Source organism: Artibeus jamaicensis, unplaced genomic scaffold, assembly GCF_021234435.1.
Source record: "Artibeus jamaicensis isolate MK-2021 breed Jamaican fruit bat unplaced genomic scaffold, CSHL_Jam_final contig_700, whole genome shotgun sequence".
NCBI lineage: Eukaryota > Metazoa > Chordata > Mammalia > Chiroptera > Phyllostomidae > Artibeus > Artibeus jamaicensis.
In genome coordinates this window covers 9,804,749-9,876,837 of record NW_026521930.1, presented here as the reverse complement: position 1 = coordinate 9,876,837, position 72,089 = coordinate 9,804,749, and the positions used below count along the sequence as shown (strand labels likewise).

Sequence of the window (72,089 nt, the reverse complement as noted above, 5' to 3'; positions counted from 1 at the left end):
TGACCTTGGGCAGCAGTTCTGACAGGATCTTGGAAATACAGATGCTCTTTGACTTACAATGGAGTTATGTCCCCGTAAAATATAGTAAGTTGAAAATTCATTTAATACACCTATCCTCCCAAACACCACAATTTAGCTGAGCTTACCTTAAACATGCGCAGAACACTTACATTAGCATTTAGTTGGGCAAAATCATCTAACACAAAGCCTATTTTATAATAGAGTATTGAATAGCTCATGTAATTTATTGAATACTGTACTGAAAGTGAAAAGCAATTCCCATAGGGGTACTCACCAGTAATATGCATGACTGAAAGCACCCTGGGCCTGAAGAATAATAAAATTATTCATTAACAACTAATGAGAACTGACTACTGTGTTGGATACTGGGCAACATGCTTTCAGGAATAAACTCATTTACTCTTCATAAGAGCTCCACGAAATAGGCTCTACTTTTCTCTGTTTTTTATAGCTGTGTGAACCAAGGCACAGAAAGGTTAAGCAACTTGCCCAAGGGACCCAGCAGTCCTATCCTCCAGCTCTGCCAGAACCACCAGACCACACGCCAACCTGACCCATACAGGCCAGACTTCCATTGTCTGCCCTGCCCCCTGTGTGAATAAAATCATGGCCAAATTCTTAAAATAAAAATCACTTTGGTTTGAGAGGTTATTGGGGTTCAAGTGGAGGAAAGTGACCTTCCATTGTCAAAGTCCTAGGTTAGTAAATTATTAGTAATTTTCTTTATTAAATCGGCACTGGATTCTTTAAAAATGTTTTCAAACACCTCAATCCTACACTAGAAAGTGGATGAAGTTAACAATAATGTAATAAAGTGTCAAAGTGAAAATTTAGATTAAGTATTGCTGAGTATATCTAACATCTGTTTCTTTGCATAATAGATTTTTTAAAGAGGCAAGATAAATAAGTGAATAAAATTCTTGCTGATCATGCATCCAGTGTGGATGAAAGCCATGTGAGTTCTCATAGGAACACGGTGTTAATCTTGAACAAATTACTTTGTGAACTATTAGATTCTGCTGGGACTCTCCCTGCCCCATTTATGTTGTCAGTAAGTTCTGAATTGATTGTCTTGGAGAACATTAACCACGGTAAAATGTTCCGGACAGGGGTATTAGTAAAATCTCTTTATTAATTAAAAAATAAAAAAAGTAATTATATTGTCTGCCAGGTCCCTTAAATCATTTTCTATTTGCAAAGTCTTGTACCTGCTTGAGATTTGTTCACATCCTTACATAAAGCGGTTGTAGAGAAACAAGTGCGAGCTTGTGGTAAACATTTAAGAGTGTGGTTGCTGAAGGGATTGGGCCAAGCTGGCCTCGAAGACCTAAACTACTTTGTGGAGAGATTCTGCTGACATCCCCCACCTTCCCTCCCACCTTGTAATTGTTTTCAGGACTTTTTTTAGCATCCTCCCTCTCCTCACTGAGGCTGGCAGCCAGTTGGAACAGTAAGTAATCTGTGGGTGGGGTCACGGGTATCCTGTGTAAAACACTATTGACATGAGGTCAAATGCTTTATTCTGGGGCCATCCTGCACTGTGGGATGTTCAGAAACATCCCTGTCCTCTCCCAATAGGTGCCAGTAGCACCCATGACTCCAGACATGACTGACAATCACCTATCCCCAGACATCGCAAATGCCCCTCCACTCCATTCGCTGTGCTAACTTAGTTGGCTGGGAGGGTGTGCAGGTCACATTTGGGGGTCAGTGTCAGATTTAGCAAAGTAAAACTCTATTTTAGTATAAATACAGTATGTCCCAAACATTACATGAGACCGATATAATAAATATATCTTCTTTGAGAGACTTACAAAATATAAATGAAAAGATAGGACACGGAAAGTCTTTTTTCTAGTACTCCATGGCTTAAACCGTTTAAAACAACTGATCAGTGGCTGGTATTGTGTTACATGATGACCACAAAGCAGTCTGCTTGCTGGCATGCCATTTTTCAGCAGTGTGCTGTAATTATAATGGACTTTATTGACATAATAAATACGAGAGCACAGGTGGTATCCATTTCAAGATGCTTAATTGAAGAAATAAAAGCTCTTGTAGGAGGGAGTTGACATGGAGAATTTGTCAAGCCACAATAACATTTTGCAATAGCTGTGACCCTGGGGTCAGAAAGTGACTAATCAAGAGGAGAAAATTTTTATAATATAGGAATGACTATATTGACTTATTTTATTCTTAGTTGTAATGCCAAAGGTGAATGGGCAAAGGAGGGCGAAGGGCAGAAAATTGGGACAACTGTAACAGAATAACAATAAAAAATAATTTTAAAAAATGCCAAAGGTGAGAGTGAACAGCTTTCCTGCCATGTAGCCTAAAGCTGAGTGGGAAAATCTATACAAATACTGTCTGAAATCATAAGCTCTTATTAAATAATAAAATATGGCCATTGTTTAATTTTTAAGAATACTGAAAAAAAAAAGTGCAGGCTCCTGGCATTTTACTATGCAGCCTTTTGAAGCTCATGTCAATGGGTGTAAAGACGAACATGTGAAGAAAAACTATCCGTGATTTTTTTTCAAAGCAGTAATTGAGGCCATGTTAGAGACAGTATTTTTTTCATACCAATCAAGATGTAAATATCAAAATAATATTTAATTTAGGGCAAAACATAAAAATTTGTGCAAATTCCAAGGATCTTTTGAAAAATAAGCTAAGCTTTAACTCAACCAGTGGAACAGAACTTGGTGCTTTAGGTGCGGCCATACTCACTGCCTCCCCATTACAGCTGTGGTAAAGAAGCCTTTGGTTGCAGCGTGCTGTCAAGGTGAATTAATGCTGGGAAAACTTGAACTTAAACACATCACAAATCTGTTAGGAGTGGGCACCTTTTTTCACAACCACCTCTATAAACCAGAACTTTAATGATGGTTTAGAAATTTCTAGAAGTTCTGCAGACTTGAAGTGTTGGGTTTTCCAGTGTCAAGAATTTCACAGTTGTGCAGCTCATAGTTTTGACAGGAACAATGAAAGAAGTTGAGGCTCATTAAAAAATATATAACAGCTTTATGAGCTATGATTCACCCTCTTAAAGTGTATAACAGGCCCTGGGCAGGTTGCTCAGTTGGTTGGAGTGTCCTCCTGCACCTCAGAAAGGGTTGCAGTTTTGGTTCCTGGTGAGGGCACATACCTAGGTTGTGGGTTCCATCTCTGGTTGGAGCTCGTGTGGGAAGCAACTAATCAATGTTTCTCTCTCGCAGTGATGATTCTCTCTCTCTCAAATCAATAAACATCCTCAGGTGAGCATTTTTTTTAAAGTATATATTTGAATGGTTTTTAGTATATTCACAGAGTTGTGCAACCACTATCACTATCTAGTTGCAGAACATTTTCACCACTCTGAAGAGAAACCTTACACCCACCAGGCAGACACTCCCCAGCACCCCCTCCCCACAAACTTAGGCAACCACCAACTTACTTTCTGTCTTTGTGGGTTTGTCTGCTCTGGTCTGTTCATATAAATGCAATCGTATAATAGGTGTCTTTTTGTGACCAGCCTCTTTCACTTAGCATAATGGTCTCGAGGCTTCTCCATGCTATAACATGTGCCAGTAGTTCATTCCTTTTTTTAAAATAAAGATTTTACTTATGTATGTTTAGAGAGAGGGGAAGGGAGGGAGAAAGAAAGAGAGAGGAACATCGATCGGTTGCCTCTTGCACACAACCTGACTGGGGACTGAACCCACCTCCAAGGCTTGTGTTCTGACCAGGAATCGAACCAGTGACCCTTTGCTCTGTGGGACGATGCCCAAGCAACTGGGCCACACTGGTGAGGGCAATACTTCATTCCATCTCATGGCCAAATAACGTTCCATTGTATGGATGGTCTACACCATTTCTAAGTGTAGCCATCTATCAGTTTAGGGACATTTGGGTTGTTTCCACTTTTTGTTATTATGAATTATGAACATTCACATACAACATTTTGTGTGGACTTAAATGCTTTCTTTTTTTCTTTTTAAAAAATTATTTATTTTTTCCATTACAGTTTAAATTCAATGTTATTTTGTATCAATTTGAGGTGCACAGCATAGTGGTTAGGCAATCATGTACCTTACAAAGTGTTCCCCCTGATATTTCCATTGCCCACCTGGCACCATTCATAGTTGTTGCACTATCATTGACTATATTCCCTGTGCTGTACTTTATATCTCCATGACTATTTTGTAATTACCAAAATTTATACTTCTAGTTTTTTACAGTGCACTTTTTAAAATTATATTTTATTGATTCTGCTATTACAGTTGTCCTGATTTCCACCCCTTTGTCCCCCTCCACCCAGCACCCCCCACTCCCTAAAGCCATCCTCACACATTGTTCATGCCCATGGGTCGTGGGTGTAAGTCCTTCGGCTACTCCATTTCCTATACTGGACTGTACACCCCCGTGGCTATTCTGTAACTGTTTGTACTTCTTAATCCCCTCACCTTGTCACCCATTCCCCCACACCCCTCTTCCACCTTTCAACCATCAAAACGCGCTCTGTATCCATGATTCTGTTCTTGTTTGCTTAGATTGTTTTTAAGATTCAATTATTGATAGATATGTATTTATTCCCATTTTATTGTTCATAGCTTTGATCTTCTTTTTCTTAAATAAGTGCCTTTAATATTTCATAAAATAATGGTTTGGTGATGATGAACTCCTTTAGTTTCTTGTCTTGGAGGCTCTTTATTTGCCCTTCCATTCTAAATGATAGCATTGCTGGGTAGAGTAATATGGGCTGTAGGTCCCTCCTTTTCATGACTTTGACTTTTTCTTGACAATCCCTTGTAGCCTGCAATGTTTCTTTTGAGACATCAGCTGACAGTCTTGTGGGAACTTCCCTGTAGCTAACTAACTTCTTTACTCTCGCTGCTTTTAAAATTCTCTCTTTATGTTTAAACTTTGGCATTTTAATTATGATGTGTCAAGCCAGGTACTCCAGGTACGCCCTTTGTGTGAGCTGAGTATATCTTCCTCTTGTAGCTGAGCCTTGATTGCTGTTGGCAGGTCAATGGGAGGGATTTACCCAGGCCAGTCAGCTACAAGGACTGGCTGTGACCAATGACCACCAACCTCCACCATCCGTGGAGGGTCAGCTGTGCAGGGGCAGGGTGGTGGTTCTCTGATGTGATCTGTAGTTGTCCACAATGTACGCTGGCCCTGGGGTTTCCTGGGTGGTACAGGCCAAGGTCGGCCCCCACCTGTGCTTTGCCCAGGGACCCTACCTGAGCCATAAAGCAACCTGAAATGGCTGCTGCTTATGCTGGGCTTGGAGATTCCCAGGTAAAGCCAAGCTGTGAGTTTAAGCTGGCTGTCACTAGGGCTCACCGAAGCCAACTGTTGCTTGTTTGACAGGATTTGGGAGCCAGACCAGCCATTCTTATGGAAATGCAGCTTGGGTGGGCCTGTAAGTTGGGTGGGGCAGGGCCTCTGGGGCTCTCCAAGCTGGGGCACACAGTGTTAGTGGTGTTGTTAGAGTCTCAGACGTGGCACAAGCTTACCACTCTGTGGGGGGAGGCTTTAGCAAAGGGACAACGGCCTCTGCTTGCCTGTATATGCCAGATGCTTCCGTTTCTCCCTGTATATTACTTGTGCCTTTCAAGGTGCTACCCTGGTGCTGAAGCTCAGGGTGAATGAGTCTGAATAGGTGAGTCCCTATGTCAGTTCCTTAAGAGGAACTGCTTGGGAACAAGGTTTCCAGAGGTTTCTACCCCTGATTCAATCCCCACTGGTTTTTACAGCCAGAAGTTGTAGGGACTTATCTCCCTGGCACTGGGATCCTGGGCTGGGGGGCCTGGTGTGAGTCTGGGACTCCTCTCTCCCAAGATATACCTCATGAATTTATATCCATGTAGGTATGGGACCAACCTATTCTGGGTCTGTGCCCCTCCCACCAGTCTGGATGCATGTGGTTTCTTTATTCTGTAGTTGTCATACTTCCATTCAGCTCAGTTTCTGATGTTCTGAGTGATGGTGGTTCTATATTTTAGTTGTGATTTTGATATGGTTGTGTGAAGAGGTGAGCCATGTCTGTCTACGCCACCATCTTTACTGGGAGCCCCGACATATTTTTCAGTTCTCTTGGAGAGATACCTAGGAGTGGAATTGCTGGGTGTAGGGTAATCGAAATCAGTCAGGCTCCCTCACCCAGATATCTGGGCGACTACGCCGATAAGCAGATTCCCCTAGCCTTGAGATTGGGCCGCATGCACAGAATCACACTTTGTTATATAATATCTTGGCACCCTGCCGGCTTTGTGTGCATTTAGTAGGTAAGGGAGTTGGGACTTCCCGTGGTGTGACATGGCTTGTGGCATGTGTGGATAGCCCCACCCTTGAATAAAGGCATGTTGGGTATTTCCATGGCTCCACAAATTTTCTTCTGCCTGCCTGAATCTTGAGTGAACCTGCCTGGCCTTGAAAGGCTGCAAGACACTGGGGGGTACAGTAACTCTATATTTAACTGTTTGAGGAACTGCCAGACTCTTATTTATAGTGGCTGCACCGTTTTACATACCTACCAGCAGTGTATGAGGGTTTGGATTTCCTAAATTCCCATCAACACTTGTTATTGTCTTTTTAAAATGATTTATTTATTTATTTATGTTTAGAGAGAGGGAAGGGAGGGAGAAAGAAAGGGAGAGAAACATTAACGTGTGAGAGAAACATCGACTGGTTGCCTCTTGCATGCCCCCCAACTGGGAGCCTGCAACCCAGGCATGTGCCCTGAGCAGAAATGAACCAGCAACCTTTCTTTTGTCAGGCCGATGCTCAATCCACAGAGCCACGGCAGCCAGGGCTGTCTGTCTCTTTAATTATAGGTGTGAAGTAGAATCTTATTGTTGAAGTTCACTTAAAAAATAGATTTTATTTACTTATTTTTAGCAAGAGGGGAAGGGAGGGAGGAAGAGAGGGAGAGAAATATTAATGTGTGAGAGATACATCAGTCAGTTGCCTCTCACACACCCCCAACTGCTGGGGACCTGGACTGCAACCCAGGCATGTGCCCTGACTGAGAATCCAACCAGCGATATTTTGGTTGGCAGGCTGGCATTCAGTCCACTAAGCCACACCAGCCAAGGTGAAGCTCACTTTTCAATATGAATTATTCCATTGTTGAAAAGGTGAAGCCAGAGCCATTTGCTACCCTGGCACCACTTGCTGAGCAGGTCTGTAACCTTTTCCCATAAACCTGATCCCATTTCACTCTTCTGAGCTTGTCCCCAAGACTGGACATTACTGGGAAGCAAGAATAGAACGTGACTAACTGCTCCCTACAGCTGCAGGCAGAAGATAACATTGGAATAAACTGCAGCCTCCTGTTACAACACCCTAACAGCCCAGGGGCCTCACAACAGCACCCCCCTTTTTTGTATACTATTATAATCCAGTAAAAGCTCAAAGCCCCCTCCCTCAGTGATGGTGTGTGTCTCCACACTGTGCCTCTCTCCTCTCTTGGAGAGTGAATAAACATTTTCTCTACACTTTCTTCTCTTTGTGAATTCTTTCACAGCCTGAGCCGCCGGCCACCCTAACAACTGTCTTTGGACTAAACATTTTTTCTCCATTCCCATGCTGCTCCTCAACCCTTCCCACAACTCCCATTGTTAGTTTTAGGGTTATGCCTATTTTAATGCCTTATAGAGTCTCATTTCCCCCATTAAGCACGGTATCCTAAACCATGTCGAAGGTAGTCACAATTCCTTCAGGACTTTCACTCTGACTGTGACACCAAGTTGAAACATTCATGACTTATGATTGCATTTTCATACCTCCAAACTCATTTGAGCACTTTGATCTTGAATTTTAAGCCTTCTCAAAGGAGCATATTTCTGTAAAGAATTTATGACACTAAGCATATTGATGAGATTTTATTCATAGTAAAATTTTTAAAAGATTTTATTTATCTTTAGAGGGGAAGGGAAGGAGAGAGGGAGAGAATATCAGTGTATGGTTGCCTCTCGTGTGTCCCCTGCTGGGAACGGGCCTGCAACCCAGGCATGTGCCCTGACTGGGAATTGAACTACGATCCTTTGGTTTGCAAGCTTGCGCTCAATCCACTGAGCTACACCAGCCAGGGCTCATAGTGATTTTTTTAATAATAAAAATGAGTACTTTCTACACCCTCGTATTCCAATAGCCTACTCACAATGACTAAGAATAATTATTCTCAAGTACAAGGTGATATTTGTAATTGGTCTTTCACCTTCTTCAAGTGACTAGTTAGTTCTCCTGAGGGAAGAGACTGGCACGGCCAGTCCTGATGGAGGTCGGCTTGGTTACAATGCACTGCAGACAGTTCACAACTTTAATGGATTTGGAAACTTTACTTAGAATGTCTGACATGGTGGAGTGTAAAAACATGTTTGGTTTTTTTTTTACAATTTATAAGATTTGAGAAATGCTAAAAAGCCCTAGAGGTTAGAATAGTGTTGTCTACTAAAAAACGGTGTGAGGTAGTTCATGATTTATTTATATGAAGTTCAAAACTTAGCACAACTAATTCATGGCTTTAGAAGTCCGGATGGCGGCTGCTGGTGGGGAGCGGGGAGGGAGAGGGAGGGGTGCGGGGGGCGCTCGGGGTTCCTGCTCACCTTCCGTTTCTTGCTGTGGGTGGCGAGTGTTCCCCTTTATAGAAAATCTACTGAGTTGTACACTTAAAATCTGTGCGCTTCCCTTTATGTTACGTTCAATAGATTTTTAGATGTAAACTAAAAAGTTTAGATGTAAACTTAGGGTATGTTACCTGGCAGGGGAGATACCGTGATCAAGAAGGCGGTTTTCCCAAGGCGAGGCTCACCCGCTGCGCTCTGGACGTGCCTGACCCCTGTGATTTCCCACGTGTGGGAAGCTCGACCGCATGACTGTGTAGTGGGGGCCGGCGTTCACGCTCTCCCGTAAAGAAACATAGGGTATAGAAGTCTTTGCCAGTCTTTTACAGAAAGTTGACGCGAGAATTGTCCATCTAACAGAATTTTAAAAAATAGATTTTATTTCATAAAACGGTTGCAAGTTTAAGGAAAAACTGAGCATCTCATTCAGAGTTCCTTACACTCTATGCCCAGTTTCCTCATTATTAACAGCTTACATTAGATGGTATATTTGTTACCATTAATAAACCTGTATTGATACATTATAATCAACCGAAGTCCATAGTTTATTCCAATTCCCTTGCTTTTTCCCTTATGTCCTTTTTCTGTCCCAGGATCCACCATGACATTTAGTTGTCTCATCTCTCAAGCTCAGCTTGGCTGTACCTATCTTTCAGACTGCTTTTTTAAAATAAAAAAGATTTTATTTATTTATTTTTAGAGAGAGGGGAGGGGAGGAAGAGAGAGGAGAGAAACATGGATGTGAGAAACCTTGATCAGCTGTCTTTTGCACGCCCCCTACTGGGAACCTGGCCTGAAGCTCATGCACGTGCCCTGATAGGGAGGAACGGGCGACCTTTCGGTTTGCAGGTGGACGCTCAATCCACTGAGCCACCCCAGCCAGGGCCCCTTTGAGGCTGTTTTTGATGTTTTAACAGTTTTGAGGGGGACCAGTCAGGCGTTTTGTAGAATTCTCCTCCGCTGGGATTTGTCTCAAGGTTTTCTCATGACTAGATAGATGGGTTATAGGTTTCGGGGAGGTCTAACAGTACTTGGTGAAACTTTTTAAAAATTGTTGTTTATCATGTTCCTTAATGTCCCTGTACAAGGAGCTTTGTAGTAAATTCCTTTTTTATCCCACAGGAGAATAAATAGGGCTGTCTTCATAGATTAATTTGTGTGTTCTTTTTGTTGGGGAATCAAAACTATATAATCCAATGCGTTTTCTTTTGTGATTCTGCAGACACAGAAAACAACCTAAATCTGCTCATCTGGGGTGCCTGGGCACATTTATTCCCTCTGCTATTTGTGAGAAACATTGATCAGTGGTCTACCATACAATTTGGTATTTTGTGGCTCTTTCTTGCTTTCTTTATTTTTTATTGTTGATTATAGATTCTTTTGTTGCTTTTTTAGTCATTCTATTGTGTACTATGATTAATTTGTGAACCATCTGTATCAGTTTCCTAGGACGGTTGTAACAAATTACCACAGACTGGGTGGTTTAAAACAACAGAATTTTATTCTCCCTCGCCCTGACCAGCGTGGCTCAGTTGGTTGGAGTGTCATCCCATATCCTGGAAGGTTGTGGGTTCGAGTTCAGATCTGGGCACATAGCTGAATTTCAGGATCATCCCTGGTCAGGGCGTGTACAGGAAGGTAACAAATTGATGTTTTTTTTCTCACATCTTCGTCTCTCTCTACCTCTCTACCCCTTCCCCTCTCTCTAAAAGCAATGAAAAATTGTCCTTGGGTGAGGATTTAAAAAAAAAAAAGAAAAGAAATTTACTCTCTCACGGTTTTGGAGACTAGAAGTCTGAAAGCAAAGTGCTGGCAGGGTTGGTTTGCTCCAGAAGCCCCGAGGGACAGTGTTTCCATGCCTCTCTGCCAGCAGTTCTCAGCACTCTGTGGCCTGCAGACCCATCATCACTGGCATCTCTGCTCCACGTTCACATGGCCGTCTCCACGCACGTCTCTGTGCATCCTCTCCAATTCTTATAAAAGTACCAGCCATTCGATTTAGGGCCCACCCTCATCCAGTGTGACCTCCTCTTAACTAATTACATTGGCAAAGGCCCTATTTGCAAAAAAAGATTACCTCTGAAGTTCTGGTGGACATGAATTTGAGGGAGACACTGTTCAACCCAGTGCAGTACTGTATACTGTTTTGGAGGTAGATGAGTATAAATGTTAAATAAATGAAAAGAATAATTGTCACCTTTTACTAATCTACTGACTCATCAGAGTCATCAGGGATTTCGTAAATGTGTCAATGGTCTTAAAAGAAAAAAAATTGCCCAGTCTTGGCTATGGCTCAGTGGATTGAGTGCTGGCCTGAGAACCAAAGGGTCGCCAGTTCAATTCCCAGTTGGGGCACATGCCTGGGTTGCGGGCCAGGTCCCCAATGGGGGGCATGTAAGAGGCAACCACACATTGATGTTTATCTCTCTCTTTGTCCTTCCCTTCCCCTCTCTAAAAATAAGTAAATAAAATTTTTTTTGTTAAAAAATATTAAAAATATTGTCTAATAAAACTTTGTAGTTGACTCTCTTGTTTTTAACAATCAAGCCCTCCTCCCCCCAAAAAGTGATATGAAAAGTGCAGGAGAACCAACACCAACACAAGGGAAAGTTTTCCTGCTTGATGACCTGTGGGCGTCTCCTGCAGGGAACTCGGTGACACCCATGGAGCAGTCCGAAGGCCGCAGGGCCCTCTGTGGCTATTGCCATCTGAGCTCTGAGCAGGAAAGCGGAAGGATAAATCAACACTCCCGGAAACTTGTGGCAGTTGTCTGTTTCTTTTGTGTAATCAAATCTATGGTCAATTTCATGGCCTGCCTGGGCAAAGATACTATGAAGCAGAGCTACCAGTTACAGTTATTATGCCACCTATTTGGTAATGGTTACCAGTGGAATGTGGCCTTCTGTATTTTCCCAACCATCATTTCATAGGGACAGCTGTACTATGAACCTTATGAGTTTAAAAATGGGGGCAGTAATGTTTATTTATATTTTACATGTTATTTTAAGGTCTAGAAAAGTTGAGTAACTCTTCTGAGGTTATACAGCAAATTAAGGTCTAGAACTAGAACTAAGCCCCACAATACAAGTCTGATCTCCACATCATGGCGCAGAGCAACCTCTGTGCTGCCTGAATGAATGCAATGCCCTCTCCCCTGTTTTTGCAGCTTTGCCGCATATTAGAGGCTGATGTTGCTCATGATCATTAAATAATTCACTCAGCAAACACCAGGCACCACATTAGCAGTGGGAGGATTCTGAGGAGAACACCTTTTCAAAGAGTTTCAGTCTAGAAGAGACTGACATATATACAAGTAAATCTACCGCATTTTCCCACAGGGTTTGTACTTCTATATTTATCTTTGTCCCACTAGAGCTGCTCAAACCTTTTATTTGACAGATAGGGAAACTGAAGCTCAGAGAGCTTTGTTTGACCAACATAACTAATGGGTGGCAAAGCTGAGACACTGAGCAGAGAGCCTGATCTTTAGTTTCTACAATTCATGCCAGCTCCTTCTAAACCCCATTTATTTTCTTATTTTAGACAACCGTGTGGTAAAGCTTTTCAGATTAGAGAACTCTTGACTGTACTGAAACTAAGCATGTTGAGAAATACTAATTGTCCATTTCTGAGAGTGTGGTTGTCTCCTGCTTCCTTTGGCATACACATGCCAAATATGTGAACAGTATAGATAGGCTATCATTCTCTGAGCAAATTCCTAAATGTGTGAATAAACTTAACAAAGAACAGAGCCTGGGATTTGAACCCAAGGGGAGGAAAGCACAGGGCTGCAGGAGGAAATCTCTGCTTTTCTTCAGCATTCATATTTTTACTGTGCAGTTAATATTGAATGGTAAGATCACTAATCAATATAAGTAATAGTTGTTCAAAATGGTGTAGTGGCCTCGGGTGTCAAGGTACCTCTTAAAAATATTTCCTGCCTTTTGACCCAGCAATTCCACTGTGAGGATTATATGCTAAGAATCCTAAAATACCAATCCCAAAGAACCTATGCACCCCAATGTTCATAGCAGCACAATTTACAATAGCCAAGAGTTGGAAGCAACCTAGGTGCCCATCAGTAAATGAATGGATCAAAAAATTATGGTACATATACACAATGGAATTCTATGCAGCAGAAAGAAAGAAGGAGCTCCTACCCTTTGCAACAGCATGGATGGAACTGGAAAGCATTATGCTGAGTGAAATAAGCCAGGTGTTGAAAGACAAATACCATATGATCTCACCTTAAACAGGAAGCTAAACAACAAAACAAACAAGCAAGCAAAATAAAAACAAAGACACTGAAATAGAGAACAGGGGGACAGCGACCAGAGGGGAGAGGGGAGGGAATTTTGGGGGAAATAGGGGAGGGATTTAGAAGAACAAGTATAAAGGACACATGGACAACAACTAAGGGGGGTGGAAAGGGGAGAATGGTGGGGAGCACTGGGTGTGGGCTGGGATGGGAGTAATAGACAGAAAACTGTACTTGAAAAATTAAAATAAAACTTACAGTTTTCCAAGTCTAGTTTTCAAAGTCCATATCCACCAAAAAAAAAACCCCCAAAAAACAAAAAAAAATTCTAATCCATGGCTGGTATACCTCAGCAGATTGAGCATGGGCCTGTGAACCAAAGGGTTGCTGGTTTGATTCCCTGTCAGGGCAAATGCCTGGATTGTGGGCCAGGTCCCCAGTAAGGGGGCACGAGAGGCAACCACACATTGATTTTTCTCCCTCTTTCTTTCTCCTTCCCTTCCCTTCTCTCTAAAAATAAATAAATAAAATCTTAAAACATGCTTTCTAGAAGTAATAATGAAGTGATGAGCATCATCTTCACAGACAAGGAAGTGGAGAACATAGAAAAAAAGACATTTTGGTCACAGTACCAGTCATGGTTACATATCTTTAAAAATATGTGTATATTTGCAGTGTGGAAAATTCATTCCTAAACATAAATTTGTTCTGGATGTAAAAGTCTTGAGGTGCCCTGGCCAGGTAGCTCAGTTGGTTAGAACATTGTTCTGACACACCAAGGTATCGGATCAATTGTGGGATCAATCCCTGGTCAGTACACATACAAGAATCAACCAATGAATGTATAAATAAGTGGAACAACAAATTAATGTTTCTCTTTCTCCCTCCTTTCCTCTCTATAAATCAATAAACGTTTTTTAAAAGTACAAAAATCTTGAGGAAATGGGCATCTTTTTATTAAATATATTTTATTGATTATGCAATTACAGTTGTCCCATTCCCCCCCCCCCCCCCCTTATTCCCCTCCACCCTGCACACCCCCTCCCACCCATATTCCCCCCTTTAGGTCATGTTCATGAGTCATACATATAAGTTCTTTGGCTTCTACATTTCCCATACTATTCTTGCCCTCCCCCCCGTTTATTTTCTACCTACCATCTATGCTACTTATTCTCTGTACCTTTTCCTCCTCTCTCCCTCTTCCACTCCCCTGCTGGTAACCCTCCATGTGATCTCCATTTCTGTGGTTCTGTTCCTGTTCTAGTTGTTTGCTTCGTTTTTATTTTTGTTTTTTTTAGGTTCAGTTATTAATTAATAGTTGTGAGCTTGTTGTCATTTTACTGTTCATATTTTTTATCTTCTTTAAATAAGTCCCTTTAACATTTCATATAATAAGGGCTTGGTGATGATGAACTCCTTTCACTTGACCTTGTCTGGGAAGCACTTTATCTGCCCTTCCATTCTAACTGATAGCTTTGCTGGATAGAGCAATCTTGGATGTAGGTTCTTGCATTTCATGACTTGGAGTACTTTCCAGCCCCTCCTTGTATGCAAGACTTCTTTTGAGAAATCAGCTGACAGTCTGATGGGAACTCCTTTGTAGGTGACTGTCTCCTTTTCTCTTGCTGCTTCTAAGATTCTCTCCTTATTTTTAATCTTGGCTATTGTAATGATGATGTGCCTTGGCATGTTCTTCCTTGGATCCAACTTCTTTGGGACTCTCTGAGCTTCCTGGACTTCCTGGAAGTCTATTTCCTTTGCCAGATTGGGGAAGTTTTCCTTCATTATTTGTTCAAATAAGTTTTCAATTAGTTGCTCTTCCTCTTCTTCTTCTGGCAGCCCTGTGATTCGGGTGTTGGAACGTTTAAGGATGTCCTGGAGGTTCCTAAACCTCTCCTCACTTTTTTTAAAATTCTTGTTTCTTCATTCTTTTCTGGTTGGATGTTTCTTTCTTCCTTCTGGTCCACACTGTTGATTTAAGTCCTGGTTTCCTTCCCATCACTATTGTTTCCCTGTGCATTTTCCTTCATTTCACTTAGCATAGCCTTCATTTTTTTCTCTACTTTGTGACCATACTCAACTAATTCTGTGAGCATCTTGATTACCAGTGTTTTGAACTATGCATCTGATAGGTTGGCTATTTGTTTGTCACTTAGTTGTATTTTTTCTGGAGCTTTGATCTGTTCTTTCATTTGGGCCTTTTTTGTGTGTGTGTGATCTCAGTGTGCCTGTTACATAGTAAGGGGTGGAGCCTTAGGTGTTAGCTGGGTGGGACAACTGACGTTGCTGCCTTGTGACAGGAGGAGGGGTCCGAGGGGGAACAATGCCACTTGCTCCACTCTTTGCCAGTTTTCAGTCACTCCCCCCTCTACCCACAATCAAATTGGGCCCTTCTGGTGCTGATTCCTGTTTGCATGGGCTTCTGTATGCTCTAGATCCTGTGGGTCTTTCCAATGAACTCTCCTGTGAGGCTGGGAGTTTCTCTCACTGCCACCACAACCACCACAGGTGTTTTCAATCAGAGGCTTTGCAAATGGGCATATTCTAGAGAAATGATGGGAAAGAAGGCTAGAGTTTAAAATTGAGTACAAATTCTAGAAAGTGATGAATGCCAAACTAAAAAAAAATGTTAATTTCATCCAGGGGGTTATAAACTATGGCTCACAGGCCAAATCTGGCCCACTGACTGTTTTATAAAGTTTTTTTGTGGTTTGTTTTACCTACTCGATAGGTACAGATATCTATTGTCTATGGGTACTTTCTACACTATAAGGTAGTTTTGAGTAATTTCAACAGACCATATGTCCACAAAGCCCTTTATATGTGACCTCTTACAGAAAAAAAAAATTGGCTCCTATGACAGATAGTGTTGAAGGTTCCAGACAAGGGGAATGCTGTGGTGGAAGCTATGAGAAGCCTAATCTAGCAGGAGGGTGTAAGATGGGCTGGAGCAGGGAAGGGTAAGAGCCCACAGCATGCCCCTGCAGTTTTCCAGTATAATGCCACCAGGGCATAAATGAAGTTGGTAGCAATGGGGGGATAAGGGCAGGAGCAGGAAATATTCCAGAGAAAAATAGAACCTGACCCCTGTTAGATAAAGTAGAGCAGAAGAGGATTCAAGGCTACCTTCTAGGCTCCGAGCTTGGGTTACCAGATGTATGTTTATGTTGGAACTAGAGGAAGAGGAGCTGGCTTGTGGTGGGGTTTTGAGTTTAGTTTTAGATATACTGAGCTTTAGTATACCTGGTCTCTCAAGTGGGTAGAAATGCCCACAGATGATTGGCATGTGGAGCTGAGACTTGAGAGGTCAGTGATATGGTTAATTGCAATGTAGGTGGTAAAGATATGTTGCAATAAAATTTACAAAAGTTTTAAAAAAATTATATAGGTCTAATATAAACTGTGATGAAACACGGCCCATGACAGGCCTGCAAAAAAATGGGCTCTTCCTATTGTTGCATGAGTAACTCTCCAGTGGACCCAGCTGGGGGGCAGCCAGATTCTCCTCCAAAGACCAAACCCTATGCTTTGTGTGCTCATGACCTTCCCCTCCTGCCCTCTCCTTCGGCACATTGGCTTTGGTAGAGTGCATGCCAGGCATGTAGAGCATAAAAAGAACACACTGCTATACATAGCTGTCCCTGTGCACAAACAACAGGTACTAAACAATTCCAATCCCTGCTCATTACTCATTTTACCATATATCAACTTGTACATTAGGCTCTTAATAGGTTTTCCAGTTTCACTGTGTAGTTAGACCTCAATTCTTGCTACTTTCAATCAAATGGCAATGTTTTCGTTTCTTCTCTTAGCTGCTTTGCTTGTGGAACAAATCAAGTTCTTTTTTTGCTTAAGCCATTCATAGTTGAGAAAGAATCTGTTCATCCTACAGCTCCCCAAATCCTGACTTAGCAGTTTGCATGGATTCTCCTCCAGGATTTTCCAGAACATTCCTGGACACTCTATCCTTAGGCTGCTCCAGAGTTCCCACTGTTTTGTTTTTCATGAACTCTCTCTTTTCCAGTGCTTCAGGAACTTTCCTGAATCCAACTCCCGCAACTGTCCTTTTGCTCTGTCTGTTTCCTCTCCAATAACTCTTAAATGGCATTGGCTCAAATAGCTTTTAGATGGCTTTGATTAGCACATAAACCCAATCTCCACATCTAGTTCTTTCAACCCCACTTACAGGTTACCTCACTCCTTTTCTCCAGACATAATTTTGCAAACTTTCACATAGGCATCTGTAAAAGTTAGCATGCCTACATTTTATTTACTTATTTAATTTTTTTTTAACTTTTTTATTTTAGAGAGAGAAGAAAAGGCAGGGGGAGAGAGTGAGAAACATTGATTTGTTTTTTCACTTATTCGTGTATTCATTGGTTGCTTCTTGTATGTGCCCTGACCAGAGATCGAACCCACAACCTTGACGTGTTAGAACAATGCTCCAACCAAATGAGCTACCTGGCCAGTGCCTACGGTATATTTAAATGTGGGCTGGTTCCTCAATAATGAAGGAATGGGAAGGTATTTCAGCTCCTGGTAGGAATATTGTAATAACAGGAGCAACTTTAGAAAAGTTATTTTATTCTTAAATAAAAAGTGGTCTTATAATTCATTAATAGAATTGTTAATTTTTTCTACTGATTAGTATGTGTGAAGTTGCTTACTATATATTTTCCCTGTCATCCCTTTGTGACATACTTCCCAGATGGTTTGACAGCTGGCATGCTCCAGGGAGGTGACAGGTATAGCCTCATAGTATTTCTTTAGCCAGACACACAAGCTATTTCAGCTCTGACCTTTGTTTATTCACCCTTGACTTCTACATCAAGTGTCAAGGCTGGGCATTCCTTGTCCTTGCTTCTGTTCACATTCATCCAACATGTATTGACAAGTCAATTCTACTGGTAAGGACAAAACAAGTTCACAGAATTATTATAATAATGAAACAAAAGAACCCTTTACACAGTAAGGGGGTCCCAATCTCAATGCTCATATCAACAATTCCACTCTTTTAGGGTAGTGTTTCAAAGCAACATGTCTTTTGAAAAACCTGTTATGTCCTGGCAAGGCTGACTGTGCTTGTTCAATCTTAAGACAGCTTTCAGCAAAAATTACTAAAATATAAAAAAACACAAACAAAATTTAAGATTATATCCCCCCACTGAAGCTCAATGAAAAATGCATGTGGACTATTTTTATACCTTCTTTTTTTCTTTAAAGATTGATTTAAACTGCTGGTTGTTTTTAAACAGAAGGACTTGAAAGGAATATGGAAATAATTTTAAAGCTTTCCCTATTAAATTTGAAATGGTAGAAATGCAGATACATTATTTTGCTTTCCATTATTATTTGGGAAATGAAAAAAAATAACAAATGAGAAAAAATAAAAACCATGTTTTGATAATAACATAAAACTTGCCTCTGATGTATTTTTCTTCTGTAATATAGGGCTGTAAAATAAGTACCAATGTTGTCTTTTATTTTTAAGGGAAAAGCTCAATAATTATTTTTACTTATTTAAAACATTTAAGTATAGTTGGTATACAGTATTACATTAATTCTAGGAGTACAATATAGTTATTCATCATTTATATACTCTCTAATGTGATTAACACAATAAATCTGGTACTCATCTGTCACCATGCAAACTTGTCACAATATTATTGACTATATTCCTTCCCCCATTTCCCCCATCCCCTCCACCCCCTCCCATCTGGAAACCACCAGTTTGATGTCTATTTCTATGACATCAAAAGTCTGCTTTTGTTTTGTTTTGTTTGTTCACTTGCTGTTTTGTTTTTTTTTTTTAGATTTCACATGGAAATTAAATCATAGGGTATTTACCTTTCTTTGTCTGATTTATTTCACTTAGCGTAATACGCCCTAGGTCCATCCATGTTTTCACAAATGGCAAAATTTCACTCTTTTTTATTGCTGAATAATATTCTATTGTATATATACCACATCTTCTTTATCCATTTAGATTAGCGTCTTTGTCTTCTTCAGAGAAATATCCAGAAGTGGTGGGTCATTTGGCAGCTCTATTGTTAGTTTCTTGAGGAATCCCCGCACTGTTTTCCATAGTGGCTGTGCTGATTTGCAGTCCCGCCAACAGTGCACAAGAGTTTTTTTTCCCTCTACATCCTTGCCAACACTCTATTTGTTGACTTTTTCATAATAGCTATTTTGACAGGAATGAGGTGGTATCTCATTGTGGTTTTGATTTGCATTTCCCTGATGAATAGTGATGTTGAGCATTTTTTCATGTCTGTTGGCCACCGTATGTCTTCTTTGAAGAAATGTCTTTTCATAGCCCCAGATCCATTTCTATTTGATTGGATTGTTTGGGGTTTTGTTATTGAGTTGTATGAGAAGCTCAATAATTTAAATAATCTACAGATGGAGAGCTGGCAACAAATTTAATTCATTTTGTTATTGGATCTTATTTGCCCCTGAGTAATACTCTATTAACAGGAATTAATTTATAAGTTATTAGATTAAAAAGGTGTCCAAATTGTAATGATTAAAAACAGGAAGAGCTACCCTGGCCAGGTGGCTCAGTCGATTGGAGCTTCAACCCATACACCAAAAGGTTGGGAGTTTGATTTCGGGTCAGGGCACATATCTCTGTGGAAGGTTCAATCCCAGGTTGGGGCATGTGTAGGAGGCAACCAGTTGATGTTTCTCTCTCTCCCTTCTGCTCTCTCTAAAGTCAATAAAATATCCTCAACTAGGGTATTTCATCCTCAACAAGGTGAGGATTTTTTAAAAAATGAAGAGCTCTTGATAATTGTGACAACATAGGTGGACCTAGAGGGCATTATGCTAAAATAAGTCATACAGAGAAAGACAAATACCATATGATTTCACTTATATGTGAAATCTAAAAACAAAATAAAGAAAACAAACAAATTCAGATATAGAGAATATGTTGATGGTTGCCAGGTGGGAGGGGGGGTTGAGAGGATGAGTTACAAATGGGGAGGTATTAAGATGTACAAATTGCCAGTTATAAAAACAGTCACAGGAGTGTAAAGTATAGCATGGGGAATATAGGCAAGGATATTGTAATAACTATGTATGGTGTTAGATGAGTACTAGACTTGTCAGGGTGATCGCTTTTTAAGGTATATAAATGTCTAATCACTATGTTGTACATCTAAAAGTAATATAATATTGTATATCCACTGTAATTTTTGAAAAATGAAGAGCTGGCAAATTTCAGGCTCACCTAAGTCCAATAGTTAGCACATCTAATTAGATGTGCGGTCTATATTTATATCTGAAATGATATAAAGGGTATCATCAGGAAAATGTCTAAATATTGATCTAGTGGCTTGGCCTTCCCTGACACTCTGCCAGCAAGTCACCAGGGTTTACATATAGCACCTGCCCCTTTCGAAAACCAAATCAGCAGTCCTTATCTTGTGCACTTTCTTCTTTTGAAATAATTACAGTCACATGCAGTATAAAAAATAATTCAGAGAGATCCCTGATACATTTGACCCACTTTTTCCCAACGGAACATTTCGCAAAATCACAACTAGGTGACTGAGGTGACTGGGATGACACAGCCCACCATGTTGTCTAGATTTCCCGGGTTTCACCTGCACACATTCGTGTGTATTCAGCTGCTGTACTTTCTGTAGTATAACACCTCTTGATGTGTTTCAGCAAAAAGGACCATAACATCTTCCTGGGCCACTGGTTCTCAGTGCCCTGTACAGCTTTCTAGTCTGGAGGACACACTCGAGAAGGAAAGAATTGGGAACCACGCACGCCTACTCTTCCATTCTCTCCTTTCACCACTGGGACTAGTGGCCCTTGGTACCGTAGGAGGAAATGGGGTCCGGGGTGCGGTGGGGTGCGGAGGGGTGCGGAGGGGTGCGGGAGGGTGCGGAGGGGCGCGGAGGGGTGCGGAGGGGGAGGGGGATAGGGCGGAGCCAGAGCTCAGGGGACAGCCGCGGGACCAGCCCATGGGGCGTGGCCTGCAGAGCCTGGATGTGGGCGGAGTCGGAGACCTGTGCGAGGGGCGGGGCCAGCGCTAAAGTCCGTTAGGGCGCCCTGCCGGGTGGTCCTCGGTCGTCCAGTGGCGGGGCTGCCGGTGTAACCTTCTGTGAAGGAGCTGCCCACCGGGTCCTTGGGCCTGGCAGGCGAGGCCGCGGGCGTGGCTAGTGAGCAGCCGGCAGGGGAGAAGCCGGGAGCCGGCACCGGGAGCCGGCCCCGACTTCTGAGGTGACGGCCTGAGGAGGCGGCCGGCGGTGCAGGGTCGGGGCAGGGGGTGCGGGGCGGGGGCTCTCGTCAGCTCCTGAGGGCGTGGCGGCCTCGCAGGGGCTGTTTCGGGCTAGGGGTGGGCGGTGTCGGAGGCGAGTCGAGCGGTCCGGCCGACCCTCGGCCGGCCGGCGGCCCCGCACTGGGGCGGACGGGGTACGTGGGGCGCTGCGTCTGTGAAGCCGACAGACGGCGTCTCGCTGCGGACGTTCCACGGTGTCCGGTGGAACGCCGCGGTTCTATGGAAGCGACTGTGTCGTCAGTGCGGAATAGGCGCGGATTCCAAATACTGCTGTCGCTTAGTTGGGGCCCACTCTCGGGGCTGGGCGTTCTGTGGGTCTGACAAATGAATGAGGACGCGTGTCTTTGGTGAGCAGAGCAGAGCAGTTTCACTGCCCCAGAAATTCCCGCTCCCGCCACCCATCCGTCCGTCAGTCCCTCCACCCCTGATAACCCGGCGTCTGTGGCAGCTCCAGTTTTGCCTTTTCCAGGGGTTGGAAAGATCAAAATACAGTTTCAAACACTGAACAGACAGAGTGCCGCATGTCCCTGCAGGGGGTTTTAAGGGACTGTAGTTTTAGGCTGCAGTCTCAAGTCATGCAGTTAGTTTTCTTTTTCTTTCTCTTCAAGCATCATTTAGTTATAAAATTGGAAACTACCTTGAAAGGTTATACTAAAAAGCCTCCCTGTGGCAGAGTTCTCCAGTGCGATGGGTAGCTGGCCAGTTTTCTAATGGACACCCCAGTGTTTGGAAGTCAGCTAGGATTTTATAATGCAAAACTTGCTGAGTTCCCATTGAAGCAGCAGGAGTAAAAGTAACCTTTTTGAATTGGATTTATAGAGATAGTTGAATAAAGTTGTTCCCCTCTATGAGAAAGAATTTTCAACTTTACCAGTTTGTCACAAAATGTGTGTTTTATGATGAGAGGTTGGGGAGATTTCCATGTGCAGAAATGACCCTATAAAGAGGACTTCTGTGCAGTAGCCTAACTCCCCACCAGTCCACAGGATAAAATAGGAAGTTATAGGAACACCATCACTGAGCTCTTTAGAAGCTCCACTTGGCTAGAATAGCAAGATTGTAAACCATACTTGTTTCCATAATTTAAATACTTGATATAAATGTAAAATTACCTGTTAACTATAATTCTACCTAAAAAGCTAATTATAGCAATATTCTCAAATTGCAAATTAGATTGCTTTTAGGACTCATTCATTAATTTCATTGACAATAACTGGTAGCTACTATGTACAAGGCACTAAACTAGGCACTGCAGGACATAATTAGGAGTGAGATAAGACTCAGTTCTGTCATCATGGAACCGACCTTCCAATGAGGGAAAAAGATAGGCAGTACACAAGCAACAATTATGAATTAGAAATGCTGAGAGGGAAAATAGAGCCTGGGGAATACTTGAGGTAGGGTAGTAAGAAAGGCTTCCCTTTGAGACCCAAAGGATGCCAAGGAGCCTGCCTTGGGAAGATCTATGGGTGAGGTTGAGTGAGGTGCTCAAGGGAGAGAGAACTGTGTATGCCAAGCCTCCTGGTCATATTTGAGGAAAGGAGAGCAGACTGGAGAGTGCTTATCCACCGGAAGGTGATAGTAAATGAGGAAGAGATGGGCAGAGGGCAGATCAGCTGGGCATTACAAGGAGTACCAAGGAGTTTGGACTTAATTCGGTGTGCATTTGGGAGCAGTTTTAAGCAAAGGAAAGACAATGTAAGGTTTTAAAGAATTCTCTGTTGTGGAGAAGAGATGGAGGAAGCAAAAGTAGAAGCAGAGAGTAGTAAGGACAAGGGAGATGGGGGGAGATGGTCAGAGTCTAGAGATAATTAGAAGGGAAGCTTAGCAGGACTTGGTGAGGATTGTTTTGGATCTGGGCAGTCAAGGAAAGGGATTGTGAATGGTGACAGGGTAGATGGTAATGGAATTTTCTGATGGGAGAGTCTGGGGCACCAGCACAGTACTTGACACATAGGCCTCCATGAATAATTGTTGCATTGACTACCTCTGGTCTGCTCAGAATTTGAGTCCATGATCTCAAAACAGAAAAGTTGGTGGGCTTTGTTCTAAGGGTCTGACTGACAGCCTTGGCTGACATGTGGGCCAGAGACTTCTCAGAATCAGTAGTTGAAAGTGTTCCTTCCTTCTGTGGGTTCAGAGTCCCCTTATCCTGTGGCAGAATACCAGCAGGAGTAAAAACTAAGCAATACAGCTTTCTCCAGTGGAGGAAAGCTCCAGCAAGGAAGAGAACAAAAGGTCTGACCCTGCCATACCCTCATAAAACCTAAAATAAGGGACCTGGAAGGTCATGGGAGGAATGGACCAGGACAGGCTGGGCTCTGGTTGAGACAGGAGGTCACCTTTCAAAAGTAGAAGGAGGGCTCATTTTCAGCCAAGATGGAGGGGTAGGTAGACACACTTCATCTCCTCACACAACCATAAGAAGGAGCTCAACTAACCTCATGACAGAAAACAACCAGAACTGCCAGAAAATCAAACTGTATGGAAGTCCAACAACCAAGGATATAATGAAGAAATATTCATCCAGATGGGTAGGAGTGGAGGAGATAGGGAGCCTGGACAAAGAGGACACAGAGTGGCAGTGCTCAGCAGAATGGGTGGTCCCACCCATTCATGTGTGGCAGATAAAAACCAGAAGGGACCCCTGGGGAATAAGTGTTCCCAGCCCCAGTCTACACCACACAGATCAGGGTTCCAGAGCTGGGAAAATAAAGCCTCATAACTTCTGGCTGTAAAAACCAGTTGGGGTTGGGGTGGCAAAAGAAACTGCCAGTCTCCCATGAGAGTCCATTTAAAGGACCTACACAGTCCTAGAATGTACAGAAATCCACCCATTGTGGGATTCAGCACCAGGGCAGCAGCTAGAAGGGCACTAGTAGCATACAGAAAGTGGGGAAAGTAACTGGAAACGGGGTGAGAGCTGAGCATGCAGCATTGTTCCCTTTCCGACCCTCCCCCCTCGTACAGCACCATGAAGAAGGGAAACAGGTGGCTCCACCCTGTTGAGTACCTAAGGCACCACCCCTTACAACATAACAGGTGCACCAAAACAGGGAGCCAAAGCAGCTCTACGTAATATACAGAAACAAACACAAGGAGGCTGCCACATTGAGGAGACAGAGAAAAATGGCTCAAATGAAAGAACAGATTAAAATTCCAGAAAAAGAACTAAGTGAAACGGAGATAGTTAACCTATCAGATACAGAGTTCAAAACACTAGTGATAAGGTTGCTCAGAGAACTCTGAGTATGGCAAATGCAAAAGGGGAGAAATGAAGGCTACACTAAGTGAAATAAAGAAAAATCCACAGAGAACCAACAGTGAAGGAAAGAAAACCAGGGTTTAAATCAATGATTTGTAACATAAGGAAGAAATAAACAGTTAACCAGTTCAGAAAGAAGAAACAAGAATTTTAAAAAAACAACAAAAAACAAGGATATGAGAAGACTCTGGGACATCTCCAAATGTGCCAACATCCAAATCATAGAGGTGCCAGAAGGAGAAGAGGGAGAGCAAGAAATTGAAAACTTATTTGAAAAAATAGTGAAGGAAAACTTCCCTAACTTGGTGAAGTAAATAGACATGCAGGTCCAGGAAGCATAGAGTCCCAAACAAGTTGGGCCCAAAGAGGGGTTCAAAACACATTGTAATTAAAATGCCAAAGGTTAAAGATAAAGAGAGAATCTTAAAAGCCTCAAGAGAAAAGCAGAGAGTTACCTACAAAGGGTTCCCATGAGACTATCTGCTGACTTGTCAAAAGAAACCTTATGGGCAAGAAGTCTTCAAAGTGATGAAAACCAAGGACCTACAACTAAGATTGCTTTATCCAGCAAAGCTATCATTTAGAATAGAAGGACAGATAAAGTGCTTCCCAGATAAGGTAAAGCTAAAGGAGTTCATCATCAGCCAGCCCTTATTAAATGAAATATTAAAGGGATTTATTTAAGAAAAAGAAGATTAGTACTATGAACAGAAAATGACAACAAACTCACAACTGTCACCAACTGAATCTAAAATAAAACAAAAACAAACTAAGCAAGCAACTGCAACAGGAACAGAATCATAGACTGGAGATCACATGGAAGGTTATCAGTGGGGAAGGGGAAGGGGGAGAATGGGGGAAAAGGTACAGGGATTAAGAAATATAGTTGGTAGGTACAAAACAGACAGGGGGGTGTTGACAATAATATAGGAAATGGAGAAACTAAAGAATTTATAAGCACAACCCATGAATATGAATTAAGGAGGGGACTGCTGGAGGGAAGAGGGGTACCAGATTGAGTGAGGCAAAGGGGAAAATTGGTACAACTGCAAAATCTATAAAATATACTTTTTAAAAAGTAGAAGGAGGGTTTAGGGAAGAGAATTCTCCTCAGGGAGGAGAATTTGGGAGGCCGGGGGTCGGGGACTGTCAGAGATCATTACAGTATATATAGTGTCTGTAATGTAGGCCCAGCCTCATAGTAGGCACTTCAGAAAGTATTACCTGTGCCATTGCCACCACCATGGTATATCACGTTACCTTAACTGGACTAGTTCTAACAACACTCCTCTTTTCTTCCAACCTTGTCAAAGATCTGGATCAGTGGTTTGAGGCTGTACTCATCTGGTCTGACATCTAGCCCTAAGATTTCATTGCTTTCATTGCTCCTCTCTGAGGCTCCTGGGTGGAAAATCAACCACAGACCAACCCCAGCCCTATTCTGTTCTGATTCAAGGCCTCATACATATCAGACACTCAACCCACGCATGTTGACTGAATAAAATAGGTATAAAGTAGGTGATTGCAGTACTCTAGGTGAGGAATTACTGAGTTTTGGGCTGAGGAGATGGCATAGGAGATAGATAAAAGGAGACATTTAACATATATTTTTAAAGTATTGGGTTGGCCAAAAAGTTGGTTTAGTTTTTTCCATCTGATCATTCTAATAGTGCTTGGTTGTCTTTAACTTCATTTGAAATAATTTTGTTAGCTTGTATTGTGACAGCTGTCATATCAATGTGCATTTTTTAAAAACTTACCAAAATTGGTGAATATTTGTGTAGCCATTTTAATATTGAAGATGGAAGAAAATAAGCAACATTTTCAGCTTATTGTGTTTTGTTATTTCAAAAAAGTTAAAAATGCAACTGAAATGGAAAACAAGATTTGTGTAGTGTATGGAGAAGGTGCTGTGGCTGATCAAACAGGTCAAAAGTGGTTTGCGAAGTTTCTTGGTACTATTGACATTTTGGCCAAATAATTCTTTGCTGTGGGGCTGTCTTATGCATTGAAAGATGTTAGCAACACTCCTGGCCTTTACCCATTAGATGCCAATATCAGGAGATAGCTAACATACTCAAACTATCTAAATCAATGAAGTAATTGGTGAAAATGAAAAATGTGTTTTTTTATGGAAAAAAGTAAACAGACTTGCTAACCCAATAGAAGGGACCATAGTTGCTGATGAATGGTATAATTTCTGGATTACCATAGTGAGTTCTTTACTTCATATTAGCTTTGTATTTCTCAAAATGTCCAGGTAGAGAATCAAGTTGTCTTTTTTTTATAGACAGACACTAGAGTGTATCATTATATATTTTGAATAAAAGTAGAAATTGGAGGAACTTCAAAGAGTTCATGAAATATCACATAAGTCAGTGACCAATCCACTAAGAAATTTTGAGGAGTAAAGATTTGGAGAACTCAATTTAGTATGTAGGTGGGTAGTATTTTTAAACAGAATCCAGCTACTGATTAGTTCATCTTCTCCAACTTCAAGTGTCTGGAACTTCACACATTCTCAGTAAGTGCTTGTTGAGTAGATGGATGAATGAATGAATCTGTCAAGGTTTGGCAAATATTTCAGAGACTGAAACTGCATAATGAGCCATATTCAACTAGGCCTAAGAATAAGTGGGAAACTTAACATTGCTTAGTTTTCAGTTGTTTTTGCTGGCACCAAAGGCCTTTAATACAGAAATTGTTGCACTGGGTAAGAATGAAAAGCAGTTCTTATCTGTTGAGAGTCTGGGAACTTCTAGGCACTTCATGTACGTTATTTCAGATTCTCACACTAAACATGTAGGATAGATATAATCCATATTTTAGGGATGAGGATATTAAAGTTGAGTAATATCAAAACACTTGACTACAAACTAGTGGCACGGGAATTCAAAATCATATTTGACTAACTTCACAGGCTCCCTGAAACTCATGTGTTGGGCATGTCTTGAAAGTTAGTGAAGCCTGTAAGTGAGAACATTCAGAGTTAAAGAGCCCATGTGTTGTATCATGAAGTAAAGTTGAATAAATCTGCTAGTTCGGTATAGTTGACAATTGTTACTACTATAAAACCTTTTATAGTGATAATAACAAGGGACAAGCCACCATTTCATTCTTTTGATATTTATTGGGTGTTTTTTATGCACAAGGTCGCATTGAAATACACACCTAAAAAATATGTCAGGCCCTGATTGGTGTGGCTCAGTGTATTGAGTGTTGGCCTCAGTGCTCGGTGGATTGAGTGTGGCTCAGTGGATTGAGTGCTGAACCGAAAGGTCACTGGCTCGATACTCTGCCAGGGCACATGCCTGAGTTTCAGGCCAGGTCAGTTGGGGGCATGCGAGAGGCAACCAACTGATGTTTCTCTCACACATCAATGCCTCTCTCTCTCCCTCTCTTTGCTCCTTCCTTCCCCTTTCTCTGAAAATAAGTAAATAAAATCTTTAAAAAAGTATGTTAGATGCTACCTCTGACCTTATGGAGCTTACCATCTAGAGGTGAGGTTAGAGTCACTACCTATCCCCACACACAGTGTAACCAAATGCATGATTTGAGGTATTTACAATAGAATTTTGCAATATTGTTAAAAGAAGGCTTTTCCACCCAATATTTAAATTCACAAATATCCCATTGAATCATCTCTCATCTGAAACTCTCCATTTTCAGGGTGCTCAAAAATTATAAATTATATGCATTTTGGAAAGTGAATTTAAAATTGAAACTAACCTATATCATTCAAGACTATAAAAGGGTGTTTGAAACATGTTTTTTGCAGGTGTAACCTGTATTAACTTATATTTCACAGTTGTACTAAAATCTTTTCCTAAAGAATCAGTAAACTATCCAGTGCTTTTCTAAATAAGTTTTTTTTAAAATCTTGGAATTTTTATGGTTGATTTCATTTGTTTAATTTATGCATCTAAATTGTATTTTCTGAAATGCAGTTAAAAGAATGGCAAACTTCTTTGCGTTGAAGAACTTCACTGCACTTTCAGATCTGCATCCAAATATGGCAAATCTGGTAGGCTTCGATGATGTAATGGTTTCATTGTTCTGTAATGAAATTTTATGTGGTAATATGTTATATCAACATTGATTCTTTTGACACATGCTTTTATAATTGACAAGTATGTAGGTACTCATGGCATTTGTATAATTATTTTATATTAAGGATCCCTGAATATTTTTGTATTTATGCCAGCTAAATGAAAACTCATTTTTCTTTTCTCTACAGAGGAGGAGATTGTAGATATGACTAGTGATTTTTCAAACTGGTCCAAAGTTTATTTGTATTATTTAAATTAAATATTTAATAACCATTCAAATTTATCTTTGTAAAGTTAAAATGTTTTTGTTCAGCAGTATTCTCTAATCAAATTGTTCAAGTTACAGACTTAAATACTTGTAATTATGCTGCTTTTATGACACAAAGGTACACAACAGGTGTATTTCTGAAGTGATTACATGAAATTTTATTTTAAGGGGAAGGGTTGTGGGGGAATTCAATAATTTCAAGTATAACAAGACTTTTATTTATTTAAAAGAAATCTAGATAGACTCATCTTATAAGGTGAAGAACTTACTGTATAGAAGTTATAGTCACTTACTTTTCCCGCTTCTGCATGATCTGCTGTTTACATTTGGCATTTGCAAATCAGATTTCTTAAAATAGGATAAATTTACATGTAACTACAATAGTTTGTGATTAAAGATTTATTACTGTGAAAAATAATTATTGCTGTTATAGTTTTTCTTGAACAGTAAACTATTTGTTGATTGCCTCTTCAGTAAGAAACTTTTACTCAATATTTTTATTAGTTGTGTTTTCCCAACAAAATTCAGTGAGATTGGTGAGCATATGGAATTTAAGAAATAATAACAGTGTATCTCAATCAGGGATGTCAAACTCATTTTCACTGGGGGCCACATCAGCCTCACAGTTGTCTTCAGAGGTCCGGATGTAATTTCAAGTCCTTAACAATTAAGGAGTAGTTATATTTATACAGTCCTAAAATTATTTTGGCCCTTTGAAGGCAACTGCAAGGCTGATGTGGCCTCCGGTGAAAATGTGTTTGACACCTCTGGTCTAAATGTAATAACACTAACTAATAGCTCAGCTAGGATATAGCAATTTAAAAAACTTGAATGTATTTTAAATGTAATAGATTATTATAAGGTTAAAGCAGTTGCTAGATTAATAAATTTAGGTTTAGCCTTTCAGAAAAAAAGGTAATTATTTTTACTTCTCAAAGCACTTTTTAACATTTAATTTTTATTTGGTGGTCACTATAAAGACAACATTAAAAATTTGAGATGTTAATATCTTTAAAGTTTAAGATCTAGGACTTTAGAGCTTACATTTATTAGCAGTAATATACAAGTTCTTTGCAATTTAATTTACATTACTGTCCAGCATGCTTGGATTAAGAAGCTAAGAAATTTTATGTGGATTGTTAGAAAACTATATATAAAAGAAAGCTTTGAAAATTGTGGCAAATTAAAGTGCATTATACATGTGCTTTGAATAAATTCAGTGAGGATTGATATAATAGAACAGTTACCATGCTTTTTCTAGTGACTGATAATAAAGTAGATCCCTTGCTGGTGTAGCTTAGTGGACTGAGTGTGGGCTGCGAATCAAAGGGTCGCCAGTTTGATTCTCAGTCAGGGCAGGCCAGTTCTCCAGTAGTGGGTATTCGAGAGGCAACCACACATCGATATTTCTCTCTCTTTCTCCTTCCCTTCCCCTCTCTCTAAAAATAAATAAATAAAATCTTTTTTTTAATTTTTATTTATTTATCTTTAGAAGGGAAGGGAAGGAGAGGAGAGAAATATCAATGTATGGTTGCTTCTGGTGCATCCCCTGCTGGGAACTGGCCCCTGCTAGGAACTGGCCTGCAACCCAGGCATGTGCCCTGACAGGGAATCGAACTGCGATCTTTTGGTTCCCAGGCCCGTGCTCAATCCACTGAGCTACGCCAGCCAGGGCAAATAAAACCTTTAAAAAAAAGAAAAACAGTAGAAATATACAAAGCATTAAATGATGCTTTATATTTGTAATAGCAGTTACTATTACTTTGTACTATTTTTTGTGGAATTGATGATTTATGAAGTTATTTTAGATGTTTTTCTGGAATAAATACATTTAAATGGTCCCTTGTCGAAAATGTTTGTTAGAGCCAGTAAAATATAAAGGGACAAGTTCATGAAATTAAATTTATCATCTACATCTGTGTTTAATATGTCTTCTATAACCTTTTTGTTTTTTTCAGAAAATAATCGGTATAGTTATTGGGAAAACAGATGTCAAAGGCTTTCCAGACAGAAAAAGCTAAGTTCTATTTAAGTCTTTGCTTCATTCATCACTTGTGGCTTGTGACTACAACCAAGTGTATTTAAGTGATTAAATTTCTCATGCCTGTTTAAGTCCTGAAGAGCAATGGCCATGTTCTCTATTGTATGGTAAAGTACTTAATTTAAGGCTATATGTGTGAGGACATTAAAATCATTTTAAATTATTTTATTTGATGTTTCTCAAACAGTTTTAAAGACTTGTATGTGCAATGCGAAAACAGCTAGTTTAATTTGTTAACTCATTAATGTGTATTTATTAAGTACTTCTGTATAAGCCCTGCATAAAGATAGCAGAGGGCAACTGTATGTACTCTCATATCATCCTCGGATATCATAATGTGTGAGAGAATGGACTTAGAGCTAGATCGACTGAGCTCACTTAGTCACTAAGTGATATGAAATTGTCCTCACTTAGTCACTGAGTGATCTGAAGTCTGTCCTAAGTACAGCTGTGAAATCAGGATAAATAGAAGTTGTGTGAGAATGAAATGACTGTAGTCAGGTCATTTCAGTTAACAAGAACTCCATGTTAACTGTCACTTTCAGCCTAAGAGATGTAGGTACACAGGTAAAACTCAAATAAGAGAAAGTGCTAAGGAGGAAGGTTTTCGAGCAGGGATATGTCATGGTAGTGTCAAGGGAGAGATCTGGCAACAGTATCTACATATTTACTCAAACAACCAGACAATGCAGTGAAAAAAATTCTTCTTTCATATGTGGAAGATACGGTTAATTTTAGCTTTAGTGGTTCTTATTTGAGTTGCTCAAACAGTGCAGGAGTTTGGGGACTATGGAAACATAATCCAAGACTAAAATTGAATTTTCAAAATCAACTCACCTTCAAACTATTGTAGTTAACATGAAAAGATACAAGATAGAATGTCAAATCTAGCAAGTCACTACTTTTAGCTTTAAAAGTGTCAAAGATGTCTATAAAAGGTTGCAGTGTAAGTGCTTTTATACAGCGTGAGGGGATCAGAGCTCTAGTTAGCCATCTAATAATTTTGGCAGAAGAAAACATTAATTTTGCTTGAATCATCTGAGTAATTGTGAGTGTATCATGGTATAGTTACAGGTACCTTTATTTTTATTTTGTTTCATGTAATATTCTGTTAAATAACAAAGGTGTCATCTCCCACTTACACTCATTTGTCTTCACTTTACTTCATTATAATTAATTAGATCAGGAGTACCATTTGAATAATTTGAGAAAGTCAGTATGCCTGTTTTATAAATTCTAAAAGGGGTAACTTAAAATACATAAATAACCAAAAAAGACCCTGAATAGCCACAGCAATCTTGAGAAAGAAGAACAAAGTTGGAAGTATCACAATACCTGATACCAAACAATACTACAAGTCCACTGTAATCAAAACAGGCTAGTACTGGCACAAAAGAGACACATAGATCATGGAATAGAATAGAGAGCCCAGAAATAAACCCATTTCACTATGGTCACTTAATATTTGACAAAGGGGGCATGAACATATAATAGAGTAAAAATAGTCTCTTCAATAAATAGTGCTAGGAGAACCATAATGGTGCATGCAAAAAACAGTGAAACTAGACCACCAACTTTCACCATACACCAGAGTAAACTCAAAATGGACAAAAGGCTTAAATATAGGCCATGATACCATAAAAATCCTAGAGGAAAACAGTAAAATTTCAAATATCCCATGCAGCAATATTTTTACAATACATCTCCTCGAGCAAGGGAAATAAAGGAAAAAAAACCAAACAGGACTACATCAAATTAAAAAGCTTCTGCATGGATAAAGAAATCATCAAAAAGAAAGGAAACTGACTGTATGGGATTACAAAGATACATAGGACAAGTGTTTAGTGTCCAAAATATATAAAGAAGTAACACTACTCAACACCAGGAAGACAAATAATCCAATAAAAAATGGGCAGAGGTTCTGAATAGACACTTCTCCAAGGAAGACATACAGATGGCCCATAGACATATGAAAAAATGCTCAGAATTGCTATCCATAAGAGAGATGCAAATTAAAGCCACAATGAGATATCACCTCACACCTGTCAGAATGGCTATCAAAATAAATTAACAAACAAGTGCTGGAGAGGTTGTGGAGAAAAGGGAACCCTAGTGCATTGTTTGGTGGGAATGCAGACTGGTACAGCCATTGTGGAAAACAATGTGGAATTTCCTCAAAATATTAAAAATGGAACTGCCTTATTATGCAACAGTTCCACTGCTGAGAATATACCCTAAGAATCCCGAAACACCAATTCAAAAGAACCTCTGCATCCCGATGTTCATAACAGCACTATTTATAATAGCCAAGTGCTGGAAACAGTGTAAGTGCCCATCACTAGATGAATGGATTAAAAAACTGTGGTTCAGCCCTGGCTGGTGTAGCTCGGTGGATTGAGCACGGGCCTGCGAACCAGAGGATTGCGGTTCAATTCCCAGTCAGGGCACATGCCTGGGTTGCAAGCCAGTTCCCTGCAGGCCAGCTCCCAGCAGGGGACGCATTAGAGGCAACCATACATTGATGTTTCTCTTCCTTTCTCCTTCTCCTCTAAAGATAAATAAATAAATAAATATTTTTAAAAAAAACCCAAAACTGTGGTTCAGCTACACAATGGAGTGAATACTATGCAGCAGAAAGAAAGAGGAAAGAATTCCTACCTTTTGCGACAACAAGGATGGAACTGGAGACTATTACCCTAAGTGAAATAAGCCAGGTGGTGAAAGACAAATACCATATTATATCACTTATAAAAGGAATTTAATCAACAAAATAAGCTAATGAGCAAAACAGAACCAGACACATGGAAACAAGGAACAGACTGACAGCTGCTGGAGGAAAGGGGGAAGCAGGGAATGGTGAAAAGAAGGGGAAGGGAGTAATCAGAGAACATGTGTGAATGACCTATGGGCATGGGCAGTGGAAGGGGATGGACTGTGGGAGCAGGGTTGGGGTGGGATGGAGGAGAGCAAAGGGGAAAATACTGGGACAACTGTAATAGAATAAACAAGAATAAAATTTAAAAATACATGAATTAGAAAAAAGTCAATATTTAAATATTAGTGAAAATTACAACAATGAGATAACATTTTCACTTATCAGATGGTGAGAGTAGAGGACCAATTTTGTGGTGTTTGACCCCTTTTTATGATTATATGTACAGCATTCCTTTTTTGGAAAAAATGTGCTTCTTGTTTTTTTTTTATTTTATTTTCATTAAAAACTCAAGCAGTACAGAAAGTCTAGAGTTGAAAAGTAAAATTCTTCATTTAACACCCAACTCTTCCCATCCCAGTCCCTGCTCTAAAAATAATAATTACAGTTTTCTAGAAAAATAATAATTATACAATAATTATTATATAATAATTATATAATTTATATACGTATGTTAAGCTGTGTTACTTTAAAAAATTGTATTTTATTGATTATACTATTTCAGTTGTCCCAATGTTCCCCTCTTTGCTTTCCTCCACCCAGCACCCCCTACTCCATCAAGCAGTACCCACACCATTGTTCAAGTCCATGGGTCATGCGTAGATTCTTTGGCTACTCCATTTCCTATGCTGTATTTTAGATCCCCAGGGCTATTCTGCAACTACCTATTTGCACTTCTTAATTCCCTCATCTCTTCACCCATTCCCCCATAACCCCTTCACATCTAGCAACCATCAAAATGTTCTATGTATCCATGATTCTGTCTCTGTTCTTGTTTGCTTAGTTTGTTTTTTAGACTCAATTGTTATAGATATGTATTTATTGCCATTTTACTGTTCATAGTTTTGATTTTTTTAAGTCCCTTTGACATTTCATATAACAATGGTTTGGATTATGAAGTCCTATAGTTTTTTCTTGTCTAGGAAGCTCCTTATCTGCCCTTCCATTCTAAATATCTTTGCTGCGTAGAGCAATCTTGACTTTAAAAATTTCTTGCCAATCCTTTCTAGTCTACAAAGTTTCTTTTGAGAAATCAGCTGACAATATTATGGGAATTCCCCTGTAGGTAACTAACTTCTTTTCTCTTGCTGCTTTTAAGATTCTCTCTTTATCTTTAACCTTTGGTATTTTAATTATGACGTGTCTTGGAATGGGCCTCTTTGCATCTATCTTGTTTGGGACTCAGTGCTTCCTGGACTTGCATGTCTATTTCCTTCACCAAATTAGGGAAGTTTTCTTTCATTATTTTTTCAAATAGATTTTCAATTTCTTGCTCTTCCTCTTCTCCCTCTGGCACCCCTGTGATGCAAATGTTGAATCCCTTGAAGTTGTCCCAGAGGCTGCTTACACCATTCTCATTTTTTTGGATTCTTTTTTCTTCTTGTTGTTCCCATTACTTGGTTTTTTGTTTTGTTTTTTACCTCCTTATGTTCTCAATCATTGATTTTATTCTTGACTTCATCCACTCTGGTATTGATTCCCTGTAAATTGTTCTTTGTTTTTATTAGTGTATCCTTCATTTATGACTGGATCTTTTTCATGCTGTTGAAGTCCTCATTAAGTTCCTTGAGCATCTTATAACCAGTGTTTTGAACTCTGCATCTGATAGATTGCTTATCATCATATTGTTTAATTCTTTTCTTTTAATTTTTATTTATTTTTAGAGAAGGAAAGAGAGGGAGAGAAACATCAATGTGTGGTTGCCTCTCACATGGCCCCCACTGGGGACCTGGCCTGCAACCCAGGCATGTGCCTTGACTGGGAATCAAACCTGAAACCCTCTGGTTCGCAGGCCTGCGCTCAGTCCACTGAGCTATACCAGCCAGGTTGTTTAGTTCTTTTTCAGGAGTTTTAATCTATTCTTTCATTTGGGCCTTTCTTTGTCTCCTCTATTGGCAGCCTCCTTGTGTTTGTTTCTATGTATTAGGTAGAGCTGCGTCAACTCCATGTCCTTATAGTGTGGCCTAATGTAGTAGGTGTCCTATAGAGTCAAGTGGCACAGCCTTTCCTATCACCCAAGCTGGGTACTTGTGTTCATGAACTAAAGGGGGGGAATGGTGGGGGAGGGGTGTGCAGGGTGGAAGGGAATGAAGGGGGGAAATAGAACAAATATAATGGCATAATCAATAAAATAAAAATATATATTAAAAAGAAGACAGTAACAGTAAGAAAGAAATGGAGGCTTTATGCTAATATCTGGAGGGTTGTAAACTATATGCCATTTTTTTCAAATATACAAGTAACTTGGGAAAGGGGACAGAGGGAGTAATAATGAAGTGATTATCTACTTTGTCAGGTCTGAAATCCATAAAAGCAAGCATAAATTATTACAGACCTTTTATCTGAAATAATATTTTATATCATGTTTTTGAATATTTTATTATAATAATATTTGTTCAGAAATAATAAAATACTTCATTTAAAAAAATAAAAGCATTGATTTTTCCTTAGATATTGGATCAGAAAGGTACACTTTCAGTTTTACCATTCGTGACTCACCAACCCATTTTGTAAATGCAACATCATGGGGCAACGGAGATTATATCAGATCACTTTCTGACAGCTTTCGGGTTGGCGAGTGTGGTAAGTTGGCATTGATTCTTAAACTGTTGTTGCTATAGTATTATTCCTTTGGTACCTTTGTGGTAACTGCACTGAAGCAGTCAGAATGCAATAGAGTAGTCCCCCTTATACACAGGGGAGAAGTTCCAAGACCCACAATGGATGGATGCCTGAAACTGCAGATACTACCAAATCATAGTTTACACACACACACACACACACACACACACACACTATATATATATGTGTATATATATATATAGTTTTGTTCTATAAAATTTAATTTGTAAATTAGGCATAGTAGGAGATCAACAATAACAAAGTAGAACAATTACAAAAATTTATTTCTGTAACTTTTCATTAAATATTTTTGGACTGAAACTTGGGAAAGTGAAACCATGGATAAGGGGACTTACTGTAAAGCACAATTCTCAAGAACCTTATAAAAAAAGTCAAAATTTAATAGCAACATATAAGCATTCAGCATTATTACCTGAAACATACAATATAATCACATATTTTTACTAGGTAGCTTTATATCTTTGGTTTATTTCATACTTCAGTTTATATCAATCTCTATTGTTGCTATAATCAACATAATAGGGGTGTTAAATATATTTTGATAAAAGCAGATATTTGAATTTTAATGGATTTTAAGAAACTCTACTTTTAGTCTCAAATACCAAATCTTTTGCATTCTCTCCCCACCCCAATATCCCTCTGAAGTGCAGTGTAGTTTAACAAAAACAAGGATTTTGAGAGCAGATAGATCCTAGTTCCAACATTTATTACAGAAGGTGGCTTTGAGAAAATTTCTTAATCTTCTTTGGCCTCAACTACAAATTAATACCCTATGAATTAGTTCCCTATAGATTCTAGTGAATGTTAAATGAGATAGTGTGTCTGGTATAAAGTATAGAACTTAGCCCTGGCTGGTGTGGCTCAGTGGATTGAGTGCCAGCCTGTGAACCAAAAGGTCACAGATTTGATTCCCAGTTAGGGCACATGCGTAGGTTGCAAGCCAGGTCCCCAATGGCGCATTGATGTTTCTCTCCCTCTCTTTCTCCTTCCTTTCCCCTCTCTCTAAAAATAAATAAATAAGAATGTAAGGAAATTTATTTTTAAAAAGTATAGAACTTAGTCACTCAATAGATGACATATCTAGCCTTATGCTAGGACCAAGGAAGCACATATACCAGCTTTCTATCATGGTAGAAAAAAGAAGGTAAAGAGTAATACAGGTAATTAAACCTCCCCTCTCCAATACTGCAGTATGAAGCAAGCTATTACCCATACCAGTTACTTAGCACCTAATCATATTTTGCCTTATATTATTAATTTCCATAGTTATATTAGTACCTCTCCAACTGAATAATAAAGTAATTGAACATATGGATTTGAAGGCAGAAAACTTTGCAGAGTTTACAGGGCCCAGTACAGTTAGAAACATTCCTTGGATAAATGCCAGAACATTAGTTATATAGAGCTAAAGATATATTTTGGTGTTAAAATATGTTATATGTTGATGGTGGTTGTGAGGATGAATAGGATAAGGGATTTTAAAAGCATGAAGTCCATGATTATAAATCTAACTAGGACTTTAGTGTGGTAGAGTGAAAAGATTACAGAATTTTAAATCAAAACAATTCTAATTCCAGCTCTACAACTTTCTAGATACAAAATCTCAAGAAAGTTGTTTAACCTCTGTGAGCTTCAAATGATTGTGTGAATAATTAGCAAAATAGAGTGCAAAAAGGTCTAACATAGGCCATAAGGAAGTAGAAACCCTGACATGAGCTTATTAAGTTGTGGAACTCCAGTTGGGACCCAGATTTTGCATTGCTCTTTTTACCCCACCACTGTTATTTTCCGAGGGCAACTGTGAATTGGGTGAAGATCAATTAAGTGTTTGCAAAAAGGCATCTTGTAATCAAATCAAATATAGATAGGCATCTTATCCTCAAATGAAATATTCAGTGTAACTAATCAATAAAACAATATTAAGGTGGGTTATATGTTGGGATTTAAACACAAAGCAAAAAATAAAAATGTCATCAAGGGTCAAATTGATCGTCATACTCCAGGATTCTGTTTCTCATAGTGACACAAGAAAATGAGTGGGAGGGATATATGACACCAACTCAGAATTAGAAATAACGTTTATTTATCCCATTACTTTTTTGGTAATAGCATCACACTTTTCCCTCTGTTTTAGTGATAATTGAAAATCCCCTGATCCAAAGAAAGGAATTAGAAAGAGAAGAAAAATTCAGCCCTGCAACTCCTAGGTAAATATCTAGCACCAGCTTTGTTCTAAAATGATTGTTACTAATATGCTTTTGTGTGTCAAATTAGCAGAGAGCTTACTAAAGGTATATACTTCAGTTTGAACACTAGGACTTTAATTCTTCCTCACATTGTTTTTTTATTATGAGATAATTTATTTTGATATAGGATCATATGTAAAAATGGCTTTGTTTTTAGTACTTTGATTCTCATTCTTTTTTAAAATATATTTTATTGATTATGCCATTACAGTTGTCCCATTTCCCTCCCTTCACTCCCCTCCACCCTGCACACCCCTCCCCCCACATTCCCCCACTCTAGTTCATGTCCATGTGTCACAAATTCTTTAGCTTCTACATTTCCCACACTACTCTTGCCCACCCCCTGTCTATTATCTACCTACCGTCTGTGCTAGTTATTCTCTGTACCTTCTTCCCCCTTCTCCTCCTCCCACTCCCCTGTTGCTAACCCTCCATGTGATCTCTATTTCTATGGTTCTGCTCCTGATCTAGCTGTCTGCTTACTTTGCTTTTGTTTTCAGTGTGGTTGTTAATAACTGTGAATTTGCTGTCCTTTCACTGTTCATATTTTTTATCTTCTTTTTCTTAGATAAGTCCCTTTAACATTTCATATAATAAGAGCTTGGTGATGATGAACTCCTTGAACTTGACCTTATCTGAGAAGCACTTTATCTGCCCTTCCATTCTAAATGAAAGCTTTGCTGGATAGAGCAGTCTTGGATGTAGGTCTTTGGATTTCATGACTTGGAATACTTCTTTGCAGCCCCTTCTTGCCTGTAAGGTCTCTTTTGAGAAATCCACTGACAGTCTGATGGGAACTCCTTTGTAAGTGACTGTCCCATTATCTCTTGCTGCTTCTAGAATTCTCTCCATTATTTTAATCTTGGTTAATGTAATTATGATGTGCCTTGGTGTGTTCCTCTTTGGGTCTACCTTCTTTGGGACTCTGAGCTTCCTGAACTTCCTGGAAGTCTGTTTCCTTTGCCAGATTGGGGAAGTTCTCCTTTATTATTTGTTCAAATAAGTTTTCCACTTGTTGCTCTTCCTTTTCCTCTTCTGGTACCCCTATAATTCAGATGTTGGAACGTTTAAAGACGTCCTGGAGGTTCCTAAGCCTCTCCTCATTTTTTGAATTCTTGTTTCTTCATTCTTTTCTGTTTGGTCATTTTTTTTTCTTCCTTCTGGTCCACTCCCTTGATTTGAGTCCCAGTTTCCTTTCCATCATTATTGGTTCCCTGTGCATTTTGCTTCATTTCACTTAGTGTAGCCTTCATTTTTTCACCTAATTTGCAACTAAAATCAAACAGTTTTGTGAGCATCCTGATCACTAGTGTTTTGAACTGTGCATCTGATAGGTTGGCGATCTCTTTGTCACTTAGAAGTATTGGCTCTGGGGCTTTGACCTGTTCTGCTTGAGCCATAATGTCTTGGTCTGTTTACGCCTGTTACGTATGAGGGGTGGAGGCTTAGGTGTTCACCAGGGGGGTCTACCCAGTTGCTGGGTTGTGACTGGGAGTGGGGTCATAGAGGGAGCAATGCACTCTCTCTTGGATTTCGGTCCCCTCTGCCACTTCCCGCAAGCAAATTGAGCCCTTCTGGTGCTGGTTCCCAGGTGGGTGGGCTTGTGTATATTCTAGGACCCTGTGGGTCTCCCCAACGAACTCTCCTGTGGGGCTGGGTGCCTCTCCCAGCACCTCAACCCCCAAAAGTTTTTCCAATCATTGCCTTTAGGCTTTATTTCCCGTCACTGGAGCCCTTTGTTGCGTGGTCTCTCTCACTGGCTGTTTTTAAACCTGCCTGGTTTATCTGTGTGTGAATGTGTGTCTGTGGTCAGCTAGCTGCCTCGCGCGCCTCACTGGGTTTGCCCCTTTTCTCCCTGAGCCCACATCTGCAAACCACCGCCTCTTCCTGCCGGGACCCCTCTCTGCTGGCCGCTGGCTCCGCCCCCTTACCAGTCTCCATGAGTGGTTCATTGTTGTCGGACTTTGGTACAGTTCAATTTTCTGTCTGTTTTGGTTGTGTTCTTGTTTCTAAATGTTTGTTGTCCTTACATTTGGTTGTGCAAGAAGGTACAGTATTTCCACCTATGCCTCCATCTTGGCCGAAGTCCTGATTCTCATTCTTTTTTTAAAAATATATATTTTATTGATTATGCCATTGCATTTGTTCTATTTCCCCTTTCATTCCTCTTCACCCTGCACACCCCTCCCCCATCATTCCCCCCTTTAGTTTATGACCACGTGTCTCAAGTTCTTTAGATTCTATATTTCCTCTACTATTCTTGCCCTCCCCCCTATCTATTTTCTACCTACCATCTATGCTACTTATTTTCTGTACCTTCTCCCCCCTTCTCTTTCTCCCACTTGCATGTTGATAACCCTCCATGTGATCTTCATTTCTATGGTTCACTCCTGATCTAGCTGTGCTCTTAGTTTGCTTTTGTTTTAGGTGTGGTTGTTAATAACTGTGAGTTTGCTGTCCTTTCACTGTTCATCTTTTTTATCTTCTTTTTCTTAGGTAAGTTCCTTTAACATTTCATATAATAAGGGCTTGGTGATCATGAACTCCTTGAATTTGATCTTATCTGAGAAGCACTTTATCTGCCCTTCCATTCTAAATGAAAGCTTTGCTGGATAGAGCAGTCCTGGATGTAGGTCTTTGGTTTTCATGACTTGGAATGCCTCTTTCCAGCCCCTTCTTGCCTGTAAGGTCTCTTTTAAGAAATCCACTGACAGTCTGATGGGAACTCCTTTGTAGGTGACTGTCCCCTTATCTCTTGCTGCTTCTAGAATTCTCTCCATTATTTTAATCTTGGCTAATGTAATGATGATGTGCCTTGGTGTGTTCCTTCTTGGGTCCAACTTCTTTGGGACTCTCTGAGCTTCCTGGATTTCCTAGAAGTCTATTTCCTTTGCCAGAACGGGGAAGTTCTCCTTTATTATTTGTTCAAATAAGTTTTCCACTTGTTGCTCTCCCTCTTCCCCTTCTGGTACCCCTGTAATTCAGATGTTGGAACGTTTAAAGATGTCCTGGAGGTTCCTAAGCCTCTCCTCATTTTTTTGAATTTTTGTTTCTTCATCCTTTTCTGTTTGGTCATTTTTTTTTCTTCCTTGTGGTCCACTTCTTTGATTCGAGTCCTAGTTTCCTTTTATTACTATTGGTTTCCTGTGCATTTCCCTTCATTTCAATTAGTTTAGCCTTCATATGTTCTGTGAGCATCCTGATCACCAGTGTTTTGAACTGTGCATCTGAAAGTTTGGCTGTTTCTTCATTGCTTAGATTTATCGGCCGTGGGGCTCTGAGTTGTTCTTGAGCCATGTTTTGATCTGTTCGTGCCTGTTACATATCCGAAGCGTAGCCTTAGTTGTTTACCAGGGCAGGGCCACCCAGGTCGCTGGTTTGTGATGCTGTATGTGGGGGCCGGGTCAGAGAGGGACAATAGCAGTCCCCTCTGCCGCTTCCCACCGCTGGGGCCTGCTCGGTCCATCTCACTGCTCTCTCCTTCACCAGTTTATCTGTGTGAGAATGTGTGACCACAGTCTACCCTCAGTGGGTCCGCCTGCTACTCCACACCTGGGATCTGCTCAGGGCTGCTGGTGTGCCTGGGTCGTGCGCCCAGGTCAGTCCGGTGGATCTTTCCTGCATGACCCAGCTCTGCTGCTGGCTCTGCTCCTCTTACCAGTTTGGCTGAAGGGTTCGTTGTTGTCAGACTTCCATATAGTTCAATTTTCTGTGGTTTGGCTGTGTTTTTGTTGCTAAAACTTTGTTGTTTTTAAACTTGGTTGTGCAAGAAGGCACAGTGTGTCCACCTATGCCTCCATCTTGGTGGAAGTCACTCCTGATTCTCATTCTTAAATTTACAAATATTTGACTCTAGTCACATTAAAACTGAACAATGAGAAGAAAAGATGAATCTTGAAATTCACATATGTATGTGTTCATATCAAGGTGTAACTCTACTTGCATGCCTTACTACCTTAGATCAGGTTCTCTGGAAGCAGAGCTGGAGGAGAATTTTTGTGCAGATGATTTGTTGAAGGGAGCTCTCAGGTGCAGCCTGTAAGGGTACATGGGGTATGGGGGGAAGCCGAGCAAAGAGGCAGGTTCAGTTGGAGCCCAGTCTCAGCCTGACTCATTTGCTCCTTCTCCTCCTTGAAGTGTCAGCTTGAATGTCACCTCCTTAAACCTTTCCCATCTACTGAGTCTGTAGTAGACCTTACAGTTAATTACTAGGACTTTGCCATGTGCTGTTTCTTATCATCACAACCCCAATTACTTCCTGAGATTATTCAGTTAATTGTCTTGTTTCCTCAGACATGTGAGCTCCACGAGATCTAAGGTTTTTTCTATCTTCTTTAACACTGTGTCCTCCATTCCTAGAACTTAGTTATTCAATAGAATAGGCTCTCAGTATATATTTGTGGAATGAATGACTGGATGAATGAGTAGAGGGAGAGGCATTCTTGAAAAAGGGACAAATATGAAACCTACTGGCCTTTTCCAGAACAGTAAATAGTAGGTTGAACCATATTAACTGATGATGTTTGACTATTTCTTTTTGTCTAAAAATGTCAATTTCATAGCTAGTTGTCTATATGGCTGATGTAGAGCCAGGGCAGAGGAGGAGCAGGAGGAAAAGCTTGATAGAGAAGCAGAAACATTCCAGAGACAGTTTTGCCCATTGTACCAACTTCATTCTTTGATGATGGCTAGCCTCTAAGGTCTGTGAATTGGGAAATAATATACTCGTATTGGTGGGTTAGGAAAATCACTTTGGCTACCTTAGGAGGATACTGTTAGAGGAGGTAGGGTAATATTTTGGGTGAGAAGCGATCCACATACTTAAAGCAGAAGTGGAGGAGGAGCAGGAGAAAGGCCTGCATTAAAGAACGTGAAAGAAACCTCATGACGTGGACTTGGGAGTTGATTAGCTAGAGGGGGAAGCGTGCCTCAATTCAAGTTCAGTTGTTAATATTGTGCATCTATTCCATACTCAGCACCACAGGAGGAAGTGAAGCACAGTCCTTGATTTCAAGTCTGTTCTCAGGGTGGTCAGTATTATAGAGATCCCCAGAGCAAGCTGTATCTTTATAGAGATAACAAATGTGGTCTAATTCCTTTAGAACAAATGTGCTTTTATTCCTTTATTTCACAGAGAAGGGAACTGAAGCTCAGTTTTGAGTAAGGTTAGACAACTAGTATGATTAGCACTCAGGCACAAATTGGTCCTCAAAACATTTTACTTTTTTAATATTTTTATTGATTATATTATTATAGTTTTCCCATTTTTCCCCTCTATTCCTGTTCTGCCCTGACCCCCCAACCCTCCAGCATTTCCCCCACCTTAGTTCACATCCATGGGTTGTACATATAAGTTCTTTGAGTCCTCTGTTTCCCATACCATTTTTTATCTCTCCCCATCTACCTTATGCCTACTACCCATGCTTCTTCTTCCCTGTACCTTTCCCCCCATTCCTCCCTTATCCCTTCCCACTGAAATCCCTCCATATGATGCCCATTTCTCTGATTCTGTTCCTCTTCCGGTTGTTTGCTTAGTTTTTGTTTCTATTATTTTTCTTTTCTTTTAGGTTCATTTGTTGATAGTTGTAAGTTTGGTGTCATTTTACTTTTCATATTTTTATCTTCTTTTTCTTAGATAAGCCCCTTTAACATTTCATATAATAAGGGCTTGGTGATTATGAACACCTTTAACTTGACCTCATCTGAGAAGCACTTTATCTGCCCTTCCATTCTAAATGAAAGCTTTGCTGGATAGAGTAATCTTGGATGTAGGTCCTTGCCTTTCATAGCTTCAAATACTTCTTTCCAGCCCCTTCTTGCCTGCAAGGTCTCTTTTGAGAAATCAGCTGATAGTCTAATGGAAACTCTTTGGTAGGTAACTCTCTCCTTTCATCTTGCTTCTTTTAGGAGTCCCTCTTTATATTTAATCTTGGGTAACTTAATGATAATGTGCCTTGGTGTGTTCCTCTTTGGGTCTAACTTATTTGGAACTCTCTGGGCTTCCTGGACTTCCTGGAAGTCTATTTCCTTCACCAAATTGGGGCAGTTTTCCTTTATTATTTGTTCAAATAAGTTTTCAATTTCTTGGTCTTTCTCTTCTCCTCTGGCATCCCTATAATTCAGATTTTGGAATGTTTCAGGTTGTCCCAGAGGTTTGTAAGAGTCTCTTCAGTTTTTCAAATTCTTATTTCTTAATTTTGTTCTGGATGGATGTTTATTTGTTCCTTTTGTTCCAAATCATTGCTGTGAGTCCTGGTTTCCTTCTGGTCAATGTTGGTTCCCTGAACATTTTGCTTTATTTCACTTTGGGTATCCTTCATTTCTCTTTTCATTTTTTGACCAAGTTCAGTCAGCTTTGTGAGCATTTTGATTACCAGGGCTCTAAATTTGCAATCAGATAGGTTGGCGATCTTGTTCTCACTTAGCTCTCTTTCTGAGGTTTACTCTCTTCTTTCATTTTGGGCCGTATTTCTTTGCCTTGGCACAGCTGATAGGTTGTAAGGGGGCAGGGCCTTAAGTATTCACCCCAGCAGAGCGGCCCTCTTTGCTGACCTGCCTGTGGGGGAGGAGCCAGAGTGGGAATGGTGTGGCTCACCCTGCTGGTCTCTAGTACACTTTTCAACAGACTCTTGTGTGAGACTAGGAGCTTCTTCTACTGCTCCAACCATAGCCCACAGCCACCTCTGAGTCCCCTTAAGTCAGCCCCTCCTGTACAGCCCACCAAACTCAGCAGTCAGCCTTGCTCCCAAGGTCCACTGCACTACTTTTTTTCTGAGTCTGCCTGCACGGTCCAGCGCCTTACTGGTCTGGTTGTTCTGGTTGATTTTTTTCTGTAATCGTTTGTTGTTGGAGTTCCATGAAGTTTGATTTTCTGGCACTTTGGATTGTTTATTGATTTCAGATTGGTTGTTATCCTCCTTTTGGCTGTGCGAGGAAGCAAAGGGTCTCTACCTATGCCTCCATCTTGGCCAGCAGTCCGTTTCTTCTCAAAATATTTTCTTAATGAAAATGTATTTTAGACAAAAATATTTTACTATGTTTTTAAATTTTTCTAAGAATAAATGTAAAAAATTTTCTTAGTATAGTCTAAACTACAACAAAAATAATTTAATTGTGAATCTGGAAATATTTTTATATTAAAAAGTCATTTGATATTAACTTTTTGTGTGTTTTTTTGCAATTTAGTGACTGTAAACTATTGCTCAGTGAAGATCACTCAACAGTAAAAGTTTGTTCCAGTTATGAAGTGGACACCAAGTTACTTTCTTTGATACACTTACCTGTTAAAGAGTCTCAGGATTATTATTCACTGGGTGATATTGTTGCAAATGGACACAGTCTTGATGGGAGAATTATTAATGTACTTGCAGCCGTGAGGTCGGTAAGTCAAAACCCCAAGAAAGCAAAGTTCAGTTTGGTGGTGGAGTTCTGTCACTTAATGTGTGTTTGAAAAGTAGTAACCAGCTGGAGTAAATATTCCTGTCTATCTTTATCCGTAGTGAGTTGAATTAAGAAAATGGTATCACTTCTCATTAATGGGAAAGTAGCACTTTATCTATAAATGAGTAGCAAAATAAAATTGTATTTGAATGTTAAAAGTAACATACATTTATAAATGATCCACTAACTATATGAGAGCCCTTCATACTTTGGTTAAACAAAGATGCAATAGATCCCTGGCTGGTGTGGCTCAGTGGATTGAGTGCTGGCCTGAGAACCAAAGGGTTGCAGGTTCATTTCCCCATGCCTGAGTTGTAGGCCAGGGGCTAATGGGAGGCAACCATACATTGATGTTTCTTTCCCTCTCATTCTCCTCTCCCTTCTCCTCTCTCTAAAAAATAAGTAAATAAAATCTTTAGAAAAAGAAAAAGAAACAAAGATGCAAATGGAAAGGGTAAATTAAATGGAAAGGGTAAATTCATTGAAAAAGAAAAAGAAACAAAGATGCAAATGGAAAGGGTAAATTCATTGACTTGAAGATTTCCATGAAGTTACTTAAAGGGGTGTAAGTTGTATAGATCAAGGAGTCAATTCTGTGCCTGTTCTCAGAGCTGCCCTGAGGTGGGGGAGGCGGTGAGAATACCCGCTGTACTGTAGAAGGGGCCTGACCACGTACTGCACAGTGTCATGTGGTGAAAAACAGGGAAGGACAACACTCCATGGAGCTCTGGGGGTGTTTTACCATTTGTTGCATTAGCATCTCTCTCTTTCTTACTTATTGCCCCAAGTTTTGAACTACATTGGACAGACTAGAGCCATTAGGCAGAGACTAAGAGATAGACCTCAAAATTAAAGTTTCACAAAATAAAGTACACAAAGAAAATTAAAGGGGCAAGACAAGTTCCTCAATGTATGAAATGATGGTAGTCAAAAGGCAAAAAAAAAACACCTTAAAAAACAAAAAAAACCCGAAATTGACTTAGGTATTTGTAGTTAATGTTGTAACTAATTGCTAATTGCTTTTCTGTGTTAAATAACTGACCAGTAAGAGTGTCAGCTATACCCGATGACAGGCCCTAGGTGGCAGATGTGTGTCTGCTTTGTTCATCAATCTGGTTCCAGCCGAGCACAGTGCCAGCCCTACAGTGGGGACTCAGTATAATTGAGGAGGAGGCACAAACACCCTACATGGCAATCATGAAAAATAGGAGAAATCATTTTCTTGGAAATTTAGTTTTTCTTACTTAAAGGCAGGATAAAATCTCTCAGTTTTCCTGCAATCCTAAATGATGTCATATTACAGTGTAGCCAAAATTTTCTAACACTCAGTATGAGTGTAAGCAAAACCATGTACCAGCTTTTTCCATACCTCCCCACCCCTGCCACCTCCACCCCATGGGTCTAGTACCTTCTTCCATGGGATTATATTACTTCTTTTTTCACTGCCTTTCTCCTCCCATTTTGCTTCCATCCCTCTTGTTTCCTTTCTTCATGTCTTTAGTTAACCTGCTCTCCCTTCTTACCTCTGCTTAGGTCTCTTTACTTTAAAACTCCTTTTTGTATAATTGTCTTATGTACTGTGATATGGCAGGCCTCTCTCCTACTCTGGCTGTCCTTTCCTCCAACTCTCTTTCTAGATGCCACTCTTCTGCTGGTAGCTATGAGTCTTTCTTTAGCAACTTCCCATGGAGCTCAGCCCTGCTAATAGATACAGTGGTGACAGTGACATAGGGGGCAGCCAGCTGATTGTCTGTGCTTGGGCTGTTGCTATGTAGCTGTCAGAGGTGCCTGCTATTCCATGCGAGAACCCCTGCAGGCACAGAAGGGCCAGTGAGTTCACCTTCATTGCTATGATCCTCTTACCCCGCAGTGTGGATTGAATCAGGTCATGTCAAAGCATTTTCCCATACATCCCTCATTTGGTCCTCACCTTATTCTTACAAAAGAGGTATTAATATTCATATTTGCACTAGAAAGATGAGGACAGTGAGGCTCAGCGAGACTGAATTCATCCAGTCCCATGAAGTCAGTGCTGGGCTCTGTACTAAGCTGTGGGGATATACAATTGTTGAAAATGTACTTTCAACCTCAGTGAGTCCACATAGATACCACCATGGACTTGTCATGGAACATTGTTCTAATATGTTGAAAAGACCTCACAGTCTTAAAATATGTATTTTTGTACTTCTTTTCAATCAACCTGTAAATAACATCACCTAAATATACCTAGTTTAAGATAGAAGATGCTTTTGAATCATCAAATATATATTAGTGATTCTTGCTATTTTGATATTTCTCATTTGGTGTTTAAAGAATAAATGTCTGAGTATTTATATCAATAAATGTTTAGATACATCTACAACTGTAGGTGAGGAGTAACAATTTCCTTCAATTTCTAAGGTTGGAGAGCCAAAATACTTTACAACTTCAGACCGAAGAAAAGGCCAGAGGTGTGAAGTTAAACTCTATGATGAGATGGAGTCTTCTTTTGCAATGATATGGTAACCTCCCATGTTTGTCCCAAACTGTGAAATCCCTGTTATTATCACCAAGACAGAACATTTTCATTTTATCAGAAATGTGATGGATTTATTATCAGGAGAGGAGTAATGATTGGAGGGAAATGATATTTAAAAAATAAAATTTGCTGTCTTGTATTTTGAATTGTTACAGACTATGTTATAAGACTGCCTTCAAATGAGCCCTGGCTGGTGTGGCTCAATGGATTGAGTGCTGGCCTGGGAACCAACGGGTCCCCAGTTTGCTCCCCAGTCAGAGCACATGCCTAGGTTGCAGGCCAGGTCCCTAGTAGAGAGTGTGTGAGAGGCAACCACACATTGATATTTCTCTTCCTCTCTTCCTCCCTTCCCCTCTAAAAATAAATAAACAAAATCTCAAAATAAATAAATAAATAAATAAAAAGACTGCCTTAAAATGAGATCTTTAGCTGACATGGGATTGCTTAGGTCAGAGGTCTCAAAATCATTTTCACCAGGTGCCACATCAGCCTTGCGGTTGCCTTCAAAGGGCTGAATGTAATTTCATGACTGTATAATTGTAACTATTCCTTAACTAGGGCCAAGGAACTCAGCCAAGCTGAATAAAAGAAGGTGGAGGACCAGATTTGGTCTGTGGGCCTTGTGTTTATCACCTCTGGCTTAGGTGGACTCACTGTAACTTCTGTATTAGTGTATTTTCTTTTGTTAAAAATGTGATTTATTAGATCCCATTGATAATGAACATACCAGACTTTCCATGATTCCTGGATAGTACCTTGGAGCCAGGCCATGCAAAGATGATAGAAAAGCAAGTGTTGTCACAGGCTGGGCTCTGTGGGGCTCCTGGTGTGTCGGCTGTGGGGCGGGGCTACATTCTGAAGTACTGTAGGGTACTACATGGCATTGTTTGGACTCCAGTTACCTGGGTACCAAAGAAGGCACTTAATTTGAAATGACCCTTTAATCCATCAAGTTCCCTGAGCAGTGAATCCATTGTGGGGGCCCTTGCTTAATAGTCTGAAAGAGTGACTTTAGTCTTTAGACTTGTAGTGACTTAGTTGCAAGTAGCTTCAAGTGATCTGAGTGATGGGAAAAGAAAGAATAGAAGGGGCAGAAGTTCTCAGAGATTAATGGTATTGGAGGAATGTTTGCTCACGTAATGATAAATGCTCTGTGAGGTAGTGTAGCCCTGCAAATTCAGGAAAAACCAATATTTTTAACTTGTGCACTTGATCACATGGGGGATGGTTAACCCCAGCCCTTAAGACATTGTTTCCTTTCTGGCAAATAATGTTTACTACCAGTTTTTTTCTAATGTATTTCACTTTTATCACTTCTTTTTTAAAAATATGCAGTTGGGATAATGAATCCATTTTACTTGCACAGAGCTGGATGCCGCGAGAAACAGGTATCGTGCTTCAATGGTCACGTTCAATATTTGTCATTTTTTATTCCCTCATATAGTAATTTAAAATGCCTTTTTCCCCAAACAGTAATATTTGCCTCAGATGTAAGAATAAGTTTTGACAGATTTCGAAACTGCATGACAGCAACTGTGATCTCAAAAACCATTATTACAACTAATCCAGGTAAAGGTTATCTGAACTTTTTTATCTTTTTGGAAATGACTGTGTTAGATATTCCAATATTTGTGTATTTGAGAATGAAAGCAAAGCTTGGATTTCACTTAAATTAAAAATGAATGATTGTTGCCCTGGCTGGTGTGGCTCAGTGGACTGAGTGCTGGCCTGCAAACTGAAAGGTCACTGGTTCAATTCTCATGTGTCTCTTGCACATCGATGTTTCTCTCCCTCTCTCCCTCCCTTCCCCTCTCTCTAAAAATAAATGAACATATAAAAATGAATAACTTTTAAAAATGTACCATAAGCTATGTCTTTAATATCTTTACTAAAGAAATATGAGGGCCCTGGCTGGTGTAGCTCAGTGGATTGAGTGTGGGCCCATGAACCAAAGGATTGCAGTTGGATTCCCAGTCAGGGCACATGCCTGGGTTACAGGCCAGTTCCCAGCAGGGGACACACAAGAGGCAATATCAATGTATATTGATATTTCTCTTCCTCTCTCCTTCCCTTCCTATCTAAAGATAAATAAATAAAATCTTAAAAAAAAAGAAATATGAAAAAACACTCATTTTTATATTATTTTAGTTTATATTTTAAAGATTTTGTTTATTCTTAGATAAAGGGGAAGGGAGGGAGAAGGAGAGAAACATTAATGTGAGAGAGCAACATAGATCAGTTGCCTCTTGTACATGCGCTGACCAGGGACTAAACCCACAACCCAGGTATGTGCCCTATCCAGGAATCGAACCAGTGACCCTTCACCCTGCAGGACAATGCCCAACAAACTGAGCCACACCAGTCAGGGCCAGACTCATTTTTAAAACATCCTCCCTTGTGATGAATTTTGAAAGGTCAATGCTATAGCTTAGATAACCTAAATTATTCACTATTTAAATAAATTCAGTTTTACTACATTTAAATAACTTAGTGCTAGAGCACCGAGAACATATGTGTAGTGTTGTCAGTTCATATCTGTAGTTAAATGTTCAGCAGGCCCACTGGAGTGGCTGTTGGAAGGAGTTGTAGCTTATTGGAGCATGAAAGCAGGGGAACAGGACCTGGAGAGACAGGGGACTGGTGTGTGTAATCATCTTCAAAGTACTGTGTGGTGCAGAGAGAGGTCAGCCCAACACTAAAGAAGAGTGCAGAATTCCCCAAAATGGAATTATCCTTCACAGTTTCAAGAAGATATAAATATAGTAGCATGTCATTTTAAACATAAGCTCACTCTACTGGTCAATAGCAAAGCATCAAGGGTTACTGAGAACTACAAAGCAATTTTATATTTTTGACCAAACCATTATCAGAATTTTTAAAAGTAGAATTACTATGATATGTGATGTAAAAGAACAAGACTCAGGGTACTTTTTTATATAAGTACCCTGGATCTTCACATCCACCACAGAATGTTGTCTCCCTGAAAGCAGCATCATGGGAGATGATGTGACAATCAGTGATTTGTTCTTTGCTGAACTTTAATCTGCTGAACACATGCTGTGTGGTGGGCACTGTTCTGAGGTCCTGTGACAAGACACAAATATCTCCACTTTCATGGAGCTCACATTCCAGCAGGTAGAGGCAGATAGTAAACAATAAATGTAACACACCTGTGAATTATGGAATATTTAAGAAGCAAAAGAGAAGCAGAGTCAGGAGGGTCCAGAATGCCACGGTATGGTGATTGTTTATAGAGGGTAGTCAGATAGGCTTCTTTGGGTCTGGGGGATGAAATTTGAGCAAAGATGTGTTGAGGCAGTTAGAGGTATAACCACAGCAAAAAGTGCCAGGCAGGGGGAACAGCCAGTGCAAAGGCCCTAAGGTTGGAATGTGGCTGCCTATAGGCAGAACAGCAGTTTGACCAGAGTGGCTGGAGCTGATAAAGTGGGGGCAGAGAAGTTCAAGTTCAGAGAAGAAATTGTGGTGATCAAGAAAGCCTTACAGGCTGCCCTGGTTGGTGTTGCTCAGTGGATTGAGTGCCAGACTATGAACCAAAGGGTTGCCGGTTTGATTCCCAGTCAGGGCACATCCCTGGGTTTCAGACTGGTCCCCAGTAGGGGCGCTTGAGAGGCAACCATGCATTGATGTTTCTCTCCCTCTCTCTGAAAATAAATAAATAAATAAATAAATAAATAAATAAATAAATAGAAGGCCTTACAGGCTGATAAAAAAAATGTTGCTGGCTTTTTACACTATAGGAAATGTAGGGACCAGGTAAGGGTTTGGAGTACAGCAGTGACAATATCTGACTAATTTCTAAAAGGATTGCTCTGGCTGCTTTGTAGTAAATTGGTGGTGATACAATCATAGTCTTATTCTTTTCTTTTTCATTTTTTAATTTTAATTCTAATTTTTTAAAATTTATTTAATTGTTCAAGTACAGTTTTTTTGTCTTTTACTTCCATCCCTGCCCACCCCCCCAGTGCTCCTCATCTCCCTCCCATTTCCACCCCCCTTAGTTGTCCATGTGTCCTTTATATTAGTTCCTGTCATAGTCTTATTCTTTAATTCCCCCTTTTTTGAGAGGTATACATACCATGATTTATTAATTTAGTAATTTATTAATACAGCATTCAATTAATTAGTTATTATTATTATTGTCTTTAGTAATATCAGTGATGGAAAGTCTCCATCTTTTAAGGGTGATTTGGCCTGGGAAAATATCTAAAAGACAGTTGGACTTATCTTTTGAAAAAGGTTATCAAGCCTGACAGGACTAATTGTATCCAAAATTCAAGACTAAGTTAATGAAACAGACATTTAATGAATGTTTCACATTTGGCTCTGAAAACATTAAAATGCCAAAGTGTTTTGAGCAATGCCAACATTAAAATAAATACCTGTTTCTCAAGGGGACAGTTTAAAGGAGAGTACTTATAAGGGTGCATGAATTTCAGTGTGCTTGCTCAACTCAGTCTTATTTCTAATTTTCTGCACCTGCCATGTAGAAGATAAAACTTCTAATGGTTTAAGCCTTTCTCCTGGCCAGGATATCCAGGCTTCCTTTTTCTCTGCCCTCAGAGCCTTCTTCAGGTAAGGAAGGCAGAACTCCTGCCAGACCCGGACGCCCTGTTGTCAGTAAGGATCTTTATGGCAGTGCCTGCACCACACACTTTCTATCAGCTTTCATCCCAGGGAGCTCACTGGTTTGATTTCTATGACACCACTTCAGCATCTGCTTTCATCTGGTGTGCAGTAATTCTCAGTATTTTAAAAACATTCACTCATTCAGTCATTAATTTATAAATATTTATTGAATATCTTTTATTTGCCAAGTGCTAAGATAAATCCTCTCCAGAATAAGGCAGGATACGAATGGATGGATGGTCAGATGAGTGGAAAAATAGTCACTTTATGCATTGGATACTGGAAATACAGAGATAAAAAGGGAAAACTGCTTACGAGGAATTTCAGTCTAGTTCTGAGAATGAACAGTGGTAAGACTCGTGGTGTTACAGGAGCAAGAAGAAACACCTAACTGCCTAGTGGGTTAAGTTCCAAGCATCATCAGGATGATTGGTAGAGTGTTGGAGTGGATGAGGGATGACTGAAAGACAGTCAGGTGTTGGAGCAGGGGGTTGGGGTGTCAGAGTCATGTGAGAGCCCTTTTTCAAAATCACATTCTTGCCTTCTGGCACCCCATCTGACTATTCCTAAGGATACTCACATCCCAAGTGGAGGAGCAAACCTTTCAAATAATCTTTTTTTGGGGGTGGTTGTTGGTTGGGTGGGTGGGGTTTTTTTTGGGGGGGGTGGGGGGGGGGGGGGGGGGAGTTAAAAATTATTTTCTTCTGATTAGAAAAGAAATAACATGAAATTCAGAAAATAACAAAATCATAAAAAGGAAAACAAAGATCACCTATAATCTACCATCTTATGACAGAATCATGTCTTTAATATATATTCTTTGAGATAATTTTGCATATATGTGTACTTTTTTTAATGAAAAGGAAATTGTTCTGCATAGTTTTGTAGGTGCTCATTCATTATGCTAACAATAGCTGTGTACATGTCCATGTTAATAGAATACTACTTCACATTGTTAATGTCTACCTAATATTCTGTTTGATTGTATTCTTTTATGTCTTCACTTTTTTACCATTAAAAATAATTTTGGATCATTCACAGTTATTTAAAGAGTGATCAGTTTGATTTTTAATTATTACATATTTTCAATTTAAGATACACCAGAAGCTAACATCTTATTGAATTTTATAAGAGAAAATAAAGAAACAGGTCTACTGGATGATGAAATTAACAGTTACTTGAAAGAATCCATAAATTGTAAGTGACCTTTAAATATTATTTGAATTTTTAAAAGGCCAAAATTTGGGCCTGTGACATTTTGTTTTATATAGTGAAAGATACTGTAGTCTTATTCTGTAACTGCTATATTTCGACTTTTCAAAGTAGTTTAAAACTTTTGGAACATTTCTATAACCTTTTGCCAATCTGAGGGGAGCTGAAAAATCAAATTGACTGTATTTTTCTTGTTGATTTTTTTGTTTTTTTAAATTGTATTTTATTGATTATGCCTTTACAATGGTCCCAATTTTTCCCCCTGAAACTCCCTCCACCCAGCATCCCCCACACGCTCAGGCAGTTCCCACACCTTTGTTAATGTCCATGGGTCATGCATATAAGTTCTTTGGCTACTTCATTTCCTGTACTGTACTCTATATCCCCATGACTATTCTGTAACTACCTATTTGTGCTTTTTAATACCTGCACCTTTGCAGCTCTTCTCCCAACCCCCCCCATCTGGCTGCCATCAACATGTTCTCTGTATCTATGAAATGTTTCTGTTCTGCTTATTTGCTTAATTTGTTTTTTAGATTCAATTGTTGATAGATATGTATTTATTGCCATTTTATTGTTCATAGTTTTGATCTATTTTGATCTATAGTTTTGATTATTTTCTTAAATAATCTTTTTAACATTTCATATAATAATGGTTTTGTGATGACGAACTCCTTTAGCTTTTCCTTGTCTGGGAAACTCTTTGTCTGCCCTTTGATTCTAAATGATAGGTTTGCTGGATAGAGGAATCTAGATCATAGATCCTTGCTTTTCATCACTTTGAATATCCCCTGCCAATCCCTTCCAGCCTGCAAAGTTACTTTTGAAAAATCAGCTGACAGTCTTATGGGAATTTCACTGTAGGTAACTAACTTTTCTCTCGCTGGTTTTAAGATTCTCTCTTTATCTTTAACCTCTGGCATTTTAATTATGATGTGTCTTGGAGTGGGCCTCTTTGCATCTATCTTGTTTGGGACTCAGTGCTTCCTGGACTCACATGTCTATTTCCTTCACCAAATTAGGGAAGTTTTCTTTTATTATTTTTTCAAATAGATTTTCAATTTCTTGCTCTTTCTCTTCTCCCTCTGGCACCCCTATGATGCAAATGTTGGTACATTTGAAGTTGTTCTAGAGGCTCCTTATACTATCCTTGTTTTTTTTTGTTTGCATTTTTTTCTTTTTTCTTTTTGCTCTTCTGTGTGGTTGTTTTTCCCTTCCTTTATGTCCCAAAGTACTGATTTAATTTTCAGCTTCATCCACTCTGCTATTAATTCCCTGTAAATTGTTCTTTATTTCAATTAGTGTATACTTCAATTCTGACTGGATCTTTTGTATGCTGTTGAGGTCCTCACTAAGTTCCTGGAGCATCCTTATAACTAGTGTTTTGATCTCTGTATCTGATAGGTTGCTTATCTCCATTTTGTTTAGTTCTTTCTCTGGTGTTTTAATCTGTTCTTTCATTTGGGCCATGTTTCTTTGTCTCCTCATTTTGATAGCCTTCCTGTGTTTGTTTCTATGTATTAGGTAGAGCTGTTTCGACTCTGTGCCTAATGTAGTAGGTGTCCTATGGGGTCCAGTGGCACTATCTTCCCTATCGCCCAAGTTGGTAACTTGAGGTGTGCCTTCAATGTGGGCAGAGTACCCCCTCCTCTTGTAGTTGAGCCTTGATTGCTGTTGGCAGGTCAATGGGAGGGATTTACCCAGGCCAGTCAGCTGCAATGACTGGCCTTGGCCACTGACCACTGCTGTCTGTGGAGGATTGGCTGTGCAGGGGGCCCACTCCACAGAGCAGGGCTTACTTCTACTGGGCTCTGGTGCTCACTTGTGTTCTTTCTGGGGCCATTGGCATAAGCTATAAAGTGACTGGCACCTGGCTGCTTCTTGTGCTAGGCCTGGAGGTGCCCTGGAGAGGCCAGGCTATGAACCAAGGCCATCTGTTGCTAGTGCTGGGCCTGGGGCAACTTAGCAAGGTGGGGGGGGGGTGGCGTTGAGAGGATTTAGGAAGATCAGAAGCTTGTGCCAAGATAAGTCTTTCTTATGGAAAAGCTACTGTTAACTGCTCGGGTGGGCCTGTAAGTTGGGTGGGGCAGGGTCAGGGAATCATCAGGGTGGGGCAAACAGTGTGAGCCAGGTTGATGGAGTCTCCAAATATGGTGTCCTCAGCACTTTGTGGCTCTGTGGGGGGAGGGCTCAGAAGAGGAGCAATGGCCTCTGTCAGCAGTTTTGTCTTGGAGAAAGCCGCCCCCCTGCCCTCACCCTGAAGCCAGACACTTCAGTTCCCTTCCATATGCCAGTGGTGACTTTCAAGCTGCCACCCTGGTGCTGGAGCTCAGAGGGAGTAAATCTGAGTAAATCTGTGTGTGAACCCTTTAAGAGGAACTGCCTGGGAATCCAGAAGTTTCTTACATTGACTCCATCTCCACTGGTTTTACAGCCAGAAGCCATAGGGACTTACTTTCTCAGCACTGGAACCCTGGGCTGGGGGGCCTGATGTAGGGCTGGGACCCCTTGCTCCCAAGAAATGCCTCCTGCTTTTTATCTGCCACACATGGGTGTGTGGGACTGGCCCGTTTTTCATCTCCACATCTCCGCCCTTCTTACCAGTCTGGATAGATGTGTTTTCTTCTTTAATTCTGTGGTTGCTTACCATTCAACTTGATTTCTGCTGGTTCTGAGTGATAGTTGTCCTTTAGTTTAGTTGTAATTTTGATATGGTTGTGTGAGGAGGTAAGCCCCGTTTACCTAGGCTGCCATCATGGAGATAATCACAGCCCCCATGTCTGGGAATACAATGGCACCACCAACTTCTACATCACTCACCTCAGGGAACATGCACCACAAGCCCAAGGCCCACTCTCATTGATTTTTAAGAATTCTTTAGATATACTGGATATGAATCCTTTCTCTCTTCATAGATTGCTAGTGTCTCCTACTCTGTAGCTTGCTTGCCTTTTCAGTCTTGTAATGGCATCTTCTGATTATCATATTCTCCAGTTTAATGATGACCAATTTCTCATTCTTTCCTATTTTCATTAATTTTTGCTTTTATGTCCATTTATATAATCAGTTTTAATATAGCAAATACAATAATTTTTTGTTACTTAACTGAAACTTCTGCATGTTCTTATTTGAATTTTGTAGCTTTTCTATTTGGATATAATTCTTTGGACTTCTTAGAATCTATACAGAGAGAGCTATAATAACTTCTTTTTATTTTTAGTAAATACAATAGTTGATGTCTATACGGTTGAACAATTAAAGGTAAAAGCTTTGAAGAATGAAAGAAAAGCTGACCCTTTCTATGGCATTCTTTATGCCTTCATTTCTACACTGAACATTGATGATGACACTACGAGAGTAGTTAGAAACAAATGGTAAGCAGACAAACTACTTTTAGCAAATTTATTCTTGTAAGAAATTTTTAAAAATTATTGTTAATAAATTTTAAGTTCTAAAAAAGTTCAAGCTATTCTTGGACATCACAAGTGGTTATATATTTGAGAGAAACATAAGTAAATAACCTATACTGAAGTTTCCATGGCAAGCTATTTAGATTCAAAGATTATAGTTGCCTTTAAGGCAAAATTTAATTTACTGTGTTTCTGTAGTCCTATGATACTACCTGAAACTTTTTTTCCTTCGTATTAAATTTATTGGGGTGACACTGGTTAACAAAAGTATACAGGTTTCAGGTGCACAATTCTACAACACATCATCTGTACACTGTATTGTGTGTTCCTCTTCCCCAGTCAAGTCTTCGTCCATCACCACTAATCCCCCACACACTGTCCTCCACCTACCCTCCCTCCCCCTGCCACCCACGCAGTCACCACGCTGTTGTCCATGTCCATGAGTTTTTTTCTTTTTTGCTTAATCCCTTCACCTCCATCAAGCCCCTCACCCCCAACCCCACCCCATCTCCCACAGCTGTCAGCCTGCTCTCTATCTATGAGTCTAGCATTGCCAAAAACTTTTAACCGGAATGAGAAACTGTTGTTTTATAATGTATTAGAAAATTATTTTGTTTGCCACATTCTATATAGCAAGTGACAGCATTTAAAAAAAATTATTTTCAGGTCCTGGCTGGCGTGGCTCAGTGAATTGAATGCCAGCCTGGGAACCATAGGGTCGCTGGCTCTATTCCCAGTCAGGGCACATGCCTGGGCTGTGGTCCAGGTCAGGTCCCCAGTAGGGGGCGCAGAAATGGCAGCCACCTATTGATGTTTCTCTCCCTCTCTTTCTACCTTTCCCTCTGGTTAAAATAAATAAATAAAATACTTTAAAAAAGAAATTATTTTCAACTGCATGATAAATGATTTCCAACCACTTATAGTTCAAAATATCTACTTGCATAGAAAAGTAGACCCCAATAGATTTAATAATCTTACTCAAAAGAAACATCTAAAATTTTATTGTGAAAATTTCCCTACGGGGTTTTGTATTTGAAATTTTTATTGGGATAGTTCTAGATTAACGTGGAATTTTAAGAAATAAATCAGAGAGAGCCCATGGGCACTTTGTCCAGTTTCCTCCACTGGTGACATTTTAAAAAACTGTAGTATCACATCATAGCCATATTGATATTAATTCAATTCACTTATTTGCCCAGATTGACATGCAGTCATTTGCGTGCATTGTGTACATATGTGTGTATTAAGTTCTATATAGTATTATCACATATGTAGGTTTGTGTACCTACCACCACAGTCCAGATAGGGACCTATGGGATTTTTTAATCTTCACCTGAGGATATGCTTATTGATTTTTTTAGAAAGAGAGGAAGGGAGAGAGATAAAAATACCCAACACCCATGTGAGAGAGAAACATTAAAAGTTGCCTCCTGTACATGCCCCAACCAGGGATTGAATTTACAACCTAGGTATGTGTCCTGGCTGGTAATCGAACCTGCAGACTTTTGGTGTACAAGAAGATGTTCCAACCAACTAACTGAGCCACCTGGCCAGGGCTGACCTATGGGTTTTTAGAGCACTTTATGATTTGGTATTAAAGTTGGAAAAAACTAATGTGGAGGCTGTTGGTAAGACAGATTTTGGGGTTTTTAAAAAAATATTTTTCACAAATTTAAATAATTTTTGTCTCATTTTCCTATATTTTTAATATTGATATGTGAAGAAATGCATCTAAAATTTACTTTAAAAGTGACTTGTAGCTAGATAAGAAATCACTATCCTCAGATCACTCCCTTCTTTTTGAGGAATTTGATTTAGTTCTTTTCAAACTAGCTAAAATAAGACCTGCTTTAAAATATGGAGTAGCATGTAATTACCAATTAAAGAGAGGTGAATCTGTCACTAGCAGTACTAACAACATTTAGGATGTGAACCTGCCCAATCCTAAGGGTTTCTGTAGGTGTGCATGTGACCTAGTACAGTACCATCAAGTGAGCATTGGTGGAACCTAGGCTTTCTAGGCCAAGACATAATTCCTCCTGCCTTCAGAACACTGAGCTGGGGAGCTAGTATGGACATACCTGCAATGACAAGAAATACCATGTGACAGGATATAGTCAGTGCTGAAATATGAGTTATGCAACTGTTCAGAGAAAGGAAGGGGTGAAGGCTGGGGTGCAGGAAAGAAAGGCCCCAGTAGGGAAATGAGCCTGGGCAGGATCCTGCCGGGTGGAAGGTGGGAAGCAAGATAGTGAGCTTATGCCGGTTTCAGATGGACTGTAGATACTGAAAATAAGACTCATAATTTTGTATGTTTGTCTTGTATACTGCTCGGTGCCGAGCACTCTGAAATTACTTACTTCGATTTAGACTTGTAAGTGATAATTCTGCTAGGAAGCAGGTTTGTCACTTAGGGCCTTCACATTTTATCATTGTCCTTTGTTTCTTTTCAGTTCAGGCTGTGGTTACAATATACATGAAGCATCCAGCGTTTGTACAACTTGCAATAAAGATTCTTCAGAGTTTAAATCTGTTCTTCTCAGCTTTGATATGCTAATTGATCTTACAGATCACACAGGGACCCTCCGTTCCTGTAGTCTCGCAGGAAGTGTCGCTGAGGAGACTTTGGGCTGCACGGTAAATAGCAAAAAGGAAACCGTGTTTAGAAATAGTTCCCAATTGGATTCTCTTCCTCCAAAATATAGGTGATTTTGGTGAACATTTGTTAGAAATTAATTTATAAATAAAGAGGTCTTTGAAAGACCAATCTTGATTTAAATATACATTGCTTTCTTTAATGAACAAAAAGTTACATATTGTATACTGAAATCATAGCTAATATTAACTATTAGGAATAATGGCAGAGGTCCTGGACCATAATGAAGAAAAACAAAACCATTTATATAGTCAAGTGACAATGGGTAAAACAACACATTGGAGATGTTGATCAGCTATGAGGCAGTCCTTCCTGAAGGAGGATTTGGCAATATTTCACCTATCCAGCTATATAAAGTCAGCCATGAGTATTCTCCTCCTTCTGCACTATAGGAGAGCAGCAGATACTTAGAGATGAGAGTGTGTACTTGATGATAAGCATTTGTTTATTATTGTTAAAATCAGCTTCTGACATTTACTATTAAACCTCAGTTCAAAGTGATTCCCAGTTTGTCAAGGGGAGTTTTCTGTGCTAAGCCACCCGATTAGCTTCAGAGATTCAGCTTAGAGCAGGTCTCTGGCCTTACCTTCTCTATCAAGAGAACTGAGCTGTAATTACTATAAATAAAATTCTACTTCTAGTGAGCAAATTGAAATTTCACCTTGTTGACAAGATGAGTTATCTATATATATTTTGGAAATCTTTGTTTGATTTTTTTTTTAACCAGGTAAATGAGTTTCTTGCAATGACCGATGAACAGAAAACAGCATTGAAGTGGCAATTTCTTTTGGAAAGAAGCAAAATTTATTTAAAAGTTAGTGTATTTTATAGTACTATGTTATTCTATATATTCATACAAAATAAAGTCCTAGAGTGTGACATAATAAACTAGGGAATTTGTTATTTTTAATAATGCCCAATTCCCAGATGTGCAGAAGGATCCGGCTGCTGTAGTAACAGTAGAAGTAATCAGGTTTTTTCATATAGCGTAAGGTCATCACAAATGATACCAAAGAAATAGGTCAACAAAGAAAATATCCAGTAATGTTAACTGCAAGCTGGGTCTCCCCGTGCTTGTGGCAACCCATGAAGTGCTCTCCTCACTTCAGTAAGCAGGATACAGTAGCATATAGTTAAATGCTTAGATGCTGGGTTAAGACAGACTCAGGTAAGAATCCCGATTCCACCATTCCTCAGCCTATGTGATCCTGGGAAGGTTAATTAACTTCTCTAAGCCTCTAAAATTCTGTGATCCTCCTGCAGCACTAGTGACATGACAGTTTTGGAGGATCATAGAATCTTAGTGTTAAAGGTGTAAAAAGGGGAGAGAGACAAACTCACCTTGTTTTGCAAATGAGGAAAGTGAGACAGAGAAATGTTGCCACTAGCCTCAAGTCACAGGTGAGATAGGGCCACAGCCTATATTATTTCTCTCCTCTCGTTGTTCTCAAATGTTTTCTCCTTTACACTCTTTACAGTTGGAAGTTCTTGTTTAAGTGAGTTAAATCTGGTTATATTTACTATACCAGAACTTAACATTAAGAAAAATGTAAAACATATTTCTGATCATGCATTTTATTAGCTGTAATGATATCATCCCATGTCACATAGCCTCAAGAAAACTACAGTGTATTCAGATGAAAGAATGAGAATAAAAAAGGCAAAGAGGGTCTTAGTATCATTAGGAAAATACAGGGTCCGGCAGAAGTAAGGCCTGCTTGAATGTGGTGCATAGGGTAATAATATGAGTGTAATAATTTATAGTTTTAATTTGCACATTTCACCTGAAATGTCATATGGTGTGCTTGAGTGTGATACTGTTATATTACAGAATTATATGCTTATGATTTTTTAATAAAATATTTTGTAATAAAAAAGAGGCATTATTTGTGCTGGACCCTGTAGTTGTCATCTCATGGATAATCTTGAAAGAGTCTTTGTGAACACTGTGTCGCTCCATCTCAGCCTCTTAAGTAGGTTTTTCCATTTCCCAGTGTCTTCCTTCCCTGTGGTCTCAAGTATATCTGAATAGGTTTTGAACATGGAGTCACCAATGGCTTCACCAAGATTTCTAAGACCTTGGTGTGAGGGTCCTTCACTACTAGGCTGAAGGAGGGAAATTACAGTAATATGCTGCATCTCTTCCACCATTAGACATAACTACTGTCTACTCTCAAATCATAATATACTCAGCTCCTTGACCAATTTTATTTTTCCTCCAAACAGGAGATACAACTTGCTAATGAGTTTGATCAATTTAAGTATATGGCAACTTAGAGTTTTCCAAACTTAACTCAAATGTAACAACAAATTTCTCTCAAGTAAAAGGACATTGTACCTTTCCAAAGACTATATTAAAAGATATTTAAGTCAGGACTTCTGGCCAAGATGGAGGCATATGCAGACCAATGTGCCTCCTGGCACAACCAAAAGAAGGACAACAACAAATTTAAAAATAAAGAACAACCAGAACTGACAGAAAATCGAACTGTATGAAAGTCCAACAACTACGGAGTTGAAGAGGAAACATTCATCCAGACTGGTAGGAGGGGCAGAGATGGGCAGCCTGGCAGAGAGGACTTGTGGCAAGTCCGCAGCTGGAGGACCCAGCAAGGTGGCAGCTAGTGGACCAGGCGGCCCCTCATTTGCGGGCAGATAAATGGGAGAAGTTCATTGGAGAGACCCACAGGGTCCTTGTATGTACACAAACCCACCCACCCACCTGGTAGTCAGCACCAGAAGAGCCCAGTTTGATTGTGGGAAGTCAGAGGAGTGACTGAAAACTGGCAGAGAGCAGTGCAAGCAGTCTTCTTCTCTCTAAGACCCCTCCCCCAGAGATAGCATTGCAATGCAGCAAGGTGGGTTGCTCCACCCTAGTAAACACCTAAGGCCCCTCCCCTTACTATGTAACGTGTGCACTGAGACCCCCCCCCAAAAAAAATGGCCCAAATGAAAGAACAGATCAAAGCTCCAGAAAAAATACAACTAAGCAACAAATAGATAGCCAACCTATCAGATGCACAGTTCAAAACACTGGTAATCAGGATGTTCACAGAATTGGTTGAATATGTTCACAAATTAGAGGAAAAAATGAAGGCTATGCTAACTGAAATACCTTAGGGCGGCAATAGTGATGGGAAGGAAACCGGGACTCAAATCAACAGTGTGGACCAGAAGGAAGAAACATTCAGCCAGAACAGAATGAAGAAACAAGAATTCAAAAAATGAGGAGAGGCTTAGGAATCTCCAGGACTTCTTTAAATGTTCCAATATCCAAATCATAGGGGTGCCAGAGGAGAAGAGGAAGAGCAAGAATTTGAAAACATAATGAAGGGGAATTTCCTAAGCCTTCCTTCCAGGAAAGTCCAGGAAACTCACAGAGTCCCAAAGAAGTTGTACCTAAGGAGGAACACACCAAGGCACATCATTAATCACATTAGCCAAGATTAAGGATAAGGAGAGCATCTTAAAAGCAGCAAGAGAAAAGGAGACAGTTACCTACAAAGGAGTTCCCATAAGATTGTCCGCTGAGTTCTCAAAAGAAATATTGCGGGCAAGAAGGGGCTGAGAAGAAGTATTCAAAGTCGTGAAAGGCAAAGACCTATATCCAAGATTACTCTATCCAGCAAAGCTATCATTTAGAATGGAAGGGCAGATAAAGTGCTTCCCAGACAAGGTCAAGTTAAAAGAGTTCATCATCAGCAAGCCCTTATTATATGAAATGTTAAAGGGACTTATCTAAGAAAAAAAGTTAAAAAACATACATAGTAAAATGACAGCAAACTCACAATTATTAACAACTACACCTAAAACAAAAACAAACTAAGGAAACAACTAGAACAGGAAGGGAGCCACAGAAATGGAGATCACATGGAGGGTTAGCAACAGGGGAGTGGGAGGAGGAGAGAGGGGGAAAAGGTACAGAGAATAAATAGCATAGATGGTAGGTAGAAAATAGACAGCGGGAGGACAAGAATAGTATGGGAAATGTAAAAGCTAAAGAACTTAAGACACATGAACATGAACTAAAGGGGGGAATGTGGGTGGGGGGTGTGCAGGGTGGAGGGGAATGAAGGGGGGGAAATGGGACAACTGTAATAGCATAATCAATAAAACATTTAATAAAAATAAAAATATATTTAAGCCAGATATAAATGATTATATCACAAAATGTAGTAAAGATCATGAGAATCAAACACAATTTCAGTTGTTATAAATGAGTTATAATAGAATAGTTAATTTTAAAAATAACTTTCATTACTCTGCTAATATTAGAAAAACAATATTCTATATAGATTGGACACTATATATTTATCTTATTTCAATTAAGAACAATGGCTACTTAAAATGATTCTGTTGGAGGGATTTCAAAGTGAGGTATTTTAATGTTTCAAACATACCATGTTATTAGAGTTACAGTATCCTTGTAAGTCTACTATTTGTGTTAAGAAATGTTTCCAAAAGGGGTAAAATCATGACTCTCGTACAAAAGTAAAATGAACACATGTCAAAGATTTAATTTAATTCATTCATTAATAAAAGAATCAATAAGGTGTTTTTAAAAATGAGTTCAAATGAGAATTGGAAGAATTAGACACATAGGCAGACAATCAGAAAGGCTGAAACGAGTTTGCTTATAGATGTAAAACTGGCCTCTCATATAGTACAGAATCACTTGCATCTTCACCCAGACCGAATTCATTTGGATGTCTATGAGCAACATCATCTGTGTCACTATCAGTTTGTTTTTTTGTTTGTTTGTTTTTTTTTACAATGTACAGCCAGTGCGATGAAAGATGCAGACCACTGCACACTCAGGCAACTAGGAAGGTGCTCTAGCCAACATCAGACCGCGGAGGAGCACGCCACGGAAAACTGCCCACTTCCCTCGGGTGCCCATTTCAGTCTTTTCAGAGTGTTCCTGACATTAGTACATTTTTCCTATTAGTCTTTGAAATGAAAATGACTAGCTAATGTGTCCTTCCACTCTGTATTAAATAAAGTGTTGATGAAAGTGTTTTGTTAATTGTAAACATTAAAACATCACTATTAATAAACTTCATCATATTCTTATAGTCTAATAGATTATGTTACTACTACAGGTTAACTTCTGTCACAATACATTAAGCCCTTTTTTCCTACATGTTAGATTTGAAATCCCAACTTTCCCACCAGAGAAAAATAACTTGGATTTTTACCAAAACCAGATTTGTAATTTCTCTTTTGAACTCTGCCGGAGACTTGAACTCTTTTTGTCTTAGAGCTTTAATTGACATGTTAACATCTATGAGCAAAACTCATTGCAGTTCTCTGTTGCATTCTCTGTCCTGGTCATTGGCTTTCAATTTCATATACATGGTGACTTAAAAAACTAATTCGCTCTTTTTTCTCCCTACAGTTTTTTTCATCAGACAGAGCAAGGGGTGGATTGAGAATCAGTGTGCTCTCATGTAAGCTTGCAGATCCCGTTGAAGCAAGTAGGAACTTGTCTGGACAAGGAAATATTTAAACCAGATAACAGTGTAAACTCTGGGAAAGAATATGAGCTTTAACTACCTTTAAAGTGGAAAATGAGTTTGAAAAACATGGATAAAATTGTATTTTGTTCAAATATGGTAAAAATGTTTTATAAATTGTTATGTTTTCTCTTGGTATTGGTTTGGGGTAAGTCTTAAACAGCTGTCTCACCCGAGCTCAGTTTTAGAAGGCCATTTCTACTGGCTACGTCCTCTCTCTTCCCAAGTTGGAAAATGTTTATGTGAATAATAAACAAATTTAACCTTTCCCACAGATTCGTTTCTTTTATTAAGCCCCTTCCCTTTTCGCCTTATTTGTCTGTGAAAGACCTGAACCTCTAAAAACAACTTAACTAGAGCAATGGCTCATTCTGCTTTTCTGTAGCTGAAAGGGCACAAATGAGAGGCTCTGTCAGCACCAGGTGGGAACAGCAGAGGTCTGTGGGCAATGCTGTGCAACTGCTTTGAACGCCCTAAAGCCTTGTGAATCCCTTGCCTCCTCCAGTGATACCTAATGCGTTGGAGCTACCCAGTGCTTTTGAAGACTTGCTGACTCAGGGCTGACATTTGTGAGTCCAAATCAACTGGGAGGGGACCAACTTCAAAAGTTATATGAACGATGCGGAGTCTTAGGAACTTGGCACAGTGAGAGGTCTGCTTGGACAGAAGGACAACACCCTCCTTCTATCTCAGCCGTCCTTGCAGGAGCCCCAAAGCACTCTCCTCAGCTCTCCTCATTCTGAGTTATTTATTTCAGGGTACAGACCCACCTACACCATCAGCTTTGATCAATAGTCTGGGAGGTTTGGCCAACATATTTTGGGGCTGGCACTTCAGAAGGCAGCACTTCACCCACTGCAGGAAAGGAAAAAAGTATCCGAAACTCTTTATACAGCTGGTGTTGGGAGATAAACTTACCTTGTCAGTAATGTTTTCTCTGGCTTTTACCATAGGCAGCCATGGAGAAAGGGTATAGGTTGACCTCTAGTGTGTCCAAATTGTGGTTATAAGCAAGGTAATAGAGGATTTGACTGTGCAAACAGCAAATGTGCCCAATGAAGAGCTTCCTTTTTCTCTTCCTTGAGTTGGGGAATGGGTCTGTTAAGCAAGGTGAATCGAAGGATGGATGAGAAGGAAGGAGGGAAAGTGGTGGAGGGTTGAGGACGATGCTCTTCCCCTTGGGAGCAGGGAGCGGTCAGGTTGGGGAGGGGAGAGAAGTGATGGCACCCACTGGCAGCCACATTCACATCCTCTGTTAGTTACACAAGAGCAGGTGTTTGAGAGCACAGGAGACAAGAATGCCTGGCCCAGAGGGTGTATTAGGAGCTGCTGTGCCAGGCCTCCTGGTGGCCTGACCTCTGGCGACGGGTCTCAGAGTACCAATGCTTGGGCTCAGAGTGCCAGGGCCAACTGTTTGGGCTCCTGCAGTCCATGGGCCGCAGCTGCTCTGGCTCTTGCACCACTAGCTGTAACTGCATAATACTGGCGCCCTTGAAGAAGGTGCAGATGCAGTAACTAGTGTTCCCCAACCACAGAGCCCTAGTGAGGTGGTGGAGGGCTCTGACTGACCTCCTTACTGCTACGCTGGTGACCTCTCTGTGACATTTCACTTGTTGGAGACCCCTTGCTTGTCACTGTAGGGACACCCAGTTGCTAATTTCATCTGATTACACAGGGTTAGGTGTCAGGACACACTGAATCAGAGACGCCAATTCAAAGTCTAAATTACACATTCTACAAAATGATTACAAATTGATTTAAATATAAAATTTGGTTGTATTGGCTCTGGAGCTTTAAGTTGTTCTTCTGCTTGAGCCATAATTTTCTGGTCTGGTCACACCTGTTACATATGAGGAGGGGAAAGCTTAGGTGTTCACCAGGGCGGGTCAACCCAGTTGCTGGGTTGTGACGCTATATATGAGGGCTGGGTCAGAAAGGGAACAATGGTGCTTCTTCTGCTCTCTCTTAGATTTCAGTCAGTCCCCTCTGTCACTTCCCACAAGCAAACTGGGCCCTTCTGGTCCTGGTTCCCAGGTGGGTGGGCTTGTGTACATTCTAGGACCCCGTGGGTCTCTCTAATGAACTCTCCTGTGAGGGTGGGAGCCTGTCCCGGCACCTCAAGCCCGGAAAGTTTTTTCGATGGGTGCTTTTAGGCTTTATTTCCCGGCCCTGGGGCCCTGGGTCGCAAGGTCTGTCTCACTGTCCATTTTTTCACCTGGTTTATCTGCGTGTGAATGTGTGACCGCAGTCAGCCAGCCACCTTGCGCCCTCACAGTGTCTGTCCGTTGCCACCCCAGGCCTGGGATCTGTCAACCGTCTCCTGCTCGCCTGGGTCGGTCCCCCAGCCACCGCTTTTCCCCTTGAGGGACCCCTCTCCACTGGCCGCTGACTCTGCCCCTCTTACCGGTCTGGCTGAATGGTTTGTTGTTGTCGGACTTCTGTACAGTTCAATTTTCTGTCTGTTTTGGTTGTGCTTTTATTTCTTCATTTTTGTTGTCCTTAAATTTGGTTGTGGAAGGAGGTACAGTATTTCCACCTACACCTCCATCTTGGCCAGAAGTAAAATTTGGTTGTAGATTAGTGAGAGTGCAGGCACTCATAGAGTTAAAACAAAAAACAAAAAACAAGAAGCATCTTTCCCATCAACACGAAACATGCAACCTCCCATGCCTTGATAGTGTGGCTCAGTGGCCTGGGTGTCAACCCACAAACTGAAAGGTCATTGGTTTAATTCCTGATCAGGGCTCATGGCTGGGTTGCAGGTCAGGTCCTTGACTGTGGGCATGTGAGAGGCAACCAACTGATGTTTCTCTTTCACATCCATGTTTCTCTCCCTCTCTTTCTCCCTCCCTTTGCTTTTCTCTAAATAATACATAAAATTTTAAAAATACAAAATATATAACCCCCTGTCCGGGATCTGCATTTCCCCGCTTTTTTCCGGGAGCTGTTTTTCCTGGTGACTTTTCTATGTGAAAAAGCTTGGTGCATCTATCAATAAGACTAACAGATTTAGGCAGCTGCAGTATTTTAAACTTTTATGGGAAGCAGGTATTCAAGTAGAAAGTGATAAAATACTCAGTGATTAACTGACCAACAGGATATAAGTCCCTAAATAGAAGCACTGAGTTAAGAGTACAGGCCTGGAGTCAGATACCTGCATTTGAATCCTGGTTCTACTACTTATTAACTTTGTGACCTTGGGACAAGCCACTTGGCCTCTCTGTGTTCTACTGCCCTCATCCGTGAAAAGGGAGTATTAATATAAATAGAACCTACTTCAGAGGTGACTGTGAGGATTAAATGAAGATCCTCGAGTAAATACATGTAAAAACTTAGAACAGTGTGAGGCCCTTAAGCACACCGTAACATCAGGGCTTGTTTTTTGTTGTGTGGCCCAGGGAAAACTGAGGTCCTAATCCCCTAAAAGGACCCCTTCATGGTGCTACTGGAACCAATATAATAAACCTAGCACTTTAACAGTTCATTAAACTCTGGAGAAACCCTTCTTTCTAGCAACAGCGTTTAGAACCCTAGCCCACCTTCTCAGAAGTCTCCTGGGGCCCAGGTCGAATCTAACTAGACTAACGAAGATACTAAGGTCCACAGGTGAAATTTTTCTTCCGGGTCATCTAAGTAGTTAGCAATAAAGTTAAGACTAGAATTTGATTTGCGAAAAAACCACAGTACTGTGGTTAGACAGAGCAAAGCCTTTGAAGTCAGAGAGGTTACTAGTTCTTACCACCTATGTAACCTGGAGAAATTTACTTAACTTCCTGACCTCAGTTTCCATCTGCATATTAGGAATGATCATCATCACCTTGAGTCGGGGTGGTGATTAAATGTGTTGAGTTAGAATCTACCCTCCCGGAGGTCAGTCAGTGCTGGCTTCCCTTGTCCAGCCCCTGCCCAGTGCTGCTCATCACACACAAGACCTTAGGAAGCCGACACCCCTCCAGCTCTCCTCCACAGACCCCCACACCTCCCTAGGGTTTATCATAATGCAATTCCGTAAGACATTAGATGTACCGGTAGTCAAAATACAATCTCATTTTGCAGTGACATCGTTTTCCTTTTTTTCTCATCACACAAGTATACTTGTCTAGCTTTTCTGGGATCGTTAGGCTTTTTTGCCCGAACCAGAGTGCTAGGCTCCTCTGCATCCGTGCTGTCAACATGGAAGCCAAAGCAGCCAGTCCAAATTGAAATGTGCTGTAAGCATAAAATGGGCAACAGGCTTTGAAGACTTAGTCCCCTGCCCTCCTCCAAAATGTGAAATTATCTCATTATACAAATATTTATACTGAAAACATGTTGAAATATTATTTGGCTGTACCAGGTTAAATAAAATATATCAAAATGAATCCGACTTCTTTTTTAGTTTTTTTAAACTGTGGCTATGAGAAAATTTTAATTTACATCGTGACTTGCACTGTATTCTATCGGAGAGCGCGGATCGCTAACATGGACCTGTAAGACATCAGACGACCGAACTTACAAATGAACACGTGACACAAAACCACCACGCTCACAGCACGCACCCGGGAAGCTACAAAGAAAAGAAAACGAAGTGAGGCTTAAGTTAAAATAACACAAAAACACACCAATAAGCAAATAAAGAATAGCCAGGGAAGGAAACTGTAAGAATACAAAAAGAAAAAATACAAAACCTTATGCATAAGAATTCTCTAAAGAGTTATAGCAATTTGAGAAATAAATAATCATAAAAGCTCATTGTAAAATGAATCAAAACTCAGATAAGAACTCTATAAATCAGAGGGCTCGGGTGGGAATCCATTAAAAAACTCGGAGAAATAATATTTACTAACACAAAATGTTCAATGTACAGAAATTCTGTACCTTCACTTTTTGAAAAAGATCATCAGATTAAGGGAAATCGTGGTTTATAAACTTGTATGTGTATATATTCTATACTTGACCTTCAAAATTTGAAATGATAGGTTTTGAAAAGAGAAACCAAATCCAATTAAACTAAATAACAAGACATACTTATAGTCCTAGGAAAGAAATACGGAAGAGTTTGTCTTTATTTCATAAACTTGTAACAAAAGGAAAAAGAAAGTCTCAGACATTCTCTGCATAAGAACGATTAATGGAGTGATTCTCACAGTGTGGCCCAGGGACAACTGAGGTCCTAATCCCCTAAAAGGACTTTGCAAGATCAAAACTATTTTCCTAATAATTTTTAAAGTTGTCTTTTTCACTTATTCTGTTTTCCAGAGGCTGTATGTGTCATGCTGTAACAGACTGAATGCAGAAGCAGTAACAAGCCCAGTGTCTTTTATTAAGACAGACGTTAAAGAGAGTTGCAAGAATGTGAAACAATGCCACTCTTCTCACCGAGTTTTTCGTTCTTTTGGAGAATAGTTATTTTTCATAAGAAATGTTATTTAAATCGAGAAATGAATTACAAATAAAGTTCTTTAATTTCCCCATTTACATTTCTATTAAGGTCAATAGAGACAGGTACAACACACATATTCGGAATCCTAGTGACTTTTAAGATGATAGCAAGGTCCTGAGGCCGAAAGGTTTGAGCACCACTGACGGTTACAATAAGGGATAAACGGGGTAAATCACAACACACATGTGGATAGCCAGACCACCTCTACCCCGGAAGGCTATTACTGCTATTTATATCACAGAAATTTCTAACAGTTCAAATTCTCTAGTGACCAGCAAAGAAAAAGTCTGGTGGGGGTAAAATTGGACAGGAAATTAAATGTGTCCTATTCTGTTAGAAGGTTGCATTCTGACCTGAAGGCAAATTCTAGACAATGAAATAGAACACTTCATTATTAACTAACCTCATGTTTATGCCGTAAGCAATAATTTAATGCTGTCACAGCGCCCCCCTGAGGTGCTCGAAAATTCATACAAAACCGTAAGCTATCCAGTACCAAAGGTACATTCTGAGAGGTTGATATACTTATCTTCCATGAAACATTTAAATCATTTCATACTAATTTCATCCTCAAACTGTTAGCCTGCCCAAGATGATGCCTATGCAGACAGTGCCATACTTGCACACTAAAAAG

At 40.0% G+C, this 72,089-nt stretch overlaps 1 protein-coding gene and 1 non-coding gene across 2 annotated transcripts; both read left to right on the top strand.

Moving 5' to 3' along the window:
• The first annotated feature begins 8,762 nt into the window (after nt 1-8,762).
• LOC119058283 (U1 spliceosomal RNA) lies at nt 8,763-8,924 on the top strand. Its single transcript, XR_005084220.2, has one exon. It is a non-coding gene; the product is annotated as a U1 spliceosomal RNA (small nuclear RNA).
• Nucleotides 8,925-21,041: 12,117 nt separating this feature from the next.
• Nucleotides 21,042-66,049, top strand: MEIOB (meiosis specific with OB-fold). Its single transcript, XM_037157362.2, has 13 exons — nt 21,042-21,132; nt 28,403-28,479; nt 30,731-30,788; nt 36,197-36,328; nt 38,523-38,595; nt 45,820-46,015; nt 48,475-48,575; nt 49,928-49,980; nt 50,066-50,161; nt 54,335-54,436; nt 57,672-57,825; nt 60,315-60,498; nt 65,916-66,049. Exons 2-13 carry the CDS (start codon nt 28,411-28,413, stop codon nt 66,024-66,026), a joined length of 1,329 nt encoding a protein of 442 aa, XP_037013257.1. The 5' UTR covers nt 21,042-21,132; nt 28,403-28,410; the 3' UTR covers nt 66,027-66,049.
• Nucleotides 66,050-72,089: the final 6,040 nt, after the last annotated feature.

What these genes read in the sequence shown, in the direction of transcription:
- MEIOB (XM_037157362.2), top strand. Translation starts at nt 28,411, where the DNA reads ATGGCAAACTTCTTTGCGTTGAAGAACTTCACTGCACTTTCAGATCTG. An exon ending in TTCAGCCCTGCAACTCCTAG is followed by an intron (nt 38,596 to 45,819) that starts GTAAATATCTAG and finishes TTTGCAATTTAG; the next exon opens with TGACTGTAAACTATTGCTCA. An exon ending in TCTTCTTTTGCAATGATATG is followed by an intron (nt 48,576 to 49,927) that starts GTAACCTCCCAT and finishes AAAAATATGCAG; the next exon opens with TTGGGATAATGAATCCATTT.